The sequence below is a fragment of the Xiphophorus hellerii genome, chromosome 6 (assembly GCF_003331165.1).
Source record: "Xiphophorus hellerii strain 12219 chromosome 6, Xiphophorus_hellerii-4.1, whole genome shotgun sequence".
In the NCBI taxonomy this organism is placed as follows: Eukaryota; Metazoa; Chordata; class Actinopteri; order Cyprinodontiformes; family Poeciliidae; genus Xiphophorus; species Xiphophorus hellerii.
Window position 1 is genome coordinate 13,062,488 of NC_045677.1, and position 58,112 is coordinate 13,120,599.

Here is a 58,112-nt window from a genome sequence, read left to right on the forward strand (position 1 = left end):
GGGCTGGCTTGAAACATTGACCATTATCATATGCGTGCTAGCGACGCTTTCAAGCAAAGTGAGACATCTTTGTATTTGTGAATATTTGTCAGATGTGTATCTAACCAGCATAAATTAGAATGTCCCTGAAAAAGTTCATTTATTTCACTACCTTACCTTAAAATGTAAAATTCATGCATTACATTTATTTGCTACATAGGGTGATATAATTTTGATGATTTTACAGCTAATAAAAATTCATGTTTAAATGCAAGAGAAATATGAAATAAAATCAACAAAAATTGATTTGCAATATAGCAATACTATGTTGCATCCTTTGCACTGCTTTTGTATTTTCTTTCGGGGTTTTTATCTAGCCATAATCATAATTAGCAAAATCAAAACCAGTTGCTACGTTTGAAGTGCATTCCTCTGTGTATAATAGTCATGCAGTTTCATTTAAAAATATTTTTGTCACTTGACATAAAAGACGGGCATCCCCATTTCTCCCACAAAGTCCCAAGTTAAGTCACAGGACTGATGTCACTAGAGTGCATTAACCTGGAAACATCCCTTCTGTTAGTTCTTCTTTCAGTTGGCCGATAATAAATAAATTTATTTTAAACTGAAGATCGGTGATTTCTGTGTTTTTCTTTGTCCCCCAGTATGTCCAATCAAATCACGGGTTTTCCCCGCGTCACAAGTGTGGGGTGGGAAGGAAATGGTTTGAACTTTGAATCGTGTCTGCGGTAGAGAGCAGCAACTCAACTCACCCTCATAGCTGCGGGGAGACTCAGTCTGTCAGCTTCTCCGCTTCAAAGACTCCTCTCATTGCGCCCAGTCGCCATGTCTTTCATCCTCATGAAGAAGAAGAAGTTTAAATTCAAAATAGACTTCGACTTGGAGGAGCTGTCGTCGGTTCCTTTCGTAAACGGAGTTTTATTTTGTAAAGTGAGACTCTTGGACGGAGGCTTTGCACAGGAGTCGTCTCGGTAAGGCTTCTCTTCTATTTATAGCTTAAGCACAACTAACTACAGTAAAATATATATATTTTTCCAACAACTTCAAAGCTAGTTTGACGGATTGTTTTCTTGTTTTGATTTCTTTGTTTCTTTGTTTTTTTCAGTTGCGCAGTTACATTGTTTCCTGTGGAACATTAGTCCATAACGCTTGGCTAATAACCTCATCTAACGTTCAGCATTCTGATACTCACCAACAGCTGCAGCCCCGTTGACAAAAACAGTAGCAAACTTTAGTTTAACTGGAGACACTTTATGAAGTTTTGAGTTAAGTTTTTTTTTTTTTCCTGAAGATATAGATTTATACTAGCCGATGTTTGCTATAGCTGGTTGAACCAGTTGCTAAGCAACACGACTTGGAGCATCTGATGTTTTGACTCAGGGCAACAAGTTGTTGCCAACAACTAGCTATAATTTTAAAAGTTTTAAGACAGGAAATATATCTATATGATAATTGGGTCAGGTAGTTCAGGCATTAAATAAATATGGTAATTTATATTGAGCAAGAAAAACCTGATCGGTTCATCTGTCAATAAGAGGAATACCAATGCAACAGCATTTTAGCAGCTGATTCATTTAAACAGAGATGTCCAAACTAGACAAGTGTTGTAATTGTTGGCCCTGATCTTGAGCTCAAGGGAACATGAAATAAAAGTCAATATGTGGCATGAATGTAATCAAACCAATCTAACGGCAATCCATAATTTCCTGTACTGAATACAAAACACGCACCATAAACCTTCTCCGCCTTCTTTCTCCGTCTTTGAAGTTTATCGTGGTTAATATGTGATGAGGTGTGGTACATATCGATTTCATACCCAAAAAGACAGATAGTCCCTCACACATTAATTAACCTAACTCGCCTATCTTTGTGCTGCCCCAAATTCCACATGAAATCCCAGAGCAGAACAGATAAATGTTTTTAAAAAAAGACCCAAACAGGTCAGGAGGTTCAAACCAATGAAACTCAGGCTGTAAATTGAAAGCCAAAACAAAATCAGACTTTTAATTTCATTTTTTAAAATTTATTTACATATTTCTGAGTAGACTTCACATACACTGCAATTTTGCAGTTTATCTGACACACGTTACCTGTTTGCAGGTTTAATACACCTGCAGAATTGCAGTACTCGCACTGAAATAAACCTATAGATCCTGCAAATGTATGATGAGATGGTCTGTCTGTGTTCAGTGTGTGAAATGTGCCCTTGTCTCCCAGGGAGCCTGTCCAAGCCAACTGTGTGCACTGGAAGAAAAGGTTTTCTTTCATTTGTAAGATGAGTGCCAACGCAGGGACGGGGGTGCTGGATCCCTGCATGTCCCGAGTGTCGGTACGAAAGGTAAGGTATCAAAAACGTAAAAAAAAAAGAATTAGTTTTATAGAACTGAGTCCAGGAATTTATTTATTTATTTTTTCAAATAAAATGCTTTTAATTTATTTCAATGTTTAAACTCTGATGCAAATTATAGTGTTGCTGTGTGTTTATTTTTTCAGGAACTCAAAGGGGGAAAGTCTTTTGCAAAGGTAATTTTTGTTCTCTAATGACATTAAACATGTTGTAGACAGAACACTTCCAAATACTGGATAATAGAGGTGAATTAAAAAAATACGTAATGATTTCTTTTTAAAAAATAAGTAGACATTTTTTTTGTAGCTGGTTGAGTTTTTTTTCTTTTTTTTCTTTTCCGGTTTTGGTGACTAAGTCAGAATCTGACCTATGTTAACCAGTAACTTTAACGAGTCTCGGAAGTGACTCATCTTTGTGTATTCTGTCTTTCAACATTCCAGTCCATAAAACTATAATCTCTGCACAAATAAACAGTTACTTATTAATGTCGAGATTCATGCAGTAGAAGCTCCAATGTCAATATTTCCACTGTTTGATCACTTCCAGCTTGGATTTGCCGACTTGAACTTATCAGAGTTTGCTGGGTCTGGCAGCACTGTGCGACGGTGTCTGCTAGAGGGATATGACACCAAGAACACCAGACAAGACAACTCCATTCTAAAGGTATGCTCATAAATCAGCATACAACTCTGCAACTCTAACTTACACAGTTCTGGTTAGGTAGGTAGGTTTATTGTGGATTTCTTAAGTCTATACAGAGACAAAATTGCACATATAGGTTCAAATGTATGCCTACATAGCTATATTTTGGTAAATGTCCCCTAGCAAATTGCTTTTTTTAGATTTTGGCACTGGTAGATTTCAGTGTTCCAGACAGGAAGTGAGTAGAGAGATAGGCAAAGGTCCTAAGATTGAGAATCGAACCCAGGATGGATATACCGAGTTGAAAAATTTGGATGTATTATCCCATCCACTTGGTCCAATGCTCCAGACCGATGGGCAGTTTCTTTTTGTGTACAAAAATCTAAAGCTTCTTTCTGGATGATGTTGATACCTGAGTTGTTCTTGAGCATCCTGACTGATTCTCATTCTGACCCATATGGACGATTGTATCAAATGAAGCCTGAATACTGGATGCCACGACTGGACAATGAATCCAAAACAGACTGAACTATTTCCATGCCAGGAAAATTTAACATTTTAAAAGACCAATAGTAGATTTTATCCGTCTAGAATCCTGGAGATTGGTGCAAAAAGTGTGCAGCTTGCTTGGAGACATTCATCAAATAACGGGGTGAGCTTATGTATGTATTCAAGCTTATATGCATTATTTTGACCTTATGCTGCTGGCGAGAGAAAATCTAAAACAAATTCAAACATCTGCATTCAATTTTGTTTTTTAAAAGTTGTAGCAGTGTTTTGTGGTAAAATACTTTCATCTCGTATTCATAGAAACCTGTGACCAGAATAGTATGTCATTAACCTTGCTGATTAAAACTCTTAAAAGATTAACATCTTTTCGCCATATTTGAAAGTCTTTTTACTTTTTCCCACCTATTTCTTCTGAGAAACTATTTAGTGCATGTAAAGCTTCTGAGAACTGAGACATGTCCGAGCCTGTGATGTGATCAGCCATGGGAATAACTTTATTACATGCGTGTCCTTGCCAAATCATGGGGCTGTAATCTTATGAAAACATAATTCACATGAGAGTCTAGAGCTTGTCTTGTATCTCACTGTGTTTGTCTTTGTTACAGGTTGTTATTCACACGCAACTAATGTCTGGAGACCCCTGCTTCAAAACGTAAGAGCTCTTCCCAGACACTACTGAGCTGTTTGAGTCAGATATTGACTTTGTATCATAGTATTGAAGGCTTTACTTCAATACTATGAAGGTTAGGTAGTTTTAATCAATGAAAACTACTTAACATACTAGGTAGCTAATACTAATATACCTTTAGTATATTAGGCTCTCTGTAGTCGTGGTTACAATGAAAGTGGGTTTCACTGGTATAAAGGTCTGTCATTGACCACAATGGAAAGTATTTTCATCACATCCTGTCTGTCACCTAAACTTAAAACACACTTATTTATTGCTATAATCACCAACAGAGTTTTAAGTTGGAAAGAATCACTTGATCTTATCTGTGAGATAATAACACCTTACCCAGATAGTATTCTGCCCTACCTTAACTGGTTGGAAGACTTTTTGCATGATCAGACTAGCTCAGAGTTCATATTCTGAGAATATTGATTCGTAGTAATGTTTTTCTCAAAGGCTGTGATGTAACATGTCAAAAAAAAAGCAAGTTGTCTTAGTAATAATAATATACCAATAATAATATGAGCTTTTTTCCCCCTTTTCAAGTCTTGTTTGCAGTCTAAATACGGTAGCGGTTGCCTTGGGGACAGCCAAAGCTTAGTCATTCACCCTAATGCCATATTACTCACTATGTAGAGAGGGCTAACGTGACAATGTCATGTTCCTTCCTTTGCCTCTGTTTTTTTTTTTTTCGTTCTTTACTTTAGTTGAAATGTAGGTTGCATTTAGAAGGTTGTGATCACACAAATACTTCATTGGAAATAAACAGGATGTAGTGGAATTGGAAGTTATTTCAGGAAGAGTGAGTAAAACCCATTTTATTTTATTTAGTTTTTGTTTAGTTCACCAGAAGTCCCAGAGTGGAACTCGCTAGCAAGACCCCAGAATGAGTTTCTCTAAATGGATAGCAGATGTTGGATGTTCAAAATGGATGTTCAAGAAAACATCTGGTTGCTGTCCGTCTCACTTGTGGGAAACAAAGTCCCATCTTAGGAACACGTGTAGTTGGATTACATAAAGCAATATTTTGTTCATGTGTATACTATAAGTGCTATCCTTGACAGCATGAAGCTCCTAAAGGTTTAGTTTATTGTGTTTACAGGAAGCTTGCTTGTAGAAATAACATTAAGTGTTGAAAGTTACCTCTCCGTTTGTATGTATTTGCGATTAAAAAAAATGGGGTGGTGTTTGCAATGACCTCAAACAATCCTGTTGCATGAGACAGCAGGTGTGGCTGCTCTTCCCTGAGGCTTTTCATTGAGAAACTGTCACTTCAAGCAAACTAAATGCTGCTTGTAGAACTTCACATAAGTTAAAGTTTGAGTGATTGATCAAAATGTGAGACTGCCACCATGCTACCTCTGGATGACGCTAAAATTGTGACCCTTTAGGTTCCTCCTCAAGACTGTGGTGACGTTTAGATGTTCTGACCTGATGTGACGCATACAGCACGTTTTAGTGTCTGGAGCCTCTTTTAAACGGTATTTTAGGCTAAAGGCAGGCTGTCATGTCGAATGGACTCTTTTGAACTTTATATCATGAGTATTGCTTTGATTCTTTCATGCAAGTTTAAGAAATTCTTGAGTTTTCTGTGGCAGTCATTTGGTGTTGCTTAAATGCTTGCTGCCTATTTAATCAAAGCTTTGGCTTGCAACTTAAGTCCCCAGCCAAGATTCTGCCCCACAGAGCACCCCTACCTGCTCCTTTTGCACTCAGCTCCTCCAGACTAGTGGCAGCAGCAATTAGTAAACCTCTGGTGGCATCTGCTGAGCTCATTATAGGAACTACTTCTCAGTTCAACACTCTGAACAGTTGGAGTAGCATTGTTGTAATAACTAACTCAAGGTGGAGTGTCGTACAGGGACATAGGCTGACTTCAATGCGTCAGATTTACTTGGTTGTGCTATAAAATGGCACAATGTGCCTGGAAAATACATAATACCAACCCTTGAGTAATAGCTGCCCACATTGAACCCATATTGTACAACAATATTCTGTGTAAAAATCTTTTTTCACAAAGCAAAATATAAATGAAAAAAATTAAGATTCTGCAAATAACTACCATTTTTCACCAAAACCCCATGATACTTTTTGATGCGTTTTGACTGGCTTGTGTCTCTGTTTTAGTCCGCCGTCTACAGCCATGACTCTGGGAATCCCACCAGCAGAGGCAGGGGTTCTGCTTGAGGATAGAAAAGGAGGAGACTTTCGTACATCACATTCAGGCGCTGGTACTTACATATTCATACACTCTGCAAGACAGGAGATTTGTTGCATTAATGATTCATGATTTTTCTTTTTCTTTGTTGAAATAAACTCCAGACAAATGCTTTTTTTTTTTTCTTTTAGGAACCCCGGTAAAGTCGAGATCAGTCCCAGAGGAGATGATTGCATTGAGCCACTCCAGAACATCCAGCTATGCAAGTCAGCTTTCAAAAATGTCAGGTATTATAACAAAGATCCGTCCTGTTTAAAGCAACAGCAACATTGTGATTCAACACTTGTTTTATATGTGGTCACTATATAAGTTCTGCTTATTTCCTTACAGGCTATTGTTCAAGCTATTCAAGCTCCACAGATCTGAGCCACAGGCGGAATAGTTCAGGAGGTTCTGCCTCCACAGGCATCGGTAGCATTGAGCCTGGTGATCAGCAGGGGGAGCGAGGAGAGAAAGAAAACAGGACCACTCCCACATCCACAGGCTCTCCTGCCTGTTATTTTGCAGCTGAAAAACTCTCCCCGCCAAATAGAGCTTACAGGTAAAATGCACTGCTTGTCTGGATCAGTATCTAACGCAGTCAGTTCGTCATGTTCTGTATCCATGCATCAGCATTTGGTTCAGAGCTGTTCCACTGAATTAAAAGTTGATGGGTGATTTTGGATTTACATCAAAATTCCTCTCAGGACAATTACAGAATTGTTATTGAAACTGGTTATTATTATCCTCCTACATTCTCTTCTATTATTGATTAACGTGTTAGGAAAGCTACATTTACACTAGACCAAAATAATAACCTGATTTTTACATTTATACATGCATAAAGATCTCCTTTAGAATCCTGTATATTCCATATGTACATATTTTTAAATGTTATACCTTATGAAAAACATTTGCTTTATTAACCGCAGATGGTTTTCGTTTTCCTTCTTAGACCTCCAGTAAAACAGAACTCAGTGGAGAATCAACTAAAGCGAGTCGATGCCACGCGGGTGGACGCTGATGATATAATAGAGAAAATCCTGCAGGGCCAGGATTTCAGCCATGGCTTCCTGGATTCCAGTGCAGAGGGTGTGTACCTCTAATCCTGGTGTGGAAAATTGCTTAGCATCTTACTGGTGTGATCAAATTACTTTGAGGTGTTGAAATACGGGGTGTATATGTGCTCCAGGCAAAGTTTTGCAGCACTTCATAGTTGTTTATTCCACAAAAAGTTATTTTAATAAATGACAGATTCTGTGACTGATCAGTTGAGCTGATTATGATGAAAGGTGATCAGTTGTTTTCTTACTTGCAATGTGTGTGTTGCTGCAGAGGAGGGGCTCAGCTTGTTTGTTGGACCCGGTGGGAGCACAGCTTTGGGAAGCCAACACATGAGGTGGGTGTGGTTATGTAACACTGGCTATTTACCGTAAATATGCAGAAATGCAACTATGTCAGATAAAGGATCTAAAGAAGAAATGTTGCTTTTTTTATTTTTTTTACACAAATCTTCTCACCCCATCTCATGACTAATCTGTAGAAACTCTATGGTAAACGTATAACAGTACATATAAAAAATAGGGCTTAGATCAGACATCAGCCCTAATTTCCCGTCATGTAACACACTGGCATTCTTTTCCAGGGTCGTAACCGGAGCCTTCGAACAGGTGGTCATCAAGCGGTAGGCTTTAGTAGGCATGCGTCTTAAACAAGAGGGACTACTTCTCCAGGGAAAAGCAGCAGGGCTGAGCAAAGGAGGTGCCAACTGAACTTACTCCTATCTGACTTCAGGAGATTTTATTTCTGTTATGCAACATTTCCCCACATGACCTATGCAGCATCTGTTGGCCATGAAAGCCCCCTGGTGTTCAAAATGTGGAGCTGAAGGACATTAGTGAAACTTTTTGTGCACTGATCACTTTCTTTCATCTTCAGACTGTCAGCATTTAGCTCTTTGAAACTTGGAACTTAAATGTCTCTCAAATGTATGTCTGCCCATTCATTGACTTTTGTTTCATTTTAAATGAAATGCCGCTCCATCTGCACTGAGAGACCCATATGTAGCATTAAGTGTTATATTTAGTATTTTAATAAAAAAAAAAAGATAAGAGAGCTTTAAAAATTATAACTGTCAGAGCTTTATGCTGGAGTAACGTGCCATTTAATGTGTAATGTTTAAATGTTTAGATTTTTGTCTTTAGTGGGAATTAGAAAGTGACATTAAGTTTTTTGGGTTTTTTTCATGATCAAAACTGACAGTAAGATGCTTATTCACCTTTGTTGCAAGATAGCTATTTTTAAGTAGCTAGGCTTAGTAAAACTGAACACCTCTCACCTGGTTGTGAAGGAGGATGACAGCAGTTAAAAATAACCGAAAGGTTCGTTCGTTCATTTTGTTCTGTTGCAGAAGTATATCTGTTTAGTGTCTAAAGTTATGTATAACAGTATATTTGTATAGTTAAAGTATTGAAATGCGATGTTTTAAATGTGTCAGAGCTGAATGTAAAGGTTGTAAAAAAAAGAAAAGAAATGAAAGTCATGTCTGTTTTATTCCATGTTGTCTTAATTAAGATTTTTAAATGGAAAGCTATCACCCAAGTCTCTTAAAGCTACTAGTCATTACTTTTCTGTAAAACTATATTGAATTCCCATTAGACATAGTCTGTCACCTACTGAACAATTAATAGTCAGTTATTCTATTTATTTGTTGGAAGTCATTGCTTAATCAAGAAGCAATGCACCTCCCAAAAATAAGCTTTCACCATAAGGCACATAAACAGAATTCTCTTAGATAAGTATATTTTTATTTCTTGTATATGTGGCCAAGTGTAGAAGAATGAGAAATGTAGGTGGGTTTTATTTCCTGACTGTTCTCAAATGGAGCAGTATTCATTTTGGCTTGATTTGGCATAAACAAAATAAAAACACCACTTCATTCAAACAGCTTTCTTTAAAAATAAAAACAACAGTTTCCCTAAATTGAGAATTATAAAATAATATCTTTACACCAGAAAAAAAACAATAGTGGGCTTATTAAATGGATCCTACAATAAAAGTACAGAAAAGCACCACTAAATGAGCATTCCACATACAATGGTAAGAAAAAACAACGGAAACATTTTTTGCATGAAGCATTAAACATAACATCTTATTTAAAATCACCTCAAAGAAATCAGTGCCACCTGCTGGACACTTTGAAACCCGCTTTGGACAAAAAGGGAATAATGGTCACTTAACTTTGGAAGTTAAGACTTGACCTGCTACATATATTTTAGGTTTTTAATCAGATACTACTTTAAATGTGTTTACTTAAACACTCTATGTGGCAACACCATTTTCAGACTATAGGCAACAGAACAGAGATTTTATTTTTGAAAATCTAACAGCAGATATGAAAAACATGCAAACCTATGGGCAATATTCCTCAAGTTGGTTATTCATTCATACCCTGTTTATCCAGCTGCGTTTAGTGTCGTTTTTAGTGTTTAATTTGCATTTGTTGAGAGAAAAGTATCTTTAACAAAAGATGGCGTGTGTGTGGGGTGTGTGTAGGTGTGTGTGTGTGGGGTGTGTGTAGGTGTGTGTGTGTTTCTTTGTTCCTCACCCACTGATATGTATCCATAATGGATACTAAAATAGTTGGCAAATACATTATCCAGACATTAGACAATAAAGCATACGTCTGTGTGTCTGTGTTTATGCTTTTATTTTTAAAATCCCACGATGACGTAACTGCGTTGCAGGTAGCAGTTGACTGCAGCGCTGACGTTACAGTTCCGGTTCCACCTCGTAGTAGCGCTTAGCTAAAACGGCGGCGGGAAAGTCGCGGACACTAGCTTAACTGCAAATCTACACGAAGATCAAGAGGCCGGAATTGTAAAGGAGCGAGAAATCATTGCCCGTCATTGATGGCTCAGTAGTTGGAAATTCGCTAACCGTAAACGACAGCTTTACCGTGTGGGATTCAGCTAACATGGCTAACGTCGGAAACCAACTACCAACGCAGGCCGTTAGCAAGCCTCCATCAGGGAAACATGGCAACGTATTGCCCCTATGGGGAAACGAAAAGACTATGAACCTAAATCCAATGATTCTTACAAATGTGCTCTCCTCGCCGTATTTCAAAGTTCAGCTGTATGAACTAAAGACCTACCATGAGGTTGTGGACGAAATCTATTTCAAGGTAACGCGAGCTAATGCTAAGCCGCATGCTAGTCAGGCAACCATGTCCGCTCAGCGTCGTACTCATTGTGAACCAAATGACTTGCAAACAGGCATCAGATTGTGAGGTTTGTTGTTTGGGGAAATGTTTTATAGAAGTGAGCGCTACATAGTGTCGTTTAAAAGCGTAGCCACGGAGTTATGTGAATATAGGTGGCGTTAATTTACCGACATTATAGCACCTATTGAAGGACTCTAAGCTATGGAAGCACTGGGCCCATATTAACCTTAAAAATAAAGAAAACGCCAGTTAATTAGGCGTTTCAGTAAACCTTTAAAATAAAACAGTATTTAGCGTTTCGTGTCTGTGTTTATACTGTTTACCAACAACAAAATCAATGAGTGCCAGAAAAAAATCTTTGTATTGTAGTCATTCGTACATTTGAATAACTATGCAAAAGTTTTTTTCTGCTTACTTCGGTGGAACAAAAATAAGTGAATAAACACATTTATTCATTTATAAATGAAATGCCACGTTAGTGGCAATGCATTACTTACTTATTAGTCACATTATTATGTATTTGATGGGGAGCTCTAACTATTCTTCTGAGCTGCTGTTAGGCATAGCCATTACCACCGAACAATAAAATGGCAAATGACATTGAAAAGCAAAACTTGAAATTATCTTGGAAATGCATTTTTGAAAGAAAAACAATCTTTTCAGTGTTTGTTAGTGACGGTCCAAAATAACAAATGTAGCATCCCAAACAGTCCTTGCAATTTTATTGCACCATGTTGTATATTCCTTTTTTAGAAGTCCATATATTGTGAAGAGCTGAATATTTTTTTTTACTGATGTTCTTATCGTGAACATTGGTGCATACCTGGGTGCTAATGTAGCGATCCAACAGAAGAAAAAAAAATACTCAGCAGTCATCTTCAAAATAAAAAGGCATTAGAAAAAAAGAAGAATTGGATGCAGAAATAATGTATATGTATTTTTAATTTAGGTATTTGTATTGGTCAGCTTGGTACACCTCAAGGACCGGATATGGCCCGGTGGCAAAAAAAAAAGAACCGGCCAGGTCTGGTCAGTCTCTTAACAGAGACTGTTGTTTTCATAAATAGTCTCTGTTTAAGCATCTTATCTCCATCTGTATTTTCTAAATTAACTTGGTGTTAATGGCTGTTAGTTTTATTTAAATGAAAACAAATTAAAATGTTAAAAGAAACATTCGATAAGTTAGTCAATAATTTGTCTTTTCATTACGACATTTGAAACTCTGCATCACCTGTGATCTCCTCGCTAGATGTGGGGGAATAAATGTAAATGGGTGGTTTCCTTTTTATTTTTTTAATTGGGTTCTTTTTGTGCTTTCAGGTGACTCACATTGAGCCCTGGGAAAAGGGAAGCAGAAAGACTGCAGGCCAGACCGGAATGTGCGGAGGGGTAAGTGGGAAGTACGTGCTTTTTATATTCCCCACATTTTGTGTCTTTCTGCATTTCGTGTGAGGAGGAAAAACAATGTTTTAGGCATTTTATTTTATTTTTCCGCTGCTTTTTACGTACAAGTGCAGTTTATCCTGTGGAATACATACAGGAATGCTGAAAGGACTAAAAATGGTATCTGTAAAGACTGCGTTATAAAGCCTGTCCTTTTTTTTTATTTTTGATAGGTGCGTGGAGTTGGCACTGGTGGCATTGTATCAACTGCTTTCTGTCTTCTTTACAAACTGTTTACTCTCAAGCTAACACGCAAACAGGTGATGGGTCTCATCACTCACACAGATTCTCCGTACATCAGGGCACTTGGATTCATGTACATAAGGTACGAGTTTACTTCCCATAATCTTAAGTTAGTAAAGGCTTGTTGCTATAGATATTTTCACCAGATCCATTACCAAATGCTTTCGCATCTATTAAATAAATCATTTAAAAGGAAACTCATTGTAAAACAAAATAAAATGGGAACAAGTTGAAAAAAATGTTTAATGCTGACCTTTGTGTGTTGCAGATACACTCAGCCTCCAACAGATTTATTAGACTGGTATAATGACTTCCTGGATGATGAGGAGGTATGTCACCCCGGGTAATAATTTAACTTTCTTTTGTCTTCTTTTGTAAAATTCTTAGTGAGATGCTCCATATGTAAAGCTAGCAGCCCCCTCTCCCCCCCCATTGTGATGCTCATAGCTGATTTTTCACCTTTGCTTTCATTTGGCTTAATTTTTCCCCAACTTGTGTCATCTGAGCCTGAGTAGCTAGGTTAATGCTCGCTGCTCTGCTGCTGTTTATTTCTCAGGGTAAGTACAACAATACTGTGGAATAAACATTTTCATTTATTATCAGGTTAAGAAATGCCCTCTGTTTTACTCATTAATATATGTATTTTATCACAAAATAAAAAAAAAAATACAAAAATTAAATGGACCCTAATTTGTTTTTTAGAAAGACAGGAGAAGTATTTTATAAGTTCATGTTTTTATGCTAATTTTTGGTTAGAAAACGTAGAATCTGGTTTAAGGCAGCCACGCCTCTCTTCATGTTCTGTTGCATTATATTTGATTTCTCTAAAGTCCTACCCAACTTGTTAATTCCCCTGTTTTTTCCTTTAGATGCCCCTTGTGCAGCAGGTGAATTGGATATTGTTTCTCAAGCACTGTTGGTTTGCGTGAGTGCAAAGCAGCTGTTCTCTACCATACAAAGTTCATATCTACTCATCTTGAGTACATTTCCCCGACCTGCTACAATCTGTGCTTACACTGTGAGCGTTTTATATTTCTCAGAGTTCAGAAAGCTTCTGGGGAAACAAAGAAAAAAGAAGCAAGCGCTTCTTTTTCTTTCTCCCTATAGCACACTGACCATACATGATCCCTTCTCTTTGTTTGGAAAATCCAGTTTTCGGAGGGGTGATTACAGCTCACACTGTTAATACAGACTACAGGAACTCTTGACAAGTGATATATTGATGTTTGTGTTCCCTCTGTTAAATATCAAAGATTAAGCTAGATGAACAGAGGTGAAGGTTCAGTACTTGGTCATCACAAATTTTGTTTGTTGTGAAGCGATATTTCACCAGGAAATACTTCTATTACCTTGATTATGTGTAATAACTGTTTTTCTGTGTGTGTGTCCCACTGTTTGATTGTAGGAGCTTGACGTAAAAGCAGGCGGCGGCTGTGTCATGACCATTGGGGAGATGCTGCGCTCCTTCCTGACCAAGCTGGAATGGTTCTCCACGCTGTTTCCCAGAATCCCTGTGCCTGTTCAAAAGGCGATTGATCAGCAGATGAAGGCGAGGCCGCGTAAGGTGGCCCAGAAGGAGCCGGAGGAGGAGGCCGAGTTCACAGAGTCAGGAAGGCAAGGAGAACGGCGACACTCCAGGTAGTTTGTTTGTGTTTTTGTCCTGGTCCTTAAGTTTTATTGTTTTGAAAAGTTACACTGGTGGTTTTTATATGCTCTTCTATAGCTCCTAATTCAAACCAAATAGTTAAAATCATTTAAGAGTGATGTAGTTTTAGATGTTCAGTTATTTACAGCTTGCAAGTTTTCTCAAAGTCCTACATAGTATGACAACATTGACAATATTAAAAGTGAAGATTCAAGTCTGGTGGAGAAAGAAAGCTAAAATTCAGTTTGTAAAGCAGCAAGTGAGGATTTTCACTCAATAATTTAGAATATTGTTAAAAAAAAACAACCTCCTCTGTATTCCTTACATGGCTGTATTTTTCAAAGAATAAAAAAAACACGTTATTGTCCCCGAGTGTGGACGCATTCAAACAAAACTGATAATATCTACAGTATAACAGGGCTGAATTTACTCATGACATGAAACTTTTTATTCGTTACTTTCTCAGTACGCCACAACATTTCTGTAAAATAGCACCGGACTTCATTAAAATCCTTTTGTAGTAATCTTGGTAAATTTTTCTGTGAAACTGAATTTTGGCTTTTTATTCAGTCTCAGCTGTAATCATCTAACCTGATGGAAATAAACACCTGAAAGATACCATTGCATGCAGCAAATTTTTCTGAAATGAATCACTGCAATACGTTAACTTTTTAATCTAATTTAGTGAGTTAAGTTTTGACTGAACCGTCTCCTCCTCATCAGGACGCCAAGACGGACGCCGAGTCCCAAAAGGTCTCCCAAGCGATCGAGAAGCAGGAGCCACCACCGCGAGAGAGACCGCCACGGGCCGAGCTTCGACCGGGAACTGGAGAGGGAGCGGGATCGGCAGAGGAAGGAGAGGGACGGCGGGCGGGACAGAGAGCGGGACAGGGCAGACAGAGGGGACAGGGAAAAACGGAGATCACGTAGCGCAGACAGGAACAGAGAACACAAAAGAAGTCTCAGTGGCAGCAGAGAGCGGAGAGGCGAACGCAGGGAGAAAGAGAGGGACGGAGCAGAAGACAGGAGCAGGAAGAAAGACAGGGATCACCACAAGGACAGAGGTACAGAGAGGGACAGGTCCAGAGACAGGAAGAGCAGGACGGAGAACGACGAGCGGAGGCATAAAGAGGACAGGGACAGACATAGGGAGGACAGAAAAGCTAAACGGTCGAGTCGGAGCAGAAGCAGAGAAAAGAGGCATAAAGGCGGAGCGGAGGAGAAGAGCAGGAAGAGGGATCGCAGCCACAGCAGAGAGAGGGAGCGCGAGCGGGACGGGGAGCGCTCTCACAAACGCAGCCGCAGCAAAGAGAGGAGTCGCCACCAGCAGGAGTCCAGTAACGAGCATAGTAAACATGGTGAACGGAGAAGAAGTCAGAGTACGGAGTAAACGAAATGGCACCGCTTCCACCTTTCTCTCTGCTCTGCTGTCTGGCCAGACATGGGCCCCAAGTGAAGGAGCGTCAAGCGTTAGCGTCTTGAGGTCATGTTCAGCCAAATGTAATGTTGATTCCCACCTGTTTTCATGTTTTCAGTCCCTGTTAGAACATTGTTAGTCATTTAAAATCTGTACAGTAAGGAAAAAAAAACAAACGGCATTTTAGTTTTCTATAATTCTTGTTTTGATCCAAGAAGAAGTGGGTTTGTACATACTGTCTAGAGAATGTCTACACACTGTTATCGGACAGAGTTGGTTTTGATTTTTCACATAGCACTGTCAACATATGCTATATGTAAATCCTACCAGGTTATGGGTTCTATTTTCAGCCTCGAAAAAGCAGTGTGTGCTTTTTTTTGTTTTGGAACTCTGATAGGATTATGATATGTGTGCATCTATAAATACCGACGGTTTGAATTCGAAGGTGAAGCTTTACAATTCTCTCCATGACCGTTTGTAGACAGTCCAGGAATGTTTTAATCCTCTGAAGGGCGAACTGCAAGGGTAAATTTCTACCACACACACTTGATCCCTGCTTGTGTTGTGTTTGAGTTATTGGTCTGTTGCATTTTGTTTTCTAATAAAACCCTTTTACAAATGGTCTCGGTGTATTAAGGTGAATGGGGGACTTTGCCTTCAGCGTAGCAGATAATGTATACATGAATATTAATGTTTCTTAAAGTCTTATTGGGGTGTAGTTTGAAGGTAAATGAGAGAAAAAAAGTCAATGCTGATTTTATTGACCTGGACAAATTGAATCTTGAATATTTTGCCAATAGAATCAGGAATTTACCTGTTAGAAAATACACCAACATATTCCAATGGTCACTTGATAAAAGGTTAAACTTTATCAAAATTTTTATTGGATTCTATTAAATTTAAATGGAAAGGTTTCAGGTATAGTGTTTTTTTTTTCCTAACCTGACATCCAGAAAGAGGAGCTAGGAAGCAAGAAAAAGGAAAACGGCAAATTCTGACATCGTAAAACAACCTTAATGAACCTACGAGGAAATTCTACTTTTGGTCTTGCATTGCCACTTAAAGAATGCAGAAAAGCAAAGCTAAGTGGAACTCTACAGAAATTTAGACAGTCTTCCCTCCCCAACAGAATCTGACTGGTTTTGTGTCTTGGTTTATTGTTTCTTACTCTCAGTTGCTTCTCTGAGTCAACATTTGATAAGACACAGAATGTCCCAACAGTGACATCATCAGTGTTCAGTCCAGCCAGGGGAGTAATTTATACGCACTTCGTTAAAGAAATAACTTCAGCAGATCACATATTCATCCCTGATTTTTACAGTTTAGTAAGCTCAGTAAATTATTCAAAGTAGTTTAAAAAGGTTTTATCTGGGCAGTTGCCCAGGGTGGCATTAGAAAGGGGTTACAGTGCCCAAAAATTAGAAAATAAAATATGTTGTCTGTTGTGCCATGAACCAGATAGAAAAATAAGTGCGTTCAAAGTTTAACACTAATTGTAGCTGAGAATTAACTGCTTAATCTCAGACTTCTAAACTGATATTCACTTTAAAATCTACTTGGAACAGTATCGACACCCATCATAAATATTGGAAGTTATGAACATTTTAGGTATATTTTCCGTAGGATAAAAATATAATCTGAATCTGCTCATGGTGACCGTCTTCTGCTTGGTGAAGGTACCTAAATAAAGTGAAAATGACATATAAGAACGCTTGTTTAAAGAAGAAAAAGACTGAATCCAGTTAAGATTTTGTCACTTTAATTAGAATAAAAATTTTGTTTTTATTATTAAAATACATTTAAAACTTAAGTGCACTTTCTGATATGTTTCCCATAGGCAAGTTAATGTAGAATTTACAAAAGTGAAAAAAAGCGAAAGGACCGAAAGTGTGAAAATGAATCTTAAACCATAATACTACCCAAACAATTTTCAATAATCTACTCTTATCTAAAGCCCCTGTGCTCTGAGTACAGGATACGTCACATTAAGTGTGCTTCCACCTGGTCAACCACAACATTTTCCTTAGTAGATCTGCATCACAAAGATTTATCTGTACGGGTTTTTTTTTTCTTCTTTTTTCCATTTACAGCGCAATCCGTTGGCCTATTTGCACACACACGGGCTCTGACTCTGGCCCGCTCACGTCTGCGATCACAGCCAAGACGGAGAGACAGTAGGCAGAGTCGGGGCTCAGTTCGCTCACAATGATGCTCTCCCCGTACACAGTGAGCTCCTGGTCGTCGGCGGAGCTGCCTTGGTTCCTGATCAGCAGGTTGTAAAAGGAAGCGCCCTCCACCGGAGACCACTGGAGGAAAAGGATAGATGGCGAGGGTTGCTTGACGTCCAGCAGCGGCGCGGGGATGTTTCCTAGCAATGGAAAATAATCCAAAGATATCAGCCATCTTTCAAATGTTTATCATTAATTCTGCTCGAGCTAACGGTTAAATTTAGACTGTTTAATGACAAATAGAGGGCACTCTACTCCAAATAAATTACTATATAAATGAAAAATAAATCTTTATTCGATTAAACTAGGAAACATTTTTTGTTTGTGTCAGTTAGTTTTGAAGATTACAGCTTAAAGCTAATAAATATTATGTAAAATATGGATTTGTCATGCAAAAACACCAGCTGTAAAAACAAGACTTTGTTCCTTTTGCATTAATTACTGCAATTACTGCTTTTGGGTCTTTCTCTTGATAATACTTCATAGATTCTTTGTGGAGTTTAACTCAAGCTGATCAATCAAACACCTTTTTTTCTACTCATTTACAGGAAGCAATAAACTCACAAATCATAAAACTCACCATTCTCTGGTATTTGTTCCCTGAGATCTCTCCTTCTGATTAAATGTAGTGTAGCTAAACAGAGAAAAGAGCTTATTAGTCCGTTTTCTGAATGCAAATGTCTTTTTTAATGTTTTTTTGTTTGTTTGTTTTCACGCCGAATCTTACCTTCTGTGACATTTGCAGATTGACTTTCCCCTGCAGTGTTGCTGGCTGTGACCACCAGACTGCTGGAAGAGACGTTGGACAGGGAACAGGACAGCATCGCAGTGCTGCACAGCTGTTTCCGTGGAGACACGCTGTTGTCATACAGGGTGTATGTGGTGGCAAACACCGATGAGCTCCATGAAACGGTGGCAAAGGAGCTGCTGCCGCTGTACGTCACTCTTGATGGCGGACAAGGAGCTGGGAAAAAGGAAAAGAAACTGGAATTAAAACTTGAGCTATTGCTTCTTTTTAGTAACTATTAATGCACTATAAATGAACACTGACGATGTGTAAGTGGAGCGGTATTAGCGTTGCTCATATGAGCTTGTCGAGAATTTTATTTTTTATTTTTACTGCACGTAACTTTATATTTTAAAAAACCATAAAGTATTTACGTAAATCGTGCGTTACTTTAACTGATTCTGTGTCACGCTAAAATAATTTCTGTCTTTGAATTTTTTTAATTTCGAGAGATCATTTAGATTACAGAGAAGGTAAATTGCTCTATTTGCAGCATCTATTTGTCTTGTACATTTTTGATTTCCTGGACTCTGTTCTGCTGGTTCTAATGGATGGATGGTCGCAGAACAGTAAAAAAAAAAGAAAAAAAAGGGTTTATGTTTTTTCAAAACCAAATCAAAACCAGTTGATATTAGAAGGAAACACTATCTAAAGTGAAATACATAAGAAAAAGCTATAAGAATTTAGTTCTTGAGGAATCCTAAATCCTACATATGATGCCAAAATGGCTCAATTAGAGAGTTCTCTTCATTTCCTGCTCTGCTATCACTTATTTAAAACTCACATACTTGACTTTAGCATCAGTTTTGGTGCAAGTTATTGGTCGGATGTTGTGCTGTGATTTATTATTTTGTTTCAAATGAACAACTTGGCTTGAAGTGGAAGCTGCGGATTTTTGTTAATGGAATCTGGCCACTCCATCCTGGCTTGCTTCTCTTAATATTTAAGGTTTGCCAATTCAGTTCTGATATACAGTTCAATGTTTTGCAGCAAAACAGAAGTTACATTTTTGAGGGAGGTATTTGATTAAAAGCTTGATTAAGGAGAAAAAAACCTAGCGGTCTGGTCTGTTGCCTTTTGTGACATCGCCAGACACATTGGTAGAGTTTACCTTGATTTGTAGCTTTTAAATAACCAACCTCAGTTCAGTCTACCTGTGGTTCCGTTGAGGGGTGTTGATTTGTCGCTCTTTCCTGCCGCATTCCTGCTCTGCAGTGTGGCAACGTAAGACGAACTGCAGGGAAGAGGGATCTCAAAGTACGTGACGTTGGTCCAGTAGGAGGAGATCTCAAACAGAGCCTGGCCGTCTCCTAGCAGACTTCCTGTCAGGATCACCAGGTACTCCGTTTCTGCGCACAAGACCTGCGTCCAGGTGAAGCGCATCACTTGGATCTCCATCTTCATCAGGACTAGCTGCACCTCAACAGCTAGAGGAGGACAAGGCACTGCAAAGGACGAGGGGGAATGGTTAGTTTTCTGTTATACGTAAAAGGAAATCTCTTTTAGAAGTTACATGCTGGGTTTATACCTCCTGCTATCTGCACCGGGTCACTGACAGAGCTGTTGCACGTCCCATCTGAGGCCTGTACGGAGAAATTGTAAACCGTCCCGCAGACGAGCCCGTCGATCGTGCAGCTGGGATCTCTGCTGTGACAGTAGAGCCTGTCTCCGTTCTCAGCTTGAGCACAGCCATAATAGCCCTTTGCGTAGTCACTGGGCTTCCAGGTCAGCGTCGCAGACTGATTGTCACAATGGAAAGTCACAGAGAGACCAGCTGGCTGGCAGGGCCCTAAACAGACGGAGGAATTTTAGTCGGTGATGACTCTTAACCTCAGAAATGTAGCTGCAGTTTTTTCATTCACTGGTACCTGTGTTGACTGTTGCACTCTGACTGGTCTTGCTGGTGCAGTTCTCGTGACTGGCTACCACAGATACTGTGTACTGCTGGTCACAGTGCAGGTCCGACATGCTGCAGTTGCTGAAGGTGGCGTTGCAGGTGTATTCATGCCCGTCTGTACCCATGGCAACCACGTGGTAGGCTTCGGCAACGGGAGAGGGTGTCCAGGATACCAGAGCGCTGCGATCCTCGCAGGAGACGTTCACAACCACATCCTTAGGAGCACAGGGCTCTGTGGGAAAATGTTATTTTTCAAGGTTACGGCTATAGACTTAATATTTTGTTCATCTTGTTTCTCTGTGTTCTATGTTTAATTCTTTAGTTTTCTGCCGGGCTTTGGTTCCCCTCACTCGCATCCACATCACTTCCAAGTTGTTAGAGTTTTTCTGCTGTGTTTTATTTTCACAACTCAGTGGAATATTGTTGTATATAAATAAGCAACATTGTATTTCCAAGGAATTTCTCAAAATTACTATCAGGTCAGGGCAGAACTTGTTCCTTTTCTCTCTGAAACTGGACTGAAAATGATCCAGAATGATGTCATGTTTAGTATAGCACTTTGAATTGTTGCTGCATCTTAAAAACAACTTTGTTGCACATTCTTGGAGACATGCTACCTGTATTTTGTCAAATAACTAATAGGCATGTGTTCAAAATCGTATCTATTTTCCCCTCTATGCACTATAATAAGATATAACAAACTTTAAGAAGAGGACAACAGTGCAAACAACTCCGTTGTAAAAGAGTGGGAGAGCATATGGGACTATAAAAACAAACAGATTTTACCCATGCTAATTCTGTAGGGTGGACTCCTCAAAGAGCTGCAGCGGACCGATGAGACGGCAACAATGATGGTGTAACGGAGATCACACTTTGCTCCCTGGAGGAGGCAGCTGTTGCCCGTGCTGTTGCAGTACAGGTAGGTGTTATCACTGGCCTCCGCTGTGGCAATGTACACTGTGCCTCCAGCGTTGCCTCCCTTCTGCTTCCACTCAACGAGAATGGAGGAATTATGGCACTGAGCAAAGGCGGTGATACCAGGGAGGGAGCAGGGGGCTGAAAAATGGGACAAATGTTAGTAACTTAACTGTGCAGCAGGAATACTACATACTGTGGTGATCCTGCACAACTGTGGCAAAGTTGTGCAGGATTGTGAAATGAAGGGAAAAAATTAATGGCGTTACAAATTATTTACAGATAAAACCTGAAAAGTGTGGTGTGCCTATGTGCCAAAATCCATCTGGAAAAAAAAACACAACCTTTTTGCAGGCAGCAAAATCTTTGAGACTTAAAGGTTTGCCAACCAGCAGGACAACAAGACCAGCGCTGCTATGGATTGGTTTAGATCAAACCATGCTCATGTTTTCAAAGCAGATCTAAATCTAAAGCTGTTGATGTTCTGCAAAGGTAAAAAAGCAACAATTTCAATCTGCAGATGTGCAAAGCTGGTAGAAACAAACTCCTCAAGATAGGTAGCTGTAGCAAAGCAAAATTCTAGAAATTACTGACTCAAGGAGGCTGAATCATGCTACAATTTTAACATTTTTATTTGTATAAAAGTGTGGATTCAGTTGTGCTTTTGCTTTACAATTGCACAACATTTTGTGTTGGTTTATTGTATCAAATCCTAAAAATATATATTTAAAAGGAATAGTTTTGAATAGTGCAAAAGCTTCCACGCAGGAATCTGCGTAAAAGCGACTCTCGATGTGAATTACCCATCTGCAAGCTGATGGAGTCACTTGGTGGACTCTCACACTGGCGGTTCTTAGCGGTGACAGTGAAGTTGTAGGAAACACCGCAGGCCAGGTCTTCCACCTCACATGTTGTGTTGGTGGAGGTGCAGTTGGCTGTGTAGGCCTCCCCTCCAGAAGCGAACACGGTGTAGCTCTCCGCCCCAGCAGCCGAGTCCCAGGATATCCAGGCAGAGTTGGTCACACAGTTCAGGTAGCCTCTGACGCCTTGAGGCTGACACGGCGCTGAAGAGAACGCATCAGAGCTGTAAGTGTCTGTGATGGGATGTTTATGGGAAATTGGACTTTTTAAAACATTTTCAAATCTTTTTTTATACCTGACTGGATGCTGCGGGTCTGATTGTGCTTGTTCCGACAGACGCCTCTCACAGAGGTGACTTGAACAACGTACGTATTACCACATGTTAAGCTGCTTGTGGAACAAACGGTGTTTGTGGTGTTGCATATGTCGGTACTTCCTCCGTTCGCAGCAGTTAGGGAAACCAAGAAGTGGTCAGCCTCTCTGACAGTGTCCCAGGTAACAGTCAGGTCATTGGACAAACAGCTGAGTTCAGTGCTCAGGTTGTGAGGCGAGCAGGGGCCTGAGAACACAAAATCAGTATGGGGACAAATTCATCCCAGTTTTTTGGGGTGATTTCTGAACTGGTGCTACACTTTTTACCTGATTCGAAAAGCACAGGCAGACTGGGGAGGCTGGAGCACCTGTCGTCCATCGCCACCACCTGAACCGCGTAGTTGGCGCCGCATGTGAGGCAGCTGAGGTCAGAGGCTGTGCAGCTGTCGTCGCTGTGACTGCTGTTGGCTAACACCGAGTAGCGCAGAGCGCCTCGACTGGGAGACCAGGACACGTCGGCCGAGTTGTTGGAGCAGTCCAGTTTCACAGAGACGTTAGTGGGAATGCACGGCACTGGACAGAGACACAAAACAACGGCTGGAGTCATTTTAAACTGTAATGAGCAGAGAAAAGGTTTCATCTAGGTGGACTGGGAGGAAGACAATTTACAGCAGCCTCCACATTTACTGGCACAGTTGCAAAAGGTGTGTAAAAAAAACCTTAAGATAAATTTATCTTTTTGAAAAAATCCAACCGTTAATTTAAGTATTTTCACTGAAGTGAAAAAGTCCCACATTAAGAAAATGTCCACAAAGTCACTGGAGTCACACTAATTTGCTACCCTAAACAACCCTAGAGCTAAAAAATAAAATAAAATAGAATTATTACTGGAATCATAGCTTCTTCATAACAAACATTAGATACCATGTTATTTTTTTGTCCTACCATCACAAACATAACTGTAAAGTCTTCTGAACTCTACTGGAACCGGGATCTTTGATCAGAGTGAGCAGTTCCCTCACAAATGAATAAAAATAAAAAGGAATATATGGAAAAGCACCTGATGCTCACTTTTTTTTCAATTTCTTTTCTAAAGGTCTGGGAACCTTGTTGAAGTGCATGGCACAGCTGGCTCAAAAAAAAGCAAAACAACCCCTGAATTAATTACTAGCTGACTCCTCCAGATTTTTATTAAAAGTCCTTATTGTTTCAAATTTGGATACCAGTAAACATATTTTATTCTTTTAAAGGTGCCTTGAATGTTAGAATCTGCCTCTATAAAAGCTTTCAGAGAAACTTTTTGATAGAGGCAGAATAAATAAAGCGTTTAACTAAAAACAAAGATGTCCTATAGTTGCTATTTTCCCTCAGGTTGCATTCATGCCGTATTGATAGACTGATGCTCACCTGTCTGCAGACTTGCGGGTTCTTTGGAGGTGACGTTACACTGCTGGTTGAAGGCCGTGACGGACACAGAGAAGTTGTACCCACACGTCAGGCCGGCAATGCTGCACGCATCTCTTTCTGACATGCACATCTCTGAGATGCCTGTGTCCGTCTGCACTTTGGCTGTGTAGTAGTCTGAGCCGTTGGAGGAATCCCAGGTTACCATGACGATGCTGGAGATGCAGTCCTGCTTGGCGGCGATCCCCACCGGCATGCACGGCCCTGGAAAAGATCAGTGAAGCGTATCTAAGACATTTCACTCATTGCTTCAGATATGCTTGGAATCGATTCTACATATTTTGCCTCCGATAGCCATGTCTGATTGGTACGCACAGGTCTGGACGGAGGTGGACGCGCTCGGGTTGCCGGGACAATAATGGTTGACAGGGGTGACTGTGAGGTTGTAGTTTTTGCCACAAACAAAGTCAGAGAAAAGAGCGGTGGTGATGTTGGTGCTGAGACTGATCGCTGTGTCTCCTGTCTCAGCCGAAACCGTGTAGGTTTCCGTCCCGTTGCTAACGGCCCAGTCAAGAGAAACAACCTTCATGCCACAGTTCACAGTGGCAGCCAAATTCTGGGGCCTGCAGGAATCTGCATGAAATCAAAATGATGATTATGTCACAGCAAGAGTTAATATTTACCACCAATAACTCTTCAATTGGGCTCCATAACTTACTCATATAGATGACCGAGGAGTTGTTGGACATGCGGGTGCAGTTGTCAGCTTTGGCTCCCACTACAATCTTGTACTGCTCCCCACAGTGAAGGTCAGTCCACGAGCAGGAAGTGGTGTTTGTGGTACACAGGTGAGTGTGGCCATGCAGGCCCGTTGCTCTAGCAACGTAGGATTCAGCGCCATTGCTGGGGGCCCAGCTGACAGAGCCCACATTAAACTTGCACTGCGCCGAGGTCACCACATCCCGCGGGGCGCACGGGCCTGCAAAGAAATGATGGATTCCTCTGTCAGTTTGTGAGCTTTGGGGTTAGCACAGTTGCATCAGGACAGTAATCCAAAGGACACCAGCAAAACCACCTCTGAATGGCAAAAAAAAATAAAAAAAATAAAAAAATCTAAATGACAGTTTTGGATGGGTCTTGTCAAAATGTGGTCCAGAATCTGAATGAGATGCTGCTGCATAGGCAGGTTATACTCATAACCTCCCCAATATGACTGAATTAAAACAATTCAAGCCAAGAGTGGCTCAAAATTCCCCACAATGTTGTAAAAGACAAATTAGATCGTTTTTGCTGCCATGGATGGCACAAGCAGATATTAGGTTTAGATGGTAAACCTAATATCTAATATCAAACCACCCTCGCTCATGTGGAGCAGGGGTGGTTTGGTTAGCTAGTTCAGTTTTCCTCCTTAATCAAAGCTATCACAGTTTGGGAACTGCTTTTCATGTCAGGTTACTTGATAATTAGTTTGATGGCTCTAAAACATGTAGAGAAAAACTGGGATCAGGTAAATTCTGGTATGTCAGAGCCTGCTTGTGAAAATAATAACACAATAAAATAAAATAAGAGACACATTAATAAGAACTTATTGCCACCAACTCTTCAAAAGACATTAAAAGATCAATCTAACAATGTTTTTTGTGATGGTACCATTCACATAATCCATTAAATACAGGCCTTTGTCCTCATGAGATTTAATTGTATAAATCTTTCATCTGCTTACAGAAACCTGCATAAAAATAAACAAGACAAAGTGAAAAATATTATACCGGTTTTGAAGAAGAAGGGACTGCTGGGCATGCTGTCACAGTCGCTGCTCTGTGCTTGTACGGTGAGGTTATAGTGCTGTCCACAGGGTAAAGTGGCTGAAAGGAGCCTGCGGGTTGTGTTGTAGACTCCCGTGAAGCCGAGGCTTCCCTTCGCTGTGACTGAATACTGAGCTGGAGAACCAGTCTGATCCCAGGAGAGCTGCACCTCATCACTCTCACACAACGTCTGAGCAGAAACGTTCACAGGCTGGCAAGGTTCTGAGAAAAGACAACAGAGTTAGCATGACACAATGCTGCAGTAGTGAAGACATGAGTATTATTGCAAGGTGTATTATTAAAAAAAGAAATGCCTTTTGCAAGTATTGCAAATGTACATGTTTGTATAAGTCACAGTTTTTCTTTAATTTTTTTCTTCTTTCAATTTTTACACAAAAAAATCAAGACGCTAAAGCGTCCTCTGTAGATATTGGTGAATGTTTCTCTAGCAGTTGTACAAACACAACTTTGATGACATCAGCATATAGCTGATCTATTGCTAAGGGGGGAAAAAAATGTACATCTCAGTTTCAAAGTTGATTCACTTGTTTCACAGTTTCAAACTTTTAAATAACCAAAAAACAACTGAAGTATAATATTCTTTTAGGAGAAAGATTAACATTGTGGGCCATCAGTTTTAGTGCATTTAAATAGTGTTGCATCATAGTTTTACTACTCTGCCGAGTGTTGATATAGGGACTTTTATTTTTAATATTATGAAATAATTAAAGTTTTAAATGACTGGTCAGTTTTTGAAGTTAATCCTAATCATGAAAAGTTACATCCAGTCGCAAGAAACCCAAAAATCTCTTCAACATGTTGAAAGTCTTTGTTTCTGGCAAAAACACAGAGTTTCTTTCTGTGATTTAAAATGATTATCTGTTATGGCAGTTTACCTATTGAGGCTAATTTATGCTGGATTTTATGCAATAATAATTTTAAGATGAGAAACATTTGCATGGTTTCTGTAGATGCAACGGCGAAGGACTTTATAGCCACTTTGAATTTACTCAGAATTGAAATAGTTTTAGTTCTATTCATTAAAATGTAAAAGCAGTTGTGTCTATTAAACAACATCCCAATATCCTCTGTCATGTAGTAAAATTAAAAGGTAAATTCGAACCAGATGAGTTTGCCTCCTGTTCCCATGCATGGAGTTTCACTTTAATAAGAGTTTGTATATTTAAAAAACAGCATTTTAGCCTCTGAAGTACCTGTAGGAAAGAGAATAGGGCTACTGGATTGGCTCCAGCAGCCTTCACTGTATGCTGCGACCGTAAAGTTGTACATTTCTCCACAGTCCAGACCAGTGAAGCTGCAGGAAGAGCCCGAGGAGTTGCACATTTTCAATTCTCCTCCTGATGATTTGACAGCACTTGCTGTGTGCAGTTCAACGTCGGGTTTCTCTTCCCAGGATACGAGGGCAGAGTTTAAGCCACACAGTAGACTGACAGACACACTCTGGGGTGTGCAAGGACCTAGGAAACGTATTAACGGATTGGAGTAAAACGGCAGAGAAACAGACTGACTGATCAATGATCGGCTGCTGAAACTTACGGGTGGTGATGTTGACGTGCGTCTGAGCTGTGAGGCTGCATTGCTCGTTGGTGGCGATGAGGCTGAGTTTGTAGGTCTCACCGCAGCTTAAGCCGCTTACGTTACAGGATCTGCGTGGAGTTGTGCACAGAGTTTGCAGGGTTCCTGCGATGGCGGCCACGACTGAGATGTTCGTTGGTTGACTGACGGACGGCATTGATAGAAAAGAGTTCCAGGAGACGATGGCATCAGTATCGGACTCACAGCTCACCTCTGCTGCAACGTGACTGGGCAGACATGGAGCTGATGGAAAAAAGCAAAACGTTTAACTGATTGACAAAAAAAGAATCTGTTGTATATCTCAAAATATGTGATCTTTTTTCAGATTTTGTCATGTTATGACCACAAACGTTACACATTTTTGGTGAATGTATGTGCTAGATTAACACAAGTGGCTCATGACTGTGGAATTAATAATAAATCCAGTTGAGATCAACACATATTAATGTGTTAGAATTAGCCAAAGTCCAGACCTAAATGCAACTGAGAATCAGTTGTAGAGTTGAATGCAAATGTACGCCATGTTTTCTGATTTTTGATTAGAAAAAAAATTGGCAGCTGTTCAGCATCTTCTTTATTGTCTACTTTTTGATGGCCTATCACACGAAATCTCCATAAAACACACTGATTATAGTATGGCATTATAACATGGCAGAATGTGAAAAGGTTCAAAGCATATATCACGACACATGATATTTACCTGATGTCAAATAGACCACAGAGCTGTCGGAGCTGTTGTACTGCTCTCCTAGAGCTTTGACCCAAACTCTGTAGACGATGTCACACATCAGCCCAGACACACTGCAGAAGGTATCTGTGTTGGTGCTTAAGCACGAGGTGGAGTGGCCATTTTGGTTGTCCAAGTAGGCGACATAACCCACAGCGAGGTCGCTCTGTTGCCAGGACACAGCTGCTCTAAGCTGTTCGCATGACATGTTGGCTCGAACGTTTGTGGGTGGGCAGGGCACTGGGTTAAAGCAAATGATCAGACACATTTACACATAAAAAACAAAAACGCAGGCCAGCAGGTAGTTGCTAAACGAATGAGGGACTCACCAGTAACTAGGCGGTGTGGCGCTGAGGTCACGGTGCTGTTGCAGGCCGAGTTTCTGGTCCGCACGGTGACGTTGTAGATCTGACTGCACTGGAGGCCGGTGAGGGAGCACTGGAAGGCGGTGGAGCTGCAGGCGGCGGTCACGCCCTGCTCCGTCACAGCCAACACAGAGTATGAGCTGCTGCCTCTTGCTGTGGACCACGTCACCTGGGCGTCGCTCCCGTTCAGGTGGACAGACAGATTGACCGGAGTGCATGGTTCTGAGGAGAACAGGCAGTGAACTAATCTGAACCCAACGACTGATGTGGTTCAGAGACTGTAAACATGCTGCGTTCTCTACCTGTGATGAGTTGTCCTGCCATGTGAGCCGTGCTGTTACACGCCTCTCCAATGGTCTTTACGGTGACGTTATACTCTTCACCGCAATGCAGGAAGCTCGTCTGGCAGCTGGTGGTGCTGGTGGAGCAGCTGCTGGTGTGGCCTGATGAAGATGTTAGCATGGTAGCATAGGACACAGCTCCAGCACTGGGCTGCCAGGACACAGTGGCAGAGTGGGTCTGACAGCCCATAAAGGCTTCAATACTGTGTGGCTGACAAGGTCCTGTTTGAAACAGAAAGAATGAGACTAATCAGTGGCAGTGGCTCTCCACGCAGGGTGGCACCTTGTTGGGGAGACACAAGCAAAAAAAAAAGAAGACAAGAAAAAGAAAACTTTTTGACCACAAAATAAGTTTTCTCTATTATCTCATGACCATATTTAGCAGGTGCCCAAGCTTGCAGCTATGGAGATGTGCCACTGAAACCAGGGATAGGCTTAAAGAAATAGTTTAACATTCTTGTGAGGTTCTGTTAAAGGTATGCAGTAGATATCTCTCTTATCTTCAATTAGCACAATTCCAAATGAGTTGGTACTGGTACCTGATGTCAGTGAGACCACAGAGCTGTCTGTGCTGTTGTACTGCTTTCCCAGTGCCTTGACCCAGACTCTGTAGACGGAGCCACAGCTCAGCCCAGAGACAACGCAGCTCGTATCTACGTCTGCGCCAACGCAGGAGGCGTTGTGTCCACTTTGGTCGTCAAGGTAGGCGACGTATCCCACAGCGAGGTTGCTCTGCTGCCAGGATACAGTGGCAGTGAGGTGATCACAGGAAATGCTTGCTTGGACATTTGTGGGTGGGCAGGGTGCTGGATAAAGGAGAAACACATTCATGTAAAAAAAACAACAAATAGAACACAGTAAGTGTATGATATGAATCTTGTGGTAACAGACCTGTCATGAGGTGGGACATGTCAGAGATTACGCTGTCACAGGCCTGGTTCCTTGCTGTCACGGTGATGTTGTAAATGCGACTGCACAGGAAATCATGGAGGAAGCAGCTGGTGGCATTGGTGGTACAGGCGACAGACGACCCGCTGTCTGCCACACCCTGAACCGAGTATGAGGCGGCACCTTCAGCCGGGCTCCACGTGACCCAAGCGGCACTCACATTGTAATTGACAGAGATGTCCACAGGAACACACGGCTCTGATGGGAGATACAGAAAATTATGTTCATGTCTCACTCAGTCCAAGCGTTTGCGCTAACTCACCTGTAGCAAACGCAACAGGAGCGCTGGCAGGGCCAGGACAACCAGCATGGATCGCCTCGACAACGACGGAGTAGTGCTGTCCGCAGAATAGCTGGTCCAGGTCACAGGATGACCCCATGTCACTGCAGGACGCGTTGTGTCCAGCAGAGGAGGTCGCCAGAGCGCTGTAGGCTGTGGCTGCAGTGGCTGCAGCGTTGGTCCAGCTGATCAGAGCGTTACGTGTCGTACAGTTGAGATCGGCTGAGACGCTGGTTGGAGAACATGGAGCTAAAAAAGGAGAGAAGAGGGAGTTTAGATGGAAAAATAAAAGAAGACTGAAAAATAAGTAAAAAATGTTTGTTTGGATTCTAGGAAATTATCCTTTGCTTTCTTGCAAAAAGTTGTATTTTTAAGTTGAATCAATTATCAGTTATCGTACAAGCATCCTTTTTTTTGGCCCATTTTTTATGTTATTTATCGTGGACAGGAAAAACACACAATCAATTACTAATCTAATGTTTTTGTGTAGTTTCTAGTGTAAAATCTTAGAGCACTTGAAATAAGACAAATGTAACATGCAAGTAACTTTTCACCAAGAAATAGATACTTTTTTAAAATAAATAATTTAATATTTAATATTGATGAAAAAGTACTAGTCGTACATGAAATAATCTGCAAGTGGAACAAGATATTTTAATTTATGGTATGGAATAACAAAACATCTTGGCAGATTATTTCACTTATAACTTTTTCATCAATACTGACAGTGTTATTATTATTAGTAATATTATTTATTGTTGAAAAGTTACTAGTAAAGTACTAAGATATTTGCACTAATAACCAGACCAGAGGTTTCTGGTAAGATTTTATGTTTTGGCAGTGTATTAGTAAAGTTTTTTTTTAGATTTTTTGTGGATGCATAATCTCTTCTCCTTCTCTTTTGCTGCCCTAGAAACATTTCAAATGTCTTGAAGATATTTTCTGACTAAAACATTTGTCAAAGTAAAGGCACTGTTACTGTACCAGTGTGCCTCTCTATGGGGTCGCTCATGTCGCTGACACACACATTAGTGTATCCCGTCACAGTGAAGGTGTAGAGCTGACCGCAGCTCAGGTCCAGGAAGGAGCAGCTGCTCTCTGCTGTCCCGCAGGTGGAGTTGACACCTGAGGCAGAGGCGGCTCTAACTGTGTAGTTCTGTGCTGCGCCGCCGTCCTGCCACTTCACCGTCATCGCGTTGGAGCTGCAGTTCAGCTCAGCTGTGGTGTTCTCGGCTTTACAGGGAGCTGCAGTAGGTTAAGCACATGTTTCGTTGAGAGATATTTCGCTTTGCATTGTGACGTATAAACGCAGAACGGATCACAGCTCAGTCGGGTCCACTCACCAGACTGAACCTTGTAGTCTGAGCCGGCGATGATTTCACAGTTTATGGAGGAGGAGGTGACGGCCACCTCGTAGATCCTGCCACACCTGAGATGGTGGATGGAGCAGTAGTTGGACGTTGAGTTGCAGGAAGCTCGGTGGCCGTCCGTGCCGATGGCCCAGGCCGTATACTCATCTGAGCCGGTGGTCTGAGTCCAGTTCACGTTCATCACGTTGGTGTTGCAGTCTAACTCAGCCATGACATCGTGTGGCAAACACGGGGCTGAGGAGACCAGTTTGGGACAAACACAGAAAAAGTAGGAGAAACTATAAGTTAAATATTGCAAGAAATGGACATGATTAATTCTTGGATCTCTTACTATTAAAAAAACCCTGTGAATTTGAATCTTCTTTTTGCATCTCAAATGTAAAAATGTGGAGGTTGCTAAAGGCTACAGGAACCTTAACCTTAAACTATTTACTACAACAAAAAAAATGAGATGTTTGTTTTACTTCAGATCCATCTGGAGTAAAACAGATGGAATAAGTGGAAATGAGGTAATTAATACAAACCAAAGCCACTCAGGTTCACAAAAAGATTTGGCAGCACCAATTACAAGGCAAAGTGTTGTGTCTCACCAGAGTCAAAGTAAATGTCAGCGTGCTTGGTGCTGTTGCAGCTCTCAGTGGAGGCCACCAGCGTTGCAGAGTACGAGCGGCCACAGTCAAGCTTCACGGCGCAGGAAGTGTCGTTGGAGGAGCAGGAAGCCATGCGGCCGTCCTCCCCGGTTATTTCAACGACGTAGAAACTCGCTCCGCTGCTTTCCGCCCAGGAGAAATTCCCGTTGTTTGTCCCACAGTCCACACGAACGGTTAGATTTGTGGGCTGACAAGGAGCTGGAAGGAAAAGCGCAGTTGATTTTTTAAAATTTTATTGTTTAGCAGAATGTAACATCTTGTTGACGTAGAAAGATATTCCACCTGTACTTATTTCTACGGCTGGACTGTAGCTACTCCTGCAGTCTGCCTCCTGGGGTGCCACGCGGACAGCGTATCTTTCTCCACAGAGCAAATTAGACAAAGAGTGTGAGGTGTTTGAGGTTGTGTACTCCGAAGGAGGAGAAGCGCTCCCTATCCTTCCCCATTGCAGAACGTAGGTGGCCTCTGTCACTGCCCCCCATGTGAGGGACATGGTGTTTGTTTCACAGCTGACATGGCCGGTCAGATTAGCAGGTGGACACAGTGCTGGAAACAAATGGCGAGGAAAAGAGATTTAAAACAGTTTTATCTTTTTAGGCTCCCTGTGTTTTAGTTCTTCTAACCTGCTCTCAGCATCACTGCTGTGCTCGGCTCGCTCCAGCAGCCCTGGTCCACCGTTACCACCGTGACCGCGTAGATTTCCCCACATTGCAGGTCGGTGAAGTCGCAGAAGCTTGAGTAGTTTGAGCTGCAAGTATGATTGTGTCCATCATTGGCTGTAGCTGTTGCTATGTACAGCTCTGCCCCGGCCACTTGAGTCCAAGAGATGGCGCTGTCCCCACAAGCAGGAGACACAGTGACGTTGCTGGGAGGACAAAGCCCTGGAGAGAAGATGAGGAGTGTTTAAAATGCAAACAGAAACAGAGAAATGAGGAAATAACTTCATTTCTATGTTTACCTGCTCTAAAGCTGGAAGCTGCACTCCGGGCTCCAGAGCACGTCAGTGAGTACGGCACGGCTGAAACGCTGTAGGTTTTCCCACAGTGGAGGTCTGTGACATGACAGCTGGTGGAGTGGGTTTGACAGAGGTGTGTGTCTCCGTCCTGGCCCGTCACCGTCACATTGTGTCCAACAGCACTGGGGCTGCCCACCCAGGTAATTAAAGCAGAGTGAGTGGAGCACAGAGCAGTGGTGCTCACGTTCTCTGGGGCACATGGGACTGGATATGGAATAAAAAAACAAAAATCACATAAATCATGATTTTATCTGATGGGCAAACACAAAGAAGTGAAAAGCTGTGAAGAGGAAAGGAAAAAGCTGATTGGTTTGGAAATAATTTTGTAAAAAAAAAACAAAAAAACAACTAAAAAGCAGGGCTTGATTTAATCTAATTTCCTCTGATGGCTCTGAATTAATACCAAAAAAAGAAGGTATTTTGTGGAGGAACATACAATAAAATATGTTTTGGCAGCATTGTGCTGTGAGAATTTTTTTTTATAAGATATGGGGAAACTGGTCAGGGTTAAAAGTACAACTCTTACTTATTTTGCATAGAGTTAGTTAAAATGTTAGTCCATGATGCTTAACGCTGATTGAGATACACTCTAAGAAACTTTCCAAAACTCACGGGAGAAGGTGGCTTCGCAAAGTATTAAAGGCTGTCTTTAAATTAACAACACATTTTTTTCTCTAGGTTTTTATATGTAAAATATTTTGAAAACCATGCACTATCAGTTAAATGTTTTATTACATTTGCAATGTACTGCAGAAGTGGAGATCAATATTTTTTTTTAAAAAAGGAAACTGAAAAGAAAACAAAGTAGCTGGTTCTCACTGTTGCTAGGCTAAAAATCCTCTAAAACAACCGCTGGTTTTCATTGTTGAAGTTGAGACTTCACTATGATTTGAGAGACACAGAGAGGTGAGGGCTTACTTAAAATGCATTTGAGATATTAAAAAAATATTATTTAAAATGTCTGTCCTCTATCTATTATCAGTAATATTTGTATTCTCCATTATTAGTGTGTATGCAGACCTGTTTGTAGGGATTCCCCGGCGCTGATGCTGCTGTTGCACTCGGCTCCCTGAGCTTGGACAGTCACATTGAAATCCGAGCCACAGGGCAGATTTCTGAACGTGCAGCTGGTGTTTGTAGTGTGGCAGCTGTCACGATGCCCGTCCCCTGCTACCTGAGCGAGGAAGCTGGAGCTTCCCGCGGTGTTGGACCAGCTAATCACTGCTGTGCTGGCGCCACAGTCGTACTGTTTAGATGTTACAGCTGGAGAGCAGGGGGCTGGAAAACAACATAGAGAGAGAGAGAGGGAAATTTTGAGTTTGCTGACTATAGAATAAAAGGCAAAGCAAATGCAAAAAATTATCACAAGCACACCTGTGATGATGGTGGCGCTGGGTCCGGGTGGACTGTCACACTGGTTCCCTTTCGCAGTGACAGAGGCCTTGTATGTCTGACCACAGAGGAGGTCAGACAGGCTACAGGAAGCTGCGTTTGAGCTGCAGGAAACACTGTGCCCGTTCCCAGCTGTTGCATTAACTGTAAAACCTGTAGAACGAGCCACTGGTGTCCAGCTCAGAAGAACAGAACTGTTTCCACATGTCAGCCTGCTGCTCTGGATGGACGGAGAACATGGAGCTAAGATGGAAAAGCAAAGGGATCAGTGGTGATTTAGATGTCTGTGATTTGGTCTGTTCAGAGAATTTAAGTTTTCCAACCTGTCATTAAGGTTCCTGTCATCTCTCCGGTGCTGTTGCAGGTAGCATCTTCAGCCAATACCGTCAAGTTGTACACTTTTCCACACCGCAGCTGGTTCAGCTGACAGGAAGTTGTGTTACTCCTACAGGAAACATACTCATGGGATCCCTCTTCTTGAGCGAGAACGATGTGGGCTACAGCTCTGGCACCTTCAAGCCAGGACACCGTGGCTGTGTCTGAACCACACTGCAGGACGCTGGTCACATTTACCGGATCACACGGGCCTGGAGGAACAGGCAGATTCGCATCACACCTTCCGAGTCAAAACAGTCAGCTTTAGATTCAGGAAAATGCTCAAACCGTACCGGTTGTCGTTGCAGTTTGAATGGGAGCGCTGGCACAGTGGCCGTCCTGGGACACAATTTGGACGGTGTAGCTGGTGGCGCACTGCAGGCCGGAGAAAAGGCAGGTGAGATCTGATGTGGAGCGGTAATCAGAGAAGCCATTCGGACCGGTCACTGTCGCTGTGTAAGAGGAGGCCCCAGAGGAAGCATCCCAGGAGGCCCGGAGAGAGTTTGTCCCACATTCGATCACCGCCTTTAGGTTCTGAGAGGAGCAGGGACCTGTCAACACATACGGTATTACATGCAGGGTTTGTACACTTTTCCCACAGTAAAACTCAATCATTTTCAAGGCAAGTAACTTTTACAGCACCCCACTTTGGAGATAGAAACAACACAAATTATCTAATAAAGCCAGTTTCAATTCACAATTGTATGATACAATTTATTACTGTATTAATAACGTCTTGTTATTAGACAAGAATATACCGTAGTATCCTATATTCTCCAGAAGGGACAAGATAAACTAAAATATAACAACATTTGATGTGAAATGTCTCTCTAATGCACACCAAGTATTTTGTCCAACAACAGAACATTATTTTAACAAAAATAAATAAATAAATAACGTATAAAGTATAAGATGACCTTTATTTCAATTACACAGGTCAATAAGTCATTGAGACATTAGGAAAAATAAATATTAATTACACTGAAACAATCCAGTGTCGGGAATGTTTGCTAAACAATCTTCTCATTAAGTTTTTTTTGTGATTCTAACTGACCTAAAATAAGAGAAGCTCAGTCTGATTTAACTTCAGATCGTGAGAGAAAAATCTGTATGTGTCTTTTTATTAGGTGGTTTCAACTGTAAATAACCAACGTTTCCAAATTCAGGCTTTAATCAAACGTCACATGGCATCTTATTACAAAACTGTGCAGACTGAATCAAGCACTTTCCAAACCTTGAAAACACCTAATTGAAATTCAAGTATGTTCAAAGATTTCAAACACTTTATAGCCTATGAATGACTAGAGGACTTTAATGATGCATTTTCATTACCTGTGTGAACAGTCTGAACGGGGCTGTACGGTCCGCTGCAGCTCTTAGAGGAGGCTTTAACAGAAATATTGAGAGCTTGCCCACAATGAAAGCCCGTGAGAACACAGCTGGCGTTGTTAGTATTACAGGTGACTGGACTACTGCCATCTAGTGGCACGGCCATCACACTGTAGCTGAGCAGGACAGGAGAGGATTTCCAGCTGACTGTTAAGTCGCTGGTGTCACATAGCAGGTATGCAGTAACGTTCTCCGGAGCACAGGGTACTAAAAGAAACAAAGTGGCAATAGTCACTTTTTGTTTTCTAGACTAAAAAAAAAATTACCCTTTTAAATGAACATAAAAATGTTTAAAAACATTAGCACACAAAAGATATTTCAAAAGAGTTGATCAGTGCAGGTCTGCTTAAATTAATCTAGAGAAAATAGTGAAACTTGTACTTGAGCTGTGCAATAATTCCTGAAACTCAAACTTCAAATAAAGTAAAGATGATGAAGGGGATGTGCTGGAGTGTCTTACGACAACATGGAGTCACTTACATTATTTCAGATTTTTTTTCTTGTTTTCATTGTAAAAATGACATAATACTAATCCTCAATATGAAACATGGCGGGAGCAGTTTTGAGGAGGCGTTTGCTATGACCTGGTACCGTGCGTCTCTCTTTTTAAAAGAAGGAGAGATGCATGAAAAGTTGTACATTGTTTCTTTGTAAATAAATAAACAACATAAAAAAGACCAAAAAGTGCATGATGAGAGACAAACTATGACTTTGTGGTCTATTAGGATATCTCCTTCTATCAAATCAACTAATTTTCTTGAATATTTTACATTTAATTATCATTGGTCTTTTTAGTGTGCTCAAATTGTCTAAAATAACCCCAAAAAAGAGAACCTCAAAATTAAATAGCATTCCCAACAATCCGAGAAAAACAAATTAAGTAGTAAAATCCCATCTTAATTATTTAGGAAAACTTGGATGGTTCTGATTTTGTCCGTACCTTGTTCCTGCCTGAAGGGGGAGCTGTAGTCACTAACACAGGTACCGTCAGTGGCAGACACTTGAACGTCATAGACTTGTCCACAGCCCAGTGGACTCAGGGTGCAGTTAGAGGAGGAGCTGCTGCATGTGAGGGTCTGACCACTGCTGGTGGCTTTTACATCGTAGCTTACTGCATTACTGCTGGGGGACCAGAACACCTGAGCGGCTCCAGCACCACACATCACCTGGCTGGTCACATTAGATGGAGAACACGGCTCTGGAAAGAGAAGTGGTCTTGATTCAGTCATTGAGAGTGTTTCTAAATCCAGGGTTAGTCAGTCAGTGTTGTGTCACCTGTTTTCAAAGACAGTGGGTTGCTCTGTAGACCTGCACAGTTGTTGTCAGCTCCTGCAACACTGACGGAGTAAACCTCCCCACACTGGAGTCCTGGAAGGTTGCAGGACGTTTCATTGGAGGTGCACTCAGCCCTGTGACCTCTGCTACCCAAAGCCACGGCAGTGAAGAACTCGGCTTTGCCGCTGTGAGTCCACGATACAGGAACAGAATTTGGGTCGCACGCATGCCCGGCCGTGACATTGGTGGGAGGACACGGCACTAAACGAATACAAAAGAAAAACACAAGTGTTACGATGGACCCAACAAAATCCCATCACATCCTTCTACCTCTGTTCATGTGGTCCTCACATGTTTGCACTGTGACCTCATGACTCGGCAGACTGAGGCACTTCCTGGTGATGGAGAAAACTGTCACTGTGTAGGAGCTTTCACACTGCAGTCCTTCCACAGTGCACTGGGTCTCTGTGGAGTTACAGGATAGAGGATGGCCCATTGCTCTGGAGACGATGGCGATGTAGTTCTCTGCAGGAACGCCGATGCTCCAGGAAACCTTTAGCTCATCTGAGCTGCAGCTGACAGTGGCGTTGACATCCTCTGGACCACAAGGCACTGAAATAAAATGATTCAAAACATGTTTTTATTTGATGTATTTATTTCAAGCAGGTTTTTAAGAACAAGCAATCAATAGGACAGAGAAAACATATGCATCCATAGCCAAGAACAAAGTAATTTTTTTACCATTACTTTACTGTTTGGAAAGGTGTAGGAAGAGGTGAACGCTTATTTAATCCTATCTCCTATCTCAGCTTAATGAAATATATTATTTACCACTCAATAATTATCAAAAAATTTTAATTAAAACCATGTTACAATATTCTTGTGCCTGTTCAATATACTGTGCTAGAGAGTCAACAAATAAATTATATTCCATAGACAAAATGTTTATAACCAACTCATAACAAGACAATAAAATCTACATATAATAATAATAATAATGACAATTGTAAATAACAACTGGACACCATCAGAATAATTACCAACTCCTTGCCAATTTACACCTATGAATTTATCTTATAACAGTAAATAATAATAATAATAATAAAAAAAACAGAGGTAAAAAAACCTAATGGTATTAACGATAGTAAGATATCGTCTTGGTCAAATTTTTTTCAGAAAATAATAAATAAATAATGAAAAATGCTCCTTTTAGTTTCTTCGTTTGCATTTGTGTGACATTAAAAGTTGGCCTGATAATCTATAACATTTAAGTGTGACCAAAAGTAAAACGGTAAGAGGCCAAATACTTTTTCACAACTCTTTATGTTATTCATGCTTGGGCTTGCACACCCCCTTGGCAATAGCATGCTAGTTTTATAAGAAACTTCAAGGAGTTACTGTACACCCAGGAAACTAAAAGTTGTATTACCTGTGTCCATGCCAACAGATGCTGAGCTGGACTGACACTGTCCTTGGCTGTAGGTGACGGTGACGTTGTATTTCTTTCCACATGGCAGAGAGAGGATTGTGCAGCTGTTGACCGTGTTGCTGGTGCAGTTGAGCTGAGGACCACTCTGATCTTCCAGCAGCGCCGTGTAGACGCCTGACGTCTGGTGGTTCTGCCAGACTATCACAGCCTGGTTGGCATCACAGTCTCTGATTGCCTCAATATTTGTCGGAGGGCAAGGTGCTAAGGAGAAAAAACATAATTCAGATTAATCTTAAATGAGAATTTGGCAAATTAGCACAAATTAAATTGGTTTTCTTGCTCCATCATCTACCTGTCATGAAATGAACCTCCTGACTTGCTGTACTGTTGCAGTCAATATTATTGCCAATGACTTTGGTGGTGTAATTCTGTCCACATGCCAAGTTACTCATGAAACAGGTGGTTCCCAGTGCATAGCAATGGTATGAGTTCCCATTTGAATCTTCAGCAAGTACAATGTAGAATATAGTCCCATGGCTCGGGATCCAGTTCACTCTTGCAGAGTCCTGACTGCACTCTGCTGATGCCGAGACATTGGTGGGAGTGCAGGGAACTGTGAAAGAAATTCATCATATCTCAGCTATCAATGACCAGGAAGAGAAGATTTCTTATTTCAAGAAGGTCCCAGTACGCACCGGTCTGAGCCGCTTCTACCAACACTCTGTCAGTGGAGCAGTTATCATTGGAGGCAACAATCCACACGCTGAGCTGTTCTCCACATGGCACACTGGTGATTTCACAAGTATTGTTTGGGGAGGAGCAGTTGTAGGTTTCTCCGTTGTTCCCTTCAGCATTGACATTGTATGACAAAGCTCCGTCAGCGGAGTCCCAGGTTGTGATGAGACTGTTTGTGAAGCAGTCAGTTTCTGTCTTCACGTTCGATGGGAAACAAGGAGCTGCTCGGCATAAGATGGAACAAGTCAACCAGTGCAATGGCACAACGTTGAACCAAAGGCAATTACAAGAATCAGATTTCCTTTTAGTACTCACAGGTCTGGATAGACTTGGGTTCGCTGATGTGGCTGTTGCACTCTGAGCTCACAGCATACACTTTGTACGTGTAGAACCGACCACAGTCCACATTGGTGAAGTAACACATCTTGTCCAGCGTCCTGCACTCTGTCGTTTTGCCAGTGTTGTCCACAGCAGTGGCCACATAGTAGTTGGTGTTACTGGTTGGCTCCCAGCTGAAGACGATGATGTCGGAGGAGCATTCATGTGTGGTCTGGAGATGAACCGGAGCACAGGGGACTGGAGGGTGTAATAAATACACATGAAAACACTGTTAATGGAGGAGGGAACGGAAACCAATGTGTACAGTAAATTTGTTCAATGAATGTTTCAGATTGCGCAGAATAGCGCAAAGTCTAGATTTTAAACAAATGAAGACTGATGTCCACTTGTGCTTTTTATTCAATCTGACAGAATCTGATGGGGTTTAAAAAAAAAGAAGAAGAAATTAGCAACAATTTCAGCCTATAGATGAAAAGCAGGTAGAGACATAACCCCAAAAGGGAGGCTAAATACACACACTACATACAATAATCTTCTCTTTTTTAAGTTTGAAAATTATTCATCAGTTTCCTTCTATTCCACAATGACGCACTTATTTGTGTTGGTCTTTCACATAACATCACAATAAAAAACATTCAAGTTTGTGGTTGTTATATGGGGGAATGCTCTGAGAGTACTTTTTCACGGTACAACATATGGGTGTTTCCCTCCTTGTACTTTTCACTCTGAGCAATAACTGGCATTTAAAACAACTCCTGCTTCAATATACTGTACAGGGTTTTAGACTGACTGGTGTCATATAACCAGGTTCATTGCTTCAATGTTCGGACTCACTGGAAAGAACCTAAACAGCTTCCAGGTAGATGTGTGAGACAGTGAGAGGTAAAATGAGAAGGTACAGTATGTGCATGTGGCCAGCTGAGCTGATTCACCTAAGACAATACAAACAAAAAAATGTGACTCCAAAGAGAGAAAAACAGCCTGTCCTCACCTGTCGCAAACGTGGCCGTGACGTCGGGGATGCTTTCACAGTCATCAGAGATGGCCGTGACGTGAACCTCGTAGTTTTCTCCACATTTGAGCTCTGCGATCTGACAACTGGTGGAGTCTGATGTGCAGTTCAGGGAGGCCCCAGCGCTGTCGACGGCTACAGCCCTGTACAGCTTAGCCCCAAGCACCACAGTCCCAAGTTACTGTCACTTTGCTGGTGGAGCAGCTGTAGTCCACAGACACTGTCGTTACTCCACCTATAGCTGAGGGTAGATATGAAACATGTATTTTACACAATGGCTAAAAAACCCCATACTTCTATTTATGTTACATTGATTTGTTTAATTTGTTTAATCAAATAATGGTTAAACTAATAGTCTATCCATAGATTCCGTCCTATCTTGAGCAACTGTGTAATGATGCTGTCCTTCTGCTCTCATCAGCTACCTGCTAACACCAACCAAACGCAAGAGAGCAGGGGGCATGCAATGCAGCTCACAGATCATTCTGTTCTTCGTTCACTTGCTCTCATACATTTATTTAGTCACTGAACACTAATTGAAACAGTGTTTGTGCTTAAATTCCACTATGCAGGGGATTGACACATTCTGCACTGTTTGTGCTCATAGGTACATTCTTGACATGTAAAAAGGTACTGTATGTCCCCTGATAACATTATAGAGACTAAGGATGCCACACGGCGGCGTCTTCTTTTTGTGCTCTAACTTCGGGAACTGCGACTTTCTGATTTTCTGGTAGGATCAACAAGCTTTAAGCAGCTGTACGGTACTGAGTTTTACATCACCAGCCACCAAGGCTGTCGCATATGTAGGATATAGTGAAATGTTGCCCAGATAAATTATTTATTAGCACTCTTAACAGTTTGTGTCTTCTCATGAAGTATTTTAACTTTCAAACATGTTCCTTTTGGGTTCAAAAGTATAAAATGTTATTTGTTGGCGTCAAAGCGAATTGCAAATCCAACTGGATTTCTGACTTGCAACTACAACAACCTCTGGGTGACGTTATTCCCAGGATCCGAGCTCCGTCTTACAAAACTAGTGTGGAGCATGAGAGAGTACAGCTGAAATGCTTGTTACTTAGTTTTATGATGCTCAAATCAAAGCACTACTGTATGTTTGTATAGCAGAAGAACAACAATATATTCCAATGATTTCCAGACACCAATTTACTAGAACCATGCTGAAATATGTTGCAAGCAAAGTAATCAACAAGTGATATCAAAACAAAGGACATGATTGAGTTAGCCTAGCGCTTAAGTACTGAACATCGTGCGTTTAATCAGGTTTATTTTGAAACACAAATTATTAAAGCACTTTATTAGTCCTAATAGAAAGTCAGCAACAACAAATAGAAGAAATAAAATTATTTATCTTTGTGTGGGCACTCACTAGTAGTATTGTATGTGACAGTAGAGGGCTCGCCAGGCACAAGGAAGACGTTGAATGATGATACTCCAACTGTGTAGGTGGAGCAGGGCGCCAGAGAACTGATATCCACGGATGTGGACGATGAGTTCCTTACAACAGGCGGTTTGTCCGGGTTGCCGTTGTCTCTCACAGTCACTTGGTAAAGCAGGACTTTGCTCACAGAGTTCCACGTCACTCGGGCCGTGCTTTTTCCAGTCGGGGTGAGAGTCACACCAGTTGGCGGCTGCACCACTACCAGCAGAATGAACACGTTCAGATGATTGGTGATGATTATAAAGAGTTGATGTTAAATTTAATTACGCCGTGTTTAAAGCAGAAGACCCTCAAGACCACATGACTTGTCACACAGTGTATCAATGCCAAAAGATCAGATTTGTAGTCATGTCTTTATGAAGAATGGGCCTGCTTAGGAGATTTATGATTTAAAGGATTTGAAATTATTTAAATATCTTTGGACAAATGTATGCAGAAAAAATATTATAGTTTGAAAGTTACAGCAAGTTAAAAGTCAGACGTTAATGCCACTAGTAATCATTTCTGCTGCTTTACTCTATACTGTAATCACTTTTCTAGCTACAAATTATTCAATAAAATATACTTTTATATGTATCTAAACTCTTGTTTTAAATCAAATAATGTAAAGTCCGGGAATTTAAGAATTTTAAACAAATTATGTCAAAATAATTATTGGCATGCATAAAAATGTAGGGGGGTCAAATGCACTACACACAAACAATACAATTTTGACATTTTAAGAGAGATATTATTGGTGCTGTGATGGCTGGTGGGTGATGGGCTTTACTGGATTTGAGGCCTTCAATCAAAATCTGTCTAGGGCGCCGTACAATCTTTGGATGCCTATAGCCTGCATATTACTGAGAATATAATAAAATAACACATATAAAGACAAACAAATAAGCACTTACATGTTATTATTGTGTTTATGTTGCTTTTGGCACCTCTCCCTGCAGCGTTGGAGGAGTAAATATAACAATTATACGTTGTTGATGGAGTCAAGCCACCCATTTGTCCACTGGAGGTAGTGAAGGTCTGGTTGTAAATCCTTGGAGGAGAGCGAAACGCCTCCTCCACAAACAAGATGTAGCTGTCCGCCCCTGTCACAGCAGACCACTGAAGCTTTATAGAAGTGCTTGAAATGGCTTGGGAAGATGTAATCTGGGACGTATCGGGCACTGCGGGAATGGGACACAAGGAATTTGAAAATTATTTTCCAACTTTTTTTGCACCAATTTTGGGGTTGTTTTTTACTGGTGATCTGTTTACCTGTCATTGTTATCTTTGAAGCTGTGCACAATGGAGCATAAAGCATGTCAAAGGCTGACAGTGTGACCTGGTAAACATGTCCAGTTCTCAAGCCCTGCACCAACCTCTGCGTGCTGGACTCTGACATCATCAGCAACAGCGGTGCAATGCTCGTCGAGTTCACGACTCTCAAATCTAGGACATAAAGGGTGGCTCCAGCATAGCTGCTCCACTTGATGTTCAACGTAGATGCTGAAGGAGATGTCACTGAGACTATATTACATTCTATGAGAAGGAGAGCAGAGACATCAGGTGAGCTTTCGTATACAGCCCTTAAAGCACAAAATGAAGATTTTGTGAGCAAAAATAAGGAAATTAATAATAAAATCAGTGGTTAACTTTCATCTTCAGTCTATTTGAACCTGTTTAAACTTTCATCTGTACACTACTTTCATAAGCATGAGTCATCCGGGGGTTTCTAAATAATTTTTCCAGTATGTTTAATCCTCTTTTTTCTTGTGCTTGTATATCTGGTGTATGACAGTGAGGTCCATTATTCATCCACTAAAGATTTTTTAATTTTAAAATCTTAAAATCTGATTAACAAAAAAATAAAGAAAATTACAAAAAATTAAGTGTTAAAACATTTTTAGGATTTCATATTAGTAGTATGCTTCAAAAGTAAAGGAAAAACCAACAATACCCACCTGCAGCCAAACCATAATGTATCTAAAAAAAAAGAATTAATTAGAACCAATTAGAAAATAACAACATAAAATGAAAATAAATAACCAGCCGTAGTTTGATAAATATTTAAATACCTGAAGAAGGAGCAACAGGATGAATGATGAATATGACACCTGCATCTTATCCATTGTTTGTCTTAATCCCTCAGTGGGTTGATCAGTCTGTGGATGCTGCACCTCAGCAAGCTCATCTAAAAAATATACAGGCTCAATAGTGTAGATCAACCCCATGGGGACCAATCAGCAGGTCCTAAAAGAGGACAGGTGGATGCCTCTGGGCCTTCCTGCCACTGTTACAAGAAAACAAACTACAGTATAAAATTTGTTACTGTAGGTGGAGGTGGAGGAGGGTATCTCAAAATCCCCAGTCTTTTGTGTTAGAGCTGTGCTTCCTCTTATGTGCCTGGAAAATACACATAGTTCTACATTCCTACTGGATATACTCATAGTTTTCAAGGTGAATGCAGCCTCTAAATGTGCAGCATGTTAACAGTGGGGTTTTCTAGAGGATTGTTGTGCAGTAATCTGACCTCTTTTTCTGCAATACACACAGTAACTTAGTCATGACTTTGCCTGATGTGGGTTAACACCTGCTTAAAGGTAGTTATTTTCAAAAGGTACTTTTAATCTGACAAATAAGCCTCATTAGAAAGAAAATATTAACTTATTGATCACGACTGTACATCACTCAAAGAGCGCATTAATGTTTTACCCAGGAGAGGATAACTAAACCCCTGAACAACATCCAAAGTGCTGCAGTCAAGAGGCATCCATGGATCCATGGGGAAATTTCAGTGGTGAACAAGAAAAAAAGAAATTTGTCTTGGTGATTCCTAGAACGGTTCTTTAACTGTAGCCTTGCAACACAAAGGTCCTGGGTTTTAAGTCCAGGACCTTCGTGGATTTAGGTCCACGAAGGACCTAAATCTGCATGCACGTGTTCTCTCTTGGTACTATGGCTTCCTACAACAGTAAAAACCAGGACTGTCAGGTTGGTCTGTCTAAATTGCCCTTGAATATAAATGGTTGAATGGTTGTTGGTTGCTGATCAACTTGCCGTAAGTCATGGAGTCATAAATCCTGTTTTTAACCAGAGAATCCTGCCCTCTGTTTGCCAAAGTCTGGACTTAAATCAAATTAAAATGCTGTGGCATGAGCTTAAATAGTCATTAAACGTACATGTATTACAATTCATTAATTAGAAATCCTCATGACGATCATAATTTTTTTAACACACAAAACCTAAAGCTATTATATAAAACAGCAGAATAGCATTTGCAAAGAGTAGGCAGCAACAACACAGAATAATTCAAAGATATCGTCACAAAGACCATTTTTATGATGACCTAAAATGAAACAAACATATCGTAATAAAAACCAGCAAACACATGGCTTCAGGGTTTTCCTCTTCACAACAGACTCTCATTTTTACTTTCACTGTATTCTGTTTTAGCTGTTATATAAATAAATGTGATAGTTTGCTGCGCGTCTCAGAGTTTAGCTGACAATAGGTCCATGCCTCTGCCCATCAGCTGATAGCTGCATGATTTTAAGGATCCAAATTTTCTAGCTGTAATAAATCCAGGGTGCCTTTTGTCTGCATCAAATTTGAAACCAAACATTATTCAATATGTTTGGTAAATTCAGACAATTTATTGTTTCCAGTTGGTCACAAGTACTGTATCTCTTACTGGAAACCCAACAGTACGAGCGCACAGATATACACATTTACACAAAGAAAAACATTTAGAGGGAAGTAAATCCATGAACTGTAGCGTGGAAGATGATCGTACAAGAAATCCAAAAAGTCAAATTTTATGTTTTGGTAGGAGTCAGATTTTCAATAAAATGCAAGAAATGACTTTCTAGGTCTTGATAAAAGATTAGATTTTTATTTGAGATTGTTAAAAGCCATGTCATGATGGCAAAAAATAATTCTGTTAAAAGAACATAATCGCACAACATGATAAAAAAATAGTTTTCCTGCGGTCCTGAAAAGCCTTCAGAGTCAGAATCCAAAAATGCATAATTTAGCTCAAATCTGACTTCATAGACAGTCGGGCTTTCTTCCATTCATTTGGATTTCTTCCAGTAAAATTTAACAAGGTCAGTCAGCAAACAGAAGGACAAGCTGTGACCGATTACCTTGATGTTCTACACTGTTTAGTCTGTCTATATTTTTAGCAATGGCATAGAAGGAAGTGAACACAGACATTCAGTCCATGTTGGTCATGCTTTAAAATATTCAATTAACATCGACAGCTGCCTCATTTTCTCTTGGAAATGGAAGATGGTTTTATACAGCGCACGCAATTTCCGGTGAGCGTCATAGCATTGAACTGGCGCGTTACACGCGTCATGGGCAAACGTTAGCAATTGCTAAAGATTAAAACCTCAACAAAGTCCTTGCCTCCAGGAATTAATAATTTCTCAGTAGCTAAGGGTCCAGACCCTCTGTGTTAGAAGCGAAACGTAGAACAAGGGCTAGTTTTACCAAGCTAACATCTCACCAACTATGGCGCCTCCTGAACCAAATATGTGTGAACGTTTCACGTGACTTTGACGCATGTACGGCATGCAAACAACATGTAAAATATGTGATGTTTGCACATCAAATAAAAGTAAAAAAAATCACCTATATGTTGCCTAAGAGACAATAAACATCCATCTTCATCTCTGACTTACATTTGCTCTGTTCCTTGGTCTTCATGATGCTGTTTGTCCTCTGAGGCCTTCACAGAACAACTGGATTTATACTGAGATTTCACTACATACAGCTGAACTTCTTTCGTAAATTCTGAAGACAGGCAGGTTACTCTGGATTTCATATTACAAATATGCAAGGGAAAATGCAGGCAGCACTTTTTACATTTTCATTGGTTGAGTATTTTGAAAAGGGAAAAATATATATTTAAAAAACTGCATTATGCTTGTTCCATGGGTGCAATAAAAGACCTTGTGTTCTTGTAGCTTGTTCTTGATGCATGTTTGGGACAGAACATTTTGTCTTGTGTGTAGTCCAAGAATTACGATGATATGTGATTTGGTCAGGACATGCTGACAAATACCACAAAGCATGCATGCTTTGTGGACCAATGTCACCTTTCCAGGAGTTTTTCCACATGAGTATTAAAATGTCCTGGCCAGAAATAACTTTTCATACTTTCTGTTTGATTCCTCAAAGGTTTTTGACTCATTTGATTGAACAGGTGTGAAAACGATGTACAGAGAAAGCAATGATGCTAAGCATGAAGAAATAAAAAAGTGGAGTTTATCAGTGATGCAACCTTAACAGCCATTTACATCGTCAGTTCCCAAATTTGCTGATTGACAGGGACCTGAATTTTTTGGGTTCAAACTCAAATCCTGAAAATATAATCTAATATAAATCCTGATGCAGCAAAAATCTTCTGAAACCCAAACAAAGAGATTCATAGACTTTTGTTTTTGGATGCAAAAAATTGACTTTATTGTTTTCATCTGTCAAACAAGCACAAACACATTCAGTGAAAGCAAAGTTAACACTGACTCTGTCTCCAGGAATTTGATCAGATGTATCATCCACACGACTGTGCACGCATGACTCCGAGCGGATGGGATTGATGTCATCTGTCCCAGTTTCGCGTTCAGGGCCACCAACCAACCAGGAGTAACGTGATATGCAACCGTGTGGAGGCCTTCTACTTGGAGAGGTCCTAGCTTATCATTTTATTTGTGTTTTAGTCATTACATACATGATGAATTCAATCAAATTGTTAGAATAATAGTAAAAAGAAGCACTTAATACTTCTGTATGAGTTGGGGCAGTCTTATTCTTTCCAGTTTGGGAATTTCTTTTCAAATTTTACTTCACATAATTACATGTCTCAGTTATTTATTTATTTTTTTGTGAAACATTACAGCGCCAATGTGTAAAGGTTAAATAAGTGGCCATTTCTTCTAAATCACCAAAACAATAATAAAAAAGAATTTTCAAAAAACAATTTCACAGTTGATTTTTTCCCCCAAAGCTCCCAGACATTTTGTGTTGTATGGCTTTGGTATTATTGTACTTGTATTTAATTATTTCTATATGGATTTTTATCTTATAAACAGTTTTTCTGAGATTTTAAACAAGCCGTAATATTCTTCATGAATCTTTTCAATCCCCACTAGTGTAAACAAAGCTTTTTGTCCACATTGTAATGATGGTAGATGATCCTCCCTGTGGGAGAGAGAGAGACAGAACAGACAACTTGATAAAATGTTGTTTTGTTGATAATTATTTGCACCCATCATCAGAGGCTCACATACATTCATGATGGGCTTGAATCCTAAATTAATGTGGGGCTTTTATTGACAAATTGAAGATGTTATTTTTTCCAGGATGGAGTAATTATAAAATAAAAATTTAAGCATAAATAATGAACAGGTTTGAATCTTTTAAAACATTTTTCTAAACCACACAGAGTCAAGTTTATACCAACTGGTTCAAGCAAATTGGACCTCCAATACTTGCTTTTTGGGAAATCCCTTCCTAATGCTTTCCATCCTTCTTTAAACCCGTTTGGATGTGTGTTTGGGATAATTTCCCAGTTTTAACTGTCAAAGTTTTAACTATATGACTGTTGATTTGAAGTGAAGCAGCAATCACTAAGTACGCAAAAAGGTACCAATGTCCTGTTCCTACATGTCCCCTTCAATAACTATTAACATGTTTCAAGAATAGTCATCAAACAAATCCCAGAGGTAAAAACTGGCCCAAGTTGCTTCTCTTTCTGCTCCTCGCTATTGTTTTCTTGTTCTTGCAAAGCCGGTTTATGGCTTCTTGTGATACTTCAATTGGATATCATGTGTCCCAAGGATCCAGTGAAAACAGCATACAGAGATTTTTTTTTGCATAGTCATCATCTCAAGTTGCTGTAATCTGTGTGGTTTTGTCAGGAAGGTGGTGTGTAAGCACCATGGAATCGAGCAATAAACTTACCACCGCTACTATATACTTCGTCTTCTTCGCGAGATAACTGGAGAAAAACAGAAATGACAGTTTAGGATTTCCCAAGGAAAGAAACATTTTCACTGAAAGGTTGTAAAGAAAGCAAATATTTAATTTGATTCTACATCCATCATTCTGACAAATTATACTCACCCATTCCAGCATTACTTCCTGGACAGAGAACTGAGAAAACAGTAAAAAAAAAACATTTGTAGTCAGAATCTTGAATGATTCAAATTGTTCAACACACAGTCCCAACCAGAAGTTTACATACACTCATCATGTGGATGAAAGTCATTTTACTTTTGTGGTCTTCAATGGTCAATTTAAAGACTTATTTCCTGAGTGAACTGATCAGAAAACCACCAGCTTCAATAAATTATCATTGGGTGCACAAGTTCAAATTAATTATGGGCTTCTCAAATTCAGACAGGGTCAAAATAGAATGTAAAATTAATCACAGATACTAATATTTGGTCTCTTAACAATTTGTAGAGAAACCACAGACTTTTTCTTACTTGACTGAATTGACAGCGGTTTTCTAGTCATACTGACTGTTCAAACCACTTAACATTTGAGTCCAGGTTTCACATGAACATGCTACATGAGGAAGCTGGAATTGAGTCAACAACCTTCAGATTGCAAGACATCTACTCTCCCCATAGACTTGGAACCAATCATGTCCAAGTCTTAACAAACCGACGCAGACAGTCACCCTAAGATAAAATGAAACTAGGATGTTCAAGAACAACCCAGGATCCGCCAGGCTTTCAGACCTTCTTATACCGAAGATGTTGTTTCATCAACCTGATCGCTCACAGAGAAACAAGTTTTCAATCAACCATGTGCTGAGAGTACAGCTCAAGATGGAAGATAAGAAGCGTGGTGAAATATGCCACCAGATACAGTTTGTATATTTGATTCTGTTTACCTAAAAAAACTCCCTAATAAATTTAAACCTGTGCATTCAGTTCTTATTTTTGAAAGTCATTGAAGTTGCTTTTAGAATAATCAATCCACCCTGAGAAAAAAATAACACTTTTAGTGCTTCTTTATGATTAAAACATCATTCATGCCGTGATGAGTGTATGCAAGCTTTTCAGAGACTACAGTACAGATGACCCACCTGAGTACGTCCTGGGCAGGCAGAAGGTCACTTTTACCCCGGACTTCCCCACTGGTGCTACGACTACCGTGTAGACGTCCCCGCAGGTTCCCTCCTGGATGTCGCAGTACATGCTGCCTGCAGCAGCAAAGCAGGTGTAGTTGGCCCCGGTTCCATAAAGCTCTACTGTATGGTTATAAGCCTGAGGGCTTGAAGAACGCCAGTACACCCTGAGCGAGTTGTTGGTGCGGCGATACAGCTTGACGCCTGTTGGACAGCATGCACCTAAAAGAAAGGAAATGAGTGTCTTGTCATTGTTTGTACTGATTGATCATTAGTTATTTTGTCTGTCATGTCTCTGCACATGACTGTGTGTGTGTTCATTCTCACTGGATGAGAATCCTTGATATTGGCACTGGGACCTGTATCCCGTGCTGCTGATGGCGTCCAGTTGGACGCTGTAGTTGGTGCCACAGGTGATGCAGCCCATCAGGCAGTGAGTGTCTAGAGTGTGACATTTGGCTTCCCCGCGTGGGGACATCAGGGTCGCTATGTAGGAGCCGGCACCGGTTCCGGGCGACCAGGTCAGGTTGGTCATAGCCTGGGTAACCTGGGTGACGTTTACAGTCGATGGGCAGCAAGGACCTCAGGCAGAAAAACAGACATCAAGTATTTATGCTGGGATATTTCTCACATTCTGGATCTGGATTTGTAAGGAAAGTAGATGGCCTAACCGCTTTTAAGAGAACGTAAATCTCGTAGCCAAAAGACACTGTTGTACCTGTTTCCAGAGTTTTGCTGTATCCAGGCAGACTTTTTCCGACTGCTGTGGAGGCCACAGCTGTGACTTCGTAGATTGTGCCGCAGGACAGCTGCGTGAGCTCACAGAAGTTATTTCTCGACTGGCAGGTGTATTTGTCGTAGCGTCCAGTAGCACTGATGGTGTAGTTTGTATTGGGGGAGTTTGGGGTGGATATCAGGACTTTGTATGTGGAGTTGGTGGTCTGTGTCATATTCAGGATCTCTGGAGAACATGGAGCTGGAGCAAGGAGGGCAGGAGAAAACAGAGGCTTTAGAAGAATACATTTGATTATTGTAAGTTTGAATTTAAACAATTTTATTGTTCAATTTCATGTTTAAGGCTCCATATTAAAAAATTCACTGGCTTCCCCTTTATGTTTGTGCAAAGTATGCAGGATCATCCAAAAGAGTTCAAACCACTTTATTGAGATTTTATCCAAGCAAAGAGTGGTTGCAAAATATATATTTTATTAAATAAAAATCTAAAAAGTGTGAGGTGGTTCACGTCAAGAAACTTTCTTGGGGTGTAAACGCTTCCGCAATCCACTGTGATGTAAATCTCCTCATTTGACTGCATCTAATAGTTTTTATTGTGACCCATCTGTACCTGTCTCCTGTTTGTATGGTGTGCAAGTGTAGTTGCACCCTCGTAACTCGCTGCAGGGGGTCACAGTCACAGAGTAGAGGGAGTTGCATGTCAGGTCTGAGAGAGCACACACTGGCGATGTGTCGTTGCAGTGCAGGACATTGTTGGTCTGAGCTGCTGTGGTCTCGTACAACTCGGCCCCCTTGACTGGGGACCACATGACCTCGAGTGTCTCTGTGGACACCAGCTTCACGGTTACATCCTGTGGACAACAAGGTACTGGGAAGGAGGAGACAGGGAGAAAAGAAGAAATGCAGAGAAACAACAATTAATGTATGTGCACATAGGTGGAGCCTACGTTGCTAAAGTAAACTACATTCTCACTGGTTGTGTAGTTGCGGACATCTGCGAAGAGGCTGGTGCCGGCCTGGTTGTAGGGGAACACGCTGGTGAGGTACGTGTAGCCACACATGCAGAAGAACTGGCAGGTGGTCTTTGTGGTGTTGCAGGACTTCTCTGTCCCATCATCCCTCTTTATGAAAGCCACGTAGTACTCCACCAGGGGCACCTTCTCCCACACCACCGAGCAGTTCCCGGCAGTGGGCTCCTCCACCCAGATGTTCTCTGGGGGACATGGGTCTGTCAACGGCACAGAACAACAACTTAGCATTATACAAGAAGCCTTGGTTATAGGAAGCCTTCCTTGTTGACTTTTAAACAAAAATTCAACGACGCCCTTTTTTTTGTACAAGAACATGGACGTGTGTGTGATGAACTCACATGTAATGTAGCCAACCGATTGCGAGGGGCTACTGGGTCCAGCATCGTTGTAGGCTGTAACGGTGATAGAGTGGTTCTGACCACACTCCTGAGGTGAGATGAAGCAGTAACTGTCACTCGTGTTACAGTTTTGGCCATTTGAGGCCAGGACCAAGTAGCTGTTAGCCCCCTGCACCGTCATCCAGTAAACAGCGATTCCAAGAGATCGACCCGGAGTCAGCTGGACTTGGGTTACATCTGGGCTCGGAGGACCTGGAGAAAAACAAATAAATTGAAGGTTGTCAGAGTTTTTACATCCAGACTGTGGAGATTATGTTATGGGTCTGCAACCTCTACAATCCAAAGAGCCGTACACTTAATCCACCTAATTAAAACTTGGTTAGAACGCATGGATATGTTTTAATCTAAACCATACCATAGTAGGTCTAGCTGTATATTTTGTGTCACTGTGCTGCGGGAAGGTGAACCTCTACCTCACAGTCAGTTTTAGCTAATTTCCTTTCTCTGAATTGTGGGAAACTGCAAAGTGTACTGCTTTGGGTTTGTGGAGTGCGCAAATGATAGGTGTCGTGTTAAAAATGTTAACACGTTCAAAGAGGGATGGATTATTACTTTATGATTTAAACTTTTCCAGAATCATGTCTCATGTTTGCTATGTTTTCTGATGTTCTGATGTTCTTTGCTCATTAAAACACACCTCTGAGCACAGCGCTCCATTTTATTCAGGAGTGTCACAGTAAAGGAGGCTGAATACAAACGGGTGCTATTGAGTAAATCCTCTTTCACTTGGTTTGTCACATAAAATTATAATAAATGTGTTGAAGCTTGTGATTGCGACCAAACAAAACGTGGGAAAAAATGCAGCTTACGGGTGATCTGGCAGACAGTGAGGTCATCACCGGTCCGACCCTCAGCGTCCCAAGCCATGCCCTTGATACAGTAGGAAACTCCTGGTTCGAGTTTGTCAAACGTCACCATGGTGTCAGTGGTGTTAAGTATGAGGCGGGTGCTGGAGCCTTCTTGGATCATAATCAGTGTGTAGCGGATTGCGTGCTCCACCGGGGGCCAGGTCACAAGGATGGAGTCATTGCTGGGGGAGGATGTGTTCAACTTGGGGGCAATGACAACTACAAATCAGACAAGGAGGGAATAAAAAGCAGAACATTAAAGAAGAAATAAATTAAAGCTCAAATTTCCTTACGTTATCTCTATTTGCCTTTTTGCTGTGAAATGTAAAAAAAAATCATTTGTGATCATATTACATTCATTTACTATTCATAAAGAGATGCAGCCTATTTCCCATGGTGTCTTTTTACAAGAAATGAAAATAGTACAGTACAAAAGAATGGATAAAGTTTCCACCTTCCTGCTTTTACCACAACAAGCATAAAATCAGTGACAATGGGCAGTGAAATAACAAGCCCTTATTGCCAGGAAAATGATAGAACAAGTTATTGTTTGGGTGGAACAACAGAAGGGCTGCATTTCATGCATGATACTGTACGCTGATTATACCATCTTGCATAAACTCATAACATGTTACACATGAGAGACTATAGAGGTATTTAATCCTACCTGTCCTGGCTTTGATGGGGTATGAAGGCTGGCTCCTGCCTCCGGAGTTGACAGACATGACGCTCAGAATGTAGTCGGTGTAGGGCTGCAGGCCCACCACCGTGCCCGGGGACTTTGCCATTGGGGTCTCAAAGAAAAAATCCCCCGTTGTTGACTCTGCCCTCAGGATGTAGCTGGTTGCCCCTGAAACTTCTGCAAACTCAACAGTGATGCTGTCGCTGTTTTTGGAGTAGGCCTGGTCAATGCTCGGGACATCGGGAGCTGAAGATTAAATGACAAGAGCGAAATTGAAAAATACTGAAACACATCAAACACACGTGTATAACAATGAATTCTTTAACAGTAGATAAAAAAAACAAAGTTTCTTTAGAGATACACATAGATTTTTTATTTCCAATATTTTTCATTTTGGTTGCTTCATTCACTTCACAGAATGTGAAAAAAGGAAATCTGTGATGATCGGCATATCTAAATATTTCTTTCATGAAATTTCAATCTTGTACTTTTAAGAATATCCTGTTATCAAGAAGATCTGAAAAAGTAACAGTGTTTCTTGGCATTAAATTTTATGTTGTTTGAAAGTTGATTTCCTTATAAATTATGCCAAGTTTGTCAGGAGAATGTATTTGTGTGTTGCGTACCTAGTGGAGTTGAGTATGTGAAATCCACTCTGCTAATGCCAGACAGCTTATTTTATATTGGACTTGATGGTGAATGGTTGTTCAACTACCAATATGCCTTGTTTTTTCAATTTCTTCATTTTATTAGCAGGTGACTTTGTAGCGTGAGGAAAACCTGTGCACAACCATGGCCACCTGGTGCCTCCTCACACGCTGTTGTGGGACGGCAGCTGATTCCTAAACCATAATTTGTCAGTCTGGTTGTGTTGTTTTTCTAAGCTGACCCCACAAGGGCTCAATAGAGTTGAGGTCAAGACCAGAGGCCAGAGGCAGGCCATTCCATCCTCTTCTCCTCCAAATTCTGGAGGTAGTTTCTAAAACACTCTGTCCTCTCGGGGCAATCATTGACGTCTTGTAGCATAGAGTTTAGTCTCCAAAAGTGGACACATTCGACCGCCTGGTTTTAGAATCTGAATTGAATATCTCTCCGTATTGATATTTCCTCCAATAATGACCTGCCTTGTTTTTCCATTAAGGAAGATGCTGCTTTAGACCAGTGGTCCCCAACCTTTTTATCACCGTGGCCCAGAGCTTGGGGGCCACTGCTTTAGACAACAATACTGTCTCTACCAAAAACTATTTACCACTGGCAGAGTATCAGACAGAGGATTTGACCCATGTAAACCACAAATTTATTTTCTTTACAGATGTGGCATCATTAAAGGAAACATTGTTACAAGGAAGAAATCAAGGATGGAACAAGAGTCTTCTTTCTTCTTGTTTTAATTTAAGATTTATGTCAGAAATATTTCATAGACCTTATGACAAAAAAGTCATGATGTTTTTCCAGATGTCCTACAGGAATGAATTATTTCCTCAAAGAATAAAGGGAAACATTTTTGAGATAATTATGAGAAATAGACATGTGATCGTAAACTAAAAATTTAAAACACAACTAAATATTTTCAAATTTTCGCTACACACAAATGTGTTGAATTGCATAAAAGTTAAGACTTTTGGAGTTCCTTTGAGCCTGAATCTTCCTCACTCTCCCATCTCACTGTGTTTGTTATCCACTGACCTGTTGTCTCCACCGTCTCTGCGCTGCTGAGGACATTGAGTGCATTGTCCATGGCCTCCAGCTGCATGGTGTACACTGTGCTTGGTGACAGCGAGTTCACCGAGCCCATCACCGTGTTGCCGCTGAACTGGGCGAAGACCGGCCTCGCGGGAGAGTTCTTGGGGGTCGCTGTGATCTTGTAGGAGCTGGCACCGGAGTGGACGCTCCACTGCACAGTCATGCTCTTTGATGTCACCGTAAATACTGACAGAGTGATGTCTGGGGACAAAAAGGAGATGGAGAGAAAGAAAACATTTACTTATGTTACTGACGTGCAGATTTGAGTTTTCCAAACATCCTGCACGTACATTCTTCTGCCAAATGAATATGAAGATAACTCACCATTTTGAGCGGTGCATACCTGAAAAGGACAAAATAGGCGGTTTAATGAGTGAAACAAAGATCGTGATATCTTGATGATTAATGGCAGGGCATAATTCCAGGAGCAGCAAGCTGTTGGTATTCCACATTATATCCTGGAGCCAATTATGCCCTGGATCATATTCTGGGAGCATGAGAGGCAGCAGGCTGCACATTACCTTCACTCAACACAGATTTCAGACCTTCTCAGTGCAGGTATTTCTTTCAGGTCGGAATGAATTTGCCTATTGAGCTAAGGATGGGCCTGCTGCATGCACTTGTTGAAAGCATGGACATTCAAAAGGTCCTGTGTTCGTGTACTTCAAAAATCCATCTCCTTCACAGTTAATAATCTAAATATCCTACAAACAAATGTAAACAGTGCTTTTCAAAGATAATGGGGTGTGTAATCCTTATTCTAGTTTTGTTGTAGGTCCAATGATAGCACCAATAAAAGTCAGCACTTACCCCTGTAAAAGTCAATAGAAGAAAAAGTTTGATCCTGTGCAAGCGCACCATTCCCATGCTGTCTGTGTTTTCCTGCCTGAAGCAGAAATGCGTGATGCTGTTTCTCAGAGTGACTTCAGGGCAATGACTCAGGCTTAAATTCAACGTTATTTTTTTTCCTCCCTCTCAGATGAGACGACAGGTGCTTTCTTGTTTCAGCAAATACCAAAAAGCCCAAAGGCTGTAACTCCACCCCTCAGAGGGGGTGTTAAAGTGACCTATAGGAGTCAGAGATGGGGGTTCGCCTTCGTTAGATGAGGACGTTGATAATGACGTGTATATTACAAGTTATTCAAGAGTGTTCTACCTGTTCTTTTTTTTTTTTTTTAGAAAAACACGTCTGGCAACCGGATCCTGCATATTAGCTGTGAATCTTTTGTTAAGAAAAGATAAGCTTAGACAAGGGATGACCCGTATACGCTGCTTATGTGTCTGGAAGGAAACTAAAATGATCTTCTTAGCAACATTTTGATACCTCCGGTTCTCTCACTTTCCGGTTCCTGATTCTGAGTAATTAAAGGTTTTTCTTTAGGTTGTTGATCTGTTTACAATCTTACTTTTATTTGACCAATAAATGTAACATTTTAGTTCAAAAAGGAGATGTAAACAAATTGATTATGTGCAGCGTGTCTACTTCATAGTAGAAAACATTAATAGGAAAAGATAATGTTACAGAACTCTAAATCCTCTGGGCCTTTGTCCAGAAATATTCCCATAAGAGGATGAGTATCTGTAATGAATGTGTATTCAGTGAACTGGGTGGGGGAATCCCATAGGACCGGCTCTGAAAAACACACTGAGCACAAAAAGGTTACATGTAGGAGGCTCATCAAATTGCTTTGTCAAAATTGATTCTACTGTGAAAAGGTATTGTCTATAAAATTTAACAGCGAGCAGAAGCAAGATCTGTTATTTTTTTAGGTTATCAGAGGTTGAATTGTTGGTATGTTTTGGATAATTTTCCTACTGTATAACTTCATTTTCCTACTGTGTAACTTTAGCATGTTTATGAACTGAAACATTGCTGACATTCTGTTCAGTATTTTGTGTTAAAGAGCCGATTTTATTGTTCCATTAAAAACAAGTCATTCAGACTTGGGAGCAGCAAGGCAACCTAGACTATTACTATGACTATGTTTGACTGTTGGTGTGATGTTCTTTTTCCAGAATGTCATGTAACATTTAACACTAGAACTACCAAAGATTCCCAAAATGGGAATCTTCGTCCAGGTACCAGTTTGGCCCTCCAAGAGAGGGTGTGAAGAGGTGCCTTTGTTATGTAAATAAGGCCATTACTATCCTGTTCCAAGGACAATCAGCGTGAAAGGTGATGTAGTGAGTTTGGCTCTCCTCCCCCCTGCTCATCTACAGGGATGCTAATTAGACCATTCAGAGTCGTCAGTTTGGCCACATTTGGATGCTAATAACCCAGTTTGGCCCTCTCTCGGTAGTTCTAGGA

At 40.8% G+C, this 58,112-nt stretch overlaps 4 protein-coding genes across 4 annotated transcripts; 2 read left to right on the top strand and 2 right to left on the bottom strand.

Annotated features, from left to right (window-relative positions):
- The first annotated feature begins 730 nt into the window (after positions 1 to 730).
- On the top strand, positions 731 to 8,959 carry LOC116722228 (protein FAM102B-like). The gene is made up of 11 exons (XM_032566432.1): positions 731 to 971; positions 2,218 to 2,338; positions 2,494 to 2,523; positions 2,894 to 3,010; positions 4,105 to 4,151; positions 6,297 to 6,400; positions 6,519 to 6,614; positions 6,718 to 6,928; positions 7,322 to 7,458; positions 7,702 to 7,765; positions 8,012 to 8,959. The coding sequence occupies exons 1-11, from the start codon at positions 826 to 828 to the stop codon at positions 8,052 to 8,054; spliced, it is 1,116 nt and encodes a 371-aa protein (XP_032422323.1). The 5' UTR covers positions 731 to 825; the 3' UTR covers positions 8,055 to 8,959.
- Positions 8,960 to 10,124: 1,165 nt separating this feature from the next.
- On the top strand, positions 10,125 to 15,961 carry prpf38b (pre-mRNA processing factor 38B). The gene is made up of 6 exons (XM_032565960.1): positions 10,125 to 10,552; positions 11,912 to 11,980; positions 12,208 to 12,359; positions 12,546 to 12,606; positions 13,683 to 13,915; positions 14,646 to 15,961. The coding sequence occupies exons 1-6, from the start codon at positions 10,343 to 10,345 to the stop codon at positions 15,310 to 15,312; spliced, it is 1,392 nt and encodes a 463-aa protein (XP_032421851.1). The 5' UTR covers positions 10,125 to 10,342; the 3' UTR covers positions 15,313 to 15,961.
- A 1,120-nt stretch (positions 15,962 to 17,081) lies between these two features.
- LOC116722071 (uncharacterized) lies at positions 17,082 to 44,419 on the bottom strand. The gene is made up of 46 exons (XM_032566183.1): positions 44,300 to 44,419; positions 44,186 to 44,207; positions 43,500 to 43,763; positions 43,142 to 43,408; positions 42,177 to 42,446; positions 40,766 to 41,027; positions 39,751 to 40,011; positions 39,396 to 39,656; positions 39,053 to 39,313; positions 38,701 to 38,961; positions 37,623 to 37,883; positions 37,272 to 37,532; positions 36,937 to 37,194; positions 35,940 to 36,203; positions 34,901 to 35,158; positions 34,556 to 34,819; positions 34,215 to 34,475; positions 33,861 to 34,118; positions 32,784 to 33,044; positions 32,449 to 32,706; positions 32,108 to 32,371; positions 31,766 to 32,023; positions 31,149 to 31,409; positions 30,790 to 31,050; positions 29,788 to 30,054; positions 29,469 to 29,723; positions 29,117 to 29,383; positions 28,539 to 28,799; positions 28,201 to 28,458; positions 27,845 to 28,111; positions 27,106 to 27,387; positions 26,763 to 27,026; positions 25,513 to 25,770; positions 24,462 to 24,722; positions 24,119 to 24,376; positions 23,747 to 24,007; positions 22,667 to 22,912; positions 22,323 to 22,586; positions 21,970 to 22,230; positions 21,038 to 21,307; positions 20,223 to 20,483; positions 19,883 to 20,143; positions 19,509 to 19,799; positions 18,295 to 18,531; positions 18,148 to 18,201; positions 17,082 to 17,707 (listed from the first exon to the last, which is right to left on the bottom strand). The coding sequence occupies exons 7-46, from the start codon at positions 39,857 to 39,859 to the stop codon at positions 17,424 to 17,426; spliced, it is 10,128 nt and encodes a 3,375-aa protein (XP_032422074.1). The 5' UTR covers positions 39,860 to 40,011; positions 40,766 to 41,027; positions 42,177 to 42,446; positions 43,142 to 43,408; positions 43,500 to 43,763; positions 44,186 to 44,207; positions 44,300 to 44,419; the 3' UTR covers positions 17,082 to 17,423.
- A 3,249-nt stretch (positions 44,420 to 47,668) lies between these two features.
- Positions 47,669 to 57,796, bottom strand: fndc7a (fibronectin type III domain containing 7a). The gene is made up of 14 exons (XM_032566491.1): positions 56,615 to 57,796; positions 56,129 to 56,147; positions 55,748 to 56,005; positions 54,047 to 54,307; positions 53,341 to 53,598; positions 52,472 to 52,723; positions 52,076 to 52,330; positions 51,713 to 51,970; positions 51,086 to 51,343; positions 50,695 to 50,949; positions 50,326 to 50,589; positions 49,353 to 49,382; positions 49,191 to 49,227; positions 47,669 to 48,428 (listed from the first exon to the last, which is right to left on the bottom strand). Exons 1-13 carry the CDS (start codon positions 56,669 to 56,671, stop codon positions 49,199 to 49,201), a joined length of 2,454 nt encoding a protein of 817 aa, XP_032422382.1. The 5' UTR covers positions 56,672 to 57,796; the 3' UTR covers positions 47,669 to 48,428; positions 49,191 to 49,198.
- Positions 57,797 to 58,112: the final 316 nt, after the last annotated feature.

Excerpts from the sequence above, each read along its gene's own strand:
- LOC116722228 (XM_032566432.1), top strand. The coding sequence starts at position 826 with ATGTCTTTCATCCTCATGAAGAAGAAGAAGTTTAAATTCAAAATAGAC. Across the intron at positions 2,524-2,893 it reads GGGGAAAGTCTTTTGCAAAG|CTTGGATTTGCCGACTTGAA; the intron begins GTAATTTTTGTT and ends GATCACTTCCAG. Across the intron at positions 7,459-7,701 it reads CCTGGATTCCAGTGCAGAGG|AGGAGGGGCTCAGCTTGTTT; the intron begins GTGTGTACCTCT and ends GTGTTGCTGCAG.
- prpf38b (XM_032565960.1), top strand. The coding sequence starts at position 10,343 with ATGGCTAACGTCGGAAACCAACTACCAACGCAGGCCGTTAGCAAGCCT. Across the intron at positions 10,553-11,911 it reads TGGACGAAATCTATTTCAAG|GTGACTCACATTGAGCCCTG; the intron begins GTAACGCGAGCT and ends TTGTGCTTTCAG. Across the intron at positions 13,916-14,645 it reads GGAGAACGGCGACACTCCAG|GACGCCAAGACGGACGCCGA; the intron begins GTAGTTTGTTTG and ends CCTCCTCATCAG.
- LOC116722071 (XM_032566183.1), bottom strand. The coding sequence starts at position 39,859 with ATGTGTTACTTCACCAATGTGGACTGTGGTCGGTTCTACACGTACAAA. Across the intron at positions 34,820-34,900 it reads TCAAACTGCAACGACAACCG|GCCCGTGTGATCCGGTAAAT; the intron begins GTACGGTTTGAG and ends CTGTTCCTCCAG. Across the intron at positions 24,008-24,118 it reads GTCCACCTCCGTCCAGACCT|GGCCGTGCATGCCGGTGGGG; the intron begins GTGCGTACCAAT and ends GATCTTTTCCAG.
- fndc7a (XM_032566491.1), bottom strand. The coding sequence starts at position 56,671 with ATGGGAATGGTGCGCTTGCACAGGATCAAACTTTTTCTTCTATTGACT. Across the intron at positions 51,971-52,075 it reads TGTCCGCAACTACACAACCA|TACCTTGTTGTCCACAGGAT; the intron begins GTGAGAATGTAG and ends CCTCCTTCCCAG. Across the intron at positions 49,383-50,325 it reads CCTGCCCAGGACGTACTCAG|TTCTCTGTCCAGGAAGTAAT; the intron begins GTGGGTCATCTG and ends CTGTTTTCTCAG.